The sequence below is a fragment of the Mustela nivalis genome, assembly GCF_964662115.1.
Source record: "Mustela nivalis genome assembly, chromosome: 1".
Taxonomy (NCBI): Eukaryota; Metazoa; Chordata; class Mammalia; order Carnivora; family Mustelidae; genus Mustela; species Mustela nivalis.
In genome coordinates, this window is record NC_139020.1 from 58 (window position 1) to 71,435 (window position 71,378).

Here is a 71,378-nt window from a genome sequence, read left to right on the forward strand (position 1 = left end):
GCTCCTGCTCCTGCCCCCACCCCTGCTCCTGCTGCTCCCCCTGCCCCTGCCCCTGCCCCTGCCAGAGCGACTCCCACTTCCCCTGCCCCTGCCTGTGCTCCTGTTCTGGCCCTTGACCCAGATCCTCCCTTGGTCCCACCCCTTCCCCGACCCCTCCCTGGGCCACTGTTCCTGCCCCAGACCCAGCTCCTGCCCTTGACCTCGCCCAGGCCATCACCCCTGCCCTTGCCCCAGCTCCTGCCCCTGCCACTTCCCCCGCCCCTATCCCTTCACCTTTCCCTGCCAGGGCCCCTGTCCAGGCACCTGCCCCTGCACCGGCCCCAGACCCAGGTCCTAACCCTGTTCCTGCCCTTTCCCTTGCCCCTTCCTGTGCCCCTGCCTGGAAGGCCTCCACTTTCCCTGCCAGTGCCCCTGTTCCTGCCCCAGACCCAGCTCCTGCCCTTGACCCTGCACCAGTCATCACCAAGGCACTTGCCTCAGTTCCTGCTCCTGCTCCTGCCCCTTCCCCTGACCCTGCGCCTGCCCCTGCCCCTGTCCTTTCTTTTTTCCCTGCCAGGGCCACTGACCCTGCACTTGCCCCAGACCCAGGTCCTACCCCTGTTCTTGCCCCTGGCCCTGCCCCTGCCCCTGCATCTGCCCCTGCCCCTGCGCCTGCCAGGAAGGCCTCCAATTTCCCTGCCAGTGCCCCTGTTCCTGCCCCAGACCCAGGCCCTGTCCCTGCGTCTTCCCCTTCATCTGCGACCATCCTTTCGCCTGGCCCTGCCAGGAACACTCCCCCTTCCCCTAGCCCTCCCTAGGCCCCTGTTCCCGCCCCGGACCCAGCTCCTGCCCTTGACCTGGCCCAGGCCATCACCCCTGCCCTTGCCCCAGCTCCTGCCCGTGCCCATTCCCCTGCATCTATCACTTCTCCTTTCCCTGACTGGGCCAAGGCCCCTGCACCTGGCCCTGCACCTGCCCCAGACGCAGGTCGTGCCCTTCCACCTGCCCCAGACACAGGTCCTTCGCCTGTTCCAGCCCCTTGCCTTGCCCCTTCCCGTGCCCCTGCCAGGACAGCCTCCCTTTCCCCTGCCTGTGCCCCTGTTCCTGCCCAATGCCCCGCTCTTGCCCTTGACCCTGCACCGGCCATCACCCCTGCACTTGCCCCAGCTCCTGCCCGTGCCCCTTCCCCTGCTCTTAACCCTTCTTTCCCTGACAGGGTCACTGCCCCTGCACCTGCCCCGGCTCGTGCCCCAGAACCAGGTCCTGCCCCTGCACCTGCCCCTACACCTGCCCCAGACCCAAATCCTAACCCTGTTCTTGCCCCTGCCCCTGCCAGGAAGGCCTCCACTTTCCCTGCCAGTGCCCCTGTTCCTGCCCCAGACCCAGCTCCTGCCCTTGACCCTGCACCAGTCATCACCAAGGCACTTGCCTCAGTTCCTGCTCCTGCTCCTGCTCCTGGTCCTGCTCCTTCTCCTGCCCTTTCCCCTGCCCCTGCCCCTGTCCTTTCACCTTTCCCTGCCAGGGCCACTGCCCCTGCACCTGCCGCAGACCCAGGTCCTACCCCGGGACTTGCCGCTGGCCCTGCCCCTGCCCCTGCATCTGCCCCTGCCCCTGCCCCTGCCAGGAAGGCCTCCACGTTCCCTGCCAGTGCCCCTGTTCCTGCCCCAGACCCAGGCCCTGTCCCTGCGTCTTCCCCTTCATCTGCGACCATCCCTTCGCCTGGCCCTGCCAGGAACACTTGCCCTTCCCCTAGCCCTGCCTAGGCCCCTGTTCCCGCCCCAGACCCAGCTCCTGCCCTTGACCTGGCCCAGGCCATCACCCCTGCCCTTGCCCCAGCTCCTGCCCGTGCCCCTTCCCCTGCTCCTAACCCTTCTTTCCCTGACAGGGCCACTGCCCCTGCACCTGCCCCGGCTCGTGCCCCAGACCCAGGTCCTGCCCCTGCACCTGCCCCTACACCTGCCCCAGACCCAAATCCTAACCCTGTTCCTGCCCCTGCCCCTGCCAGGAAGGCCTCCACTTTCCCTGCCAGTGCCCCTGTTCCTGCCCCAGACCCAGCTCCTGCCCTTGACCCTGCACCAGTCATCACCAAGGCACTTGCCTCAGTTCCTGCTCCTGCTCCTGGTCCTGCTCCTTCTCCTGCCCTTTCCCCTGCCCCTGCCCCTGTCCTTTCTCCTTTCCCTGCCAGGGCCACTGCCCCTGCACCTGCCCCAGACCCAGGTCCTACCCCTGGACTTGCCGCTGGCCCTGCCCCTGCCCCTGGCCCTGCCAAGATGGCCTCCACTTTCCCTGCCTGGACCCCTGTTCCTGCCCCAGACCCAGCTCCTGCCCCTGCTTCTTCCCCTTCAACTGCCGCCATCCCTTCCCCTGGCCATGCCAGGACCACTGCCCCTTCCCCTGGCCCTGCCTAGGCCCCTGTTCCCGCCCCTGACGCAGTCCTTCTCATTTGCTCCTGCTCCTTTCCCTGACCTTGCCTGGGCTCCTGTTCCTGCCTCTGACCCAGCTCCTGCTCTGGATCCTGCACCGGACACTACTGCTGACCCTGTCCCTGCCTCTAGCCCAACCCCTGGCCCTACACCTTCTCCTGCGGGACTCCCAGACCCGCATCCAGAGCCCACAACTCTGCGGGGAGATCTCCCCAGAGAAATGCCGTCAGTTCCATCCCCTGACCCCGACATCCCCCCAGAATGTTTCATCCCCCCTCCTTGTGTCCTTCCTCTCCTGTATGGAGTCACCGTTCTCGTCGCCGTCCATCTCCTCTATGCTGTGTATTATTTATTTTAAATAAAAGTTCTTGTTTTCCCTGGAACACGTCATGAGCATCAAGAGCATTCCAACGCTGTGCCACCACGCCCCAGAACATCGTTGCAGGCTATCTCCTTCCCCAAAGGAGGAGACCTTGAGCCCAAGCCCTCCTGCCCATTGTTCCCCCCAGCCTGGCCCCTCGCAAGCCCTAAGCTGTTCCTGCTCGTGTTCTGGAGGTTTCTGGAAGTGGAATCCCTCAATAGGTGCCTTTGTGTCTGCACCTATTTTCAAAGGGCCCTTGTTTGGGGTTTGGTTTGGTTTGGTTTGGTTTGGTTTGGTTTTTGTTTCTTCTCTCTGTTTGACATAGAATTTCCCCTCTTGGTTGTTGAGACGCCCAATGGATTACAGAGGAGATGTCATCCTAGGGACCCCTTTAGGAATTCTGGGCACAATCTCGGGGCCAAGGCCCCTGTTCCTGCTGGGACACCACAGTCGGTCCCCAGACAGGACACGGCTGTTTCCTCCTGTGGCCCACACAGAAACCAGGGAAATGCAGAAAGCTAGAAGACACACCGCGGAGCACAAAAGCATCGCTCACAACCCTAGGCCAGAGAAAGGTCTCCCATGGGTCTGCTCCACTCCATGCTCCAAGTCACTGGGTCCCACAGGGACAGAGACTAGACACGTGCAAGTTCAACGGGGAGGAGAGGCACACAGGCACTATGTGTCAGGAGATGCAGGAGCTCCCGGGGAAGGACTCAGGCAAAGGAAACCCTGGGGAGGCAGTGCTGGTCACCCTCAGACTGGCAGGTGTCTGGTCTGGGGACCAGCAGCCCTGGGGAGAACGTGAGGAAGCAGAGGTCCAATGCAGGGCCCCTGGAGAGAAGGCAGACAGGCACCCCTGTCTGAGACAACCGTGAGCGGCACCCATCCCAGGCCACAGGTGCACCTATCACCTAGGAGGGCTCAGCCTGGGACTCACCCCCAGAAACTCTGGCTCGATTGGCCACGGATGTGTTTTCAGTAGGATTGGGCACAGCAGTGGTGAGACAGCAGGGAATGGAACAGTGTTCATGCCCAAGGAGGTGGAGGGGATCCTCATCCCCGTCCTCCTGACACAATGTCCTGGGGCTCCTTTCTCAGTGTTGTCTGAGGCACAGGATCGAGGCAGCCCCTCTGAGACCCCACTCCTGCCACCCCGCTCCTGGGGACATTCATAATAGTTTAAGGAGGACGTAGAGAGGATCCAGGATGACAGAGGGCCAAGGGGAAGGAAGGTGAGCACTGGGAGGACAGATGGACCAGCCCCGAGCCACCATGCAGGGCCTAATCCTAACCCGAACCAGAACCCTAATACTAAGCCGAATCTGAACCGGAACCCAAACCCTAAACCATAACCCTAACACCGAACCTCAACGCGAACCCAAACCCTAACCTCAAATCCTAAACCTGAACCCGAACCCGAACCCTAACCCTAACCCAAATAGGAACGCCTAACCCTGACCAAGACCCTGACTGTGAGCCTGACCCTAAACCTAACCATACCATGAAGCTGACCCTGACCCTAACACTGACCCTGACCCTGACATGAGCCTGACCCTAACCCTGACCGTAACACAAATGACGCTGATCCTAAACCTAAACCTAACCCTGACCCTACCACGGACCCTGACCCTAAACCTAACCCTGATTTTAAACCTAACCCTAACCCCTACACTAGCCCTAACCCTGACCCTAACCCTGTCTAACCCTACCTAACCCTACCTAACCCAAACCTAACAGTAAACTCAATCCTAACCACAAGCCCTAACCCGGACCCTAACCCTAACCCTGAACCTAACCCTAACTCCTAACCCTGACCATGACCCTGACTGTGTTCCGGACCCTAACCCTAACCATACCCTGAAGCTGACCGTGACCCTAACCAAGAAACAAACCCTAACCCTAACCCTAAACCTAACCCTAACCCTAACCCTACCCCTAACCCTAAGCCTAACCCTGACCCTGATCCTAACCCCTAACCCTAACCCTAACCCTAACCCTGACCCCGACCCTAACCCTAACCCTAACCTAACCCTAACCCTAACCCTAACCCTAACCTAACCCTAACCCTAACCCTAACCCTAACCCAAACCCTAACCCTGACCCTGACCCTGACCCTGACCCTGACGCTGACCCTGACCCTGACCCTGACCCAGACCCTAACCCTAACCCTAACCCTAACCCTAACCTTGCCCCTGACCCTGACACTAACCCTAACCCTAACCCTAACCCTGACGCTGACCCTAAACCCTAACCCTAACCCTAACCCTAACCCTAACCCTAACACGGACCCTGACCCTAAACCTAACCCTGATTCTAAACCTAACCCTAACCCCTACACTAGCCCTAACCCTGACCCTAACCCTGTCTAACCCTACCTAACCCAAACCTAACAGTAAACTCAATCCTAACCACAAGCCCTAACCCGGACCCTAACCCTAACCCTGAACCTAACCCTAACTCCTAACCCTGACCATGACCCTGACTGTGAGCCGGACCCTAACCCTAACCATACCCTGAAGCTGACCGTGACCCTATCCAAGAAACAAACCCTAACCCTAACCCTAACCCCTAACCCTAACCCTAACCCTAACCCTGACCTTGGCACTGACCCTAACACTAAAGCTAAACTTAACCCTAACCCTAAAACTTACCCTAACCCTGAAACTGGCCCAGACGCTAACACTAACACTGACCCTCACCCTTACCCTGACCGTAACACAGACCACGACTCTGACCCTAACCCTAACCCTAAACCTGACCCTGACCCTAAAAAGGACCCTGACCCTAAACCTAACACTGATTCTAACCCTAACCCCATCCCCAAACCCTAACCCTAAGCCTGACCCTAAACCTGTCTAACCCTATCCTAACCACAACCCTAACACTAACCCTAACCCTAACCCCAAACCCTAAACCTGACCCTACCCTGACCCTGAACCTAACCCTAACCCTGACCTTACCCTAAACTGGCACCTAAACTGAACCCTGACTTTGACCCTTACCCTAACCCTGGCCCTGACCTGAACCCTGACCCTGACCCTGAACTTGAGCCAGTCCCTAAAGCTAACCCTGACCCTATCCCTAACCCTGGCCCTGACCCTGACCCTAACTCTGACCGTAACCCTAAAACTTACCCTGACCCTGACCCTGACCCTGACCCTGAACCTGACCCTAACCCTAACCCTAACTTATAACCCTCACCCTAACCAAAAACCCTAACTCAACCCCGAACCTTCCCTGTCCTCCTTCCCACCCACCGACTCAAGCCAGGGCTCTATCCAAGGACAGGCTGGACCTCTGTCCCAGGGAACAATCAGGAAGACCAAGCAGAGGGAGAGAGAAGTGGAAGGGGCCCACTGATCTCCCTGCCCTGACTTGGCCTCCACTGATGACTCCAAGCCCTCTGGCCCAAGCCCTCATTGAGCAGGACCCTGGGATGGATTCTGAATTCTAGGCCAGCTGGGTGGGGGGTACTCGATGACCTTTGCATCCCCAGATGTCCAACCCGCCTGGCCTTGCACCCTGAGCCTTGCTTCCCAGGATAGGCACGGTTCCGGTGCTCAGCAGACTTTGGGGCCACAGAGCACTTGGCAGTGGTGAGGGAACATGGGGGACCAGTCAGGGACAGCGCCATGGTGGGTATGCATCCACCACAAGGCTGGGTCATGGGACAGGTGCTGTGTGCAGGTCTACTGGGCACACCTGGCCCTCTCGGAATGGAGGTCTGTGTGCCTGGTGCACCTTTCCTCCACCTACCCCTGGAGGATCGGCCAGGTTCAAGCATTTCCATGTCCAACCCTCAGGGACAGTTGGGAACCTGGGCTCAAGAGAGGCAGCGACTGGCCCAGGCTAAAAATCGGGTACAGAGTCCAAGGAGCAGAGCTTCCCTCCAGTCCTGGGCAATTCCTGACCCTCCCATGAGGTTTGCTTTGAGGGTGAGAGCTCCTCAGATCCTTGGGGAGAGCTACCCACCCCATCCCATGAGGGGACATGACCTCGGGCATCCCCAGACAGCTAGAGGCATATGTGTTTGAGCGTGCGTGTGTGTGTGTGTGCGTACACACACACACACACACACACACACACACACACACACCACTCTGCCCAGCTAGGGGTCAGAGGGGGAGACACCCTGGGAAAATGGTGGGTAACTAGGGGGAAAGAAGAAAGAGGTTGGAGACAGCTGGGCCATGGGGTCAGGGGCATCAGGACTCCTGGCAAGGGCCGAGATCCAAAGCATGGGGAGAGGAGACAGGACAGGCTGATGGTCAAGGGGTCCCCAAGGGGCCCAGGGGCTTTGCCAGGGCACTGGGTGGGGACAGGGTCTGGGGCCTGGTGTCCATCACCACCCTGGACTACTGGAAGTAGAAAGAGGTACCCCCCAGTGTGGACAGGGCTACAGCACCGAAGGCCTCCCCTTCCTCTTCTATCAGTGGGGCCATAGAGACAGGGTGTCCCTAGTCTCCCACAGGCTTGTAGAAGAACCTGTTGGCCTTGAATCTCTCTCCCTGTCCCACTGAGCTCCCAGTCTTGGGAAAATGCTTTGGACTCCCTCGAGGTCCTTCTGAGCAGAAGACAACCTGGGGGCTCGGGGGGCTGACCTTGTGGGCTTGAAGCATGTGGCAGAGCACTGGACCCCTGGTCTGGGGACCCAGGGCAGGACCCTCCTTGTTGCAGCCTCAGGGTCCCCACTGGGAAGAGGTTCCAGAGTCAGAGCTCTGCTCGGGGTGAGAAGGCTTTACTTAGCAAGGAACCAAGCACCAGCCCAGGAGAGGGAAACAGGGACAAGGGAGACTTTGGAGGTTTCTCCCCTCAGCCCTGGAGCCCCCAGATCCAGCTCCTGGGAGACACCCACGAACAGAGACAGACGCAGGCACAGAGACAAAGACAGAGACAGACACAGACACTGAACCCAGGAGAGAGGGAACCAGGAGAAGTCCCAGACTTTCCTCCATCGGCTGGGAAAGGACAGCCAAACATTGTGTCCCCTTCTCAGTCCCACGGGCCATCCACCCTGGGAGGACGGATTCGGGAATGCCCGGGGTCCCCTGTGGGGGCTGGCCAGCACATGGGCGCAGACGAGGCCCTTGGACCTCCACCTAATGGGAGCCCCGGGAAGTCTGTGTCACCAAGGTCAGAAGCCATGCACTGCAACCTTGCCACGGGGGATGGGACACAGGCAGGAGGACGGTGGCTTTGCCTGGATCCCAGAGCAGATCCAGGCCCCTCTGGGCCATGTTCCATGCCCCCGCCCAGCCCCGGGCTCACCCGTGCCCGGCCAAGTGTGTGCACCAGCCTCCTGGGAGAGCGGGGATGGAACGTATGCAGGGGTCCTACCCCTGATGGCATCCCTAGCAGGAGAAGCCAGGACACCCCCAGTGTGCAGACGGGGAGACTGGGGAGGCCCTGAGAGCCACAGGGTGTGTGCGGGCACACAGTCCTGGGCAGGAGGAGCAGGAGCCCCGTCTGAACCCAGCTCTGGGCCCTCCCAGCGGGGACACTGCTGCACCCAGGCCTCCTGCTGCACACAGGCTGTGGGGAGGCTGTGTGGGGGTCACTGGATGGACAGGGCATGGGGTGTGGGGGGAGCCTTGAGCAGCTGGGGGAGGGGCGCCCTCAGGGAGCTCTGGTGGGAACAGGAAGTCGGGTAAGGAGCCCCCAGGCAGTGGTGACCTCACTTCCCTGACGACACAGCCCAACGGAATTGGAACCCACGTATCCAGGCACCCACATTCCAGACAAAACCCCCCAGCCCAGCTCATTTCTGGGCAGATCCTGAAGGAAGCGACATGTTCTGCTGCTGCCTACCGAAGCCCAGAGGATGCAGGCAGAGGAGAGCTCGCCCGCCAAACACGTCCCCTCACTGGGCAGGTCGTGTCAGGTTTCCCCGACGACTCTGGCCCTTTGGCAAAAAGAATCAAAAGGTGACACCGGGAGGCTCAGAGTCAGACAGCCCCACACGACCCGTGTAGGCCTAGGTCTCCTCCCCGTGTGTCTGTATGTGTTTGTGTGTGTGTGTGTGTGTGTGTGTGTGTGTGTGCGCGCGCGCGTGTGTGTAAAGAGAGCTCATGGGGGGTGGAGACGCCCCCAGGAGCAGGAGCAGGCTGATGAGGGGTCAGATGCCTGGTGGGCAGGTCATGTTCACACCCCAGGTGAAGGCTGGCTAGGTGGGAAGGAGTGTGGGGGCTGCACCCTTCTGCCCAGGGTTGATCCTGAGACCCTGCAGGGACGGGTCACTGACCCAGGTGCGGGGCTGTGCACGCACAGGTCTGCGTGGGATCTGGGAGAAGCAGGGGCACTGGGCAGGAGCACAGTGGGTATGGCCGGGCAGGGCTCTGACGCCTCTTGCACACTCCCCGTCTCTGCCTTGGCAGGCCACGGATGAACTAGGAAGGAGGCGGGAAGACACGCACCCCTCCCCGACCCCGGAGTCCCCGGTCCTGGGAAGGCCCTCGCTACCTCCCAGACCACTGCCCGCGGTACTCCACTGCACTGCGGTCCTGGACACGGAGCCCACGGAGGCCAAGTCCGAGGGTGAGAAGGCTGGGGTGGGGTGCCTGTGGCTGTGTGGGGAGGAGTCGGTGCTGGGCCCCACAGGGAGAAGCCCCCACAGGCCGGTGTGGGGCCAGGAGCCTCGACTTGGCTCGGAGCACCCAGAGGGTGGACTGCAGTCGGGGAGACGTCCCGGGGAGGGTTCCTTCGTGGCTGCGGCTTCTCCGGGAGGCCCCGGGCTGGGCTCTGTCTCTGCAAAGCCACAGGGAGAGGCAGGCCCGCGGGTGACCTTCTCTCCTCTCCCAGCTTCTCCAGCCAAGGAGCTAGACCCACTCCCAACTTCAGCCACTCCGGAGGGGCACATGGTGTCTGGAGTCCCTTCGGCGGGAGACCGGGAGCCCACAAGTGCCGGGGCGCCTGCCCACGAAGATGCTGATGCTGTCCGGGGAGAGCTGGCTCCTGCTCCTGCCCCCACCCCTGCTCCTGCTGCTCCCCCTGCCCCTGCCCCTGCCCCTGCCAGAGCGACTCCCACTTCCCCTGCCCCTGCCTGTGCTCCTGTTCTGGCCCTTGACCCAGATCCTCCCTTGGTCCCACCCCTTCCCCGACCCCTCCCTGGGCCACTGTTCCTGCCCCAGACCCAGCTCCTGCCCTTGACCTCGCCCAGGCCATCACCCCTGCCCTTGCCCCAGCTCCTGCCCCTGCCACTTCCCCCGCCCCTATCCCTTCACCTTTCCCTGCCAGGGCCCCTGTCCAGGCACCTGCCCCTGCACCGGCCCCAGACCCAGGTCCTAACCCTGTTCCTGCCCTTTCCCTTGCCCCTTCCTGTGCCCCTGCCTGGAAGGCCTCCACTTTCCCTGCCAGTGCCCCTGTTCCTGCCCCAGACCCAGCTCCTGCCCTTGACCCTGCACCAGTCATCACCAAGGCACTTGCCTCAGTTCCTGCTCCTGCTCCTGCCCCTTCCCCTGACCCTGCGCCTGCCCCTGCCCCTGTCCTTTCTTTTTTCCCTGCCAGGGCCACTGACCCTGCACTTGCCCCAGACCCAGGTCCTCCCCCTGTTCTTGCCCCTGGCCCTGCCCCTGCCCCTGCATCTGCCCCTGCCCCTGCGCCTGCCAGGAAGGCCTCCAATTTCCCTGCCAGTGCCCCTGTTCCTGCCCCAGACCCAGGCCCTGTCCCTGCGTCTTCCCCTTCATCTGCGACCATCCTTTCGCCTGGCCCTGCCAGGAACACTCCCCCTTCCCCTAGCCCTCCCTAGGCCCCTGTTCCCGCCCCGGACCCAGCTCCTGCCCTTGACCTGGCCCAGGCCATCACCCCTGCCCTTGCCCCAGCTCCTGCCCGTGCCCATTCCCCTGCATCTATCACTTCTCCTTTCCCTGACTGGGCCAAGGCCCCTGCACCTGGCCCTGCACCTGCCCCAGACGCAGGTCGTGCCCTTCCACCTGCCCCAGACACAGGTCCTTCGCCTGTTCCAGCCCCTTGCCTTGCCCCTTCCCGTGCCCCTGCCAGGACAGCCTCCCTTTCCCCTGCCTGTGCCCCTGTTCCTGCCCAATGCCCCGCTCTTGCCCTTGACCCTGCACCGGCCATCACCCCTGCACTTGCCCCAGCTCCTGCCCGTGCCCCTTCCCCTGCTCTTAACCCTTCTTTCCCTGACAGGGTCACTGCCCCTGCACCTGCCCCGGCTCGTGCCCCAGAACCAGGTCCTGCCCCTGCACCTGCCCCTACACCTGCCCCAGACCCAAATCCTAACCCTGTTCTTGCCCCTGCCCCTGCCAGGAAGGCCTCCACTTTCCCTGCCAGTGCCCCTGTTCCTGCCCCAGACCCAGCTCCTGCCCTTGACCCTGCACCAGTCATCACCAAGGCACTTGCCTCAGTTCCTGCTCCTGCTCCTGCTCCTGGTCCTGCTCCTTCTCCTGCCCTTTCCCCTGCCCCTGCCCCTGTCCTTTCACCTTTCCCTGCCAGGGCCACTGCCCCTGCACCTGCCGCAGACCCAGGTCCTACCCCGGGACTTGCCGCTGGCCCTGCCCCTGCCCCTGCATCTGCCCCTGCCCCTGCCCCTGCCAGGAAGGCCTCCACGTTCCCTGCCAGTGCCCCTGTTCCTGCCCCAGACCCAGGCCCTGTCCCTGCGTCTTCCCCTTCATCTGCGACCATCCCTTCGCCTGGCCCTGCCAGGAACACTTGCCCTTCCCCTAGCCCTGCCTAGGCCCCTGTTCCCGCCCCAGACCCAGCTCCTGCCCTTGACCTGGCCCAGGCCATCACCCCTGCCCTTGCCCCAGCTCCTGCCCGTGCCCCTTCCCCTGCTCCTAACCCTTCTTTCCCTGACAGGGCCACTGCCCCTGCACCTGCCCCGGCTCGTGCCCCAGACCCAGGTCCTGCCCCTGCACCTGCCCCTACACCTGCCCCAGACCCAAATCCTAACCCTGTTCCTGCCCCTGCCCCTGCCAGGAAGGCCTCCACTTTCCCTGCCAGTGCCCCTGTTCCTGCCCCAGACCCAGCTCCTGCCCTTGACCCTGCACCAGTCATCACCAAGGCACTTGCCTCAGTTCCTGCTCCTGCTCCTGGTCCTGCTCCTTCTCCTGCCCTTTCCCCTGCCCCTGCCCCTGTCCTTTCTCCTTTCCCTGCCAGGGCCACTGCCCCTGCACCTGCCCCAGACCCAGGTCCTACCCCTGGACTTGCCGCTGGCCCTGCCCCTGCCCCTGGCCCTGCCAAGATGGCCTCCACTTTCCCTGCCTGGACCCCTGTTCCTGCCCCAGACCCAGCTCCTGCCCCTGCTTCTTCCCCTTCAACTGCCGCCATCCCTTCCCCTGGCCATGCCAGGACCACTGCCCCTTCCCCTGGCCCTGCCTAGGCCCCTGTTCCCGCCCCTGACGCAGTCCTTCTCATTTGCTCCTGCTCCTTTCCCTGACCTTGCCTGGGCTCCTGTTCCTGCCTCTGACCCAGCTCCTGCTCTGGATCCTGCACCGGACACTACTGCTGACCCTGTCCCTGCCTCTAGCCCAACCCCTGGCCCTACACCTTCTCCTGCGGGACTCCCAGACCCGCATCCAGAGCCCACAACTCTGCGGGGAGATCTCCCCAGAGAAATGCCGTCAGTTCCATCCCCTGACCCCGACATCCCCCCAGAATGTTTCATCCCCCCTCCTTGTGTCCTTCCTCTCCTGTATGGAGTCACCGTTCTCGTCGCCGTCCATCTCCTCTATGCTGTGTATTATTTATTTTAAATAAAAGTTCTTGTTTTCCCTGGAACACGTCATGAGCATCAAGAGCATTCCAACGCTGTGCCACCACGCCCCAGAACATCGTTGCAGGCTATCTCCTTCCCCAAAGGAGGAGACCTTGAGCCCAAGCCCTCCTGCCCATTGTTCCCCCCAGCCTGGCCCCTCGCAAGCCCTAAGCTGTTCCTGCTCGTGTTCTGGAGGTTTCTGGAAGTGGAATCCCTCAATAGGTGCCTTTGTGTCTGCACCTATTTTCAAAGGGCCCTTGTTTGGGGTTTGGTTTGGTTTGGTTTGGTTTGGTTTGGTTTTTGTTTCTTCTCTCTGTTTGACATAGAATTTCCCCTCTTGGTTGTTGAGACGCCCAATGGATTACAGAGGAGATGTCATCCTAGGGACCCCTTTAGGAATTCTGGGCACAATCTCGGGGCCAAGGCCCCTGTTCCTGCTGGGACACCACAGTCGGTCCCCAGACAGGACACGGCTGTTTCCTCCTGTGGCCCACACAGAAACCAGGGAAATGCAGAAAGCTAGAAGACACACCGCGGAGCACAAAAGCATCGCTCACAACCCTAGGCCAGAGAAAGGTCTCCCATGGGTCTGCTCCACTCCATGCTCCAAGTCACTGGGTCCCACAGGGACAGAGACTAGACACGTGCAAGTTCAACGGGGAGGAGAGGCACACAGGCACTATGTGTCAGGAGATGCAGGAGCTCCCGGGGAAGGACTCAGGCAAAGGAAACCCTGGGGAGGCAGTGCTGGTCACCCTCAGACTGGCAGGTGTCTGGTCTGGGGACCAGCAGCCCTGGGGAGAACGTGAGGAAGCAGAGGTCCAATGCAGGGCCCCTGGAGAGAAGGCAGACAGGCACCCCTGTCTGAGACAACCGTGAGCGGCACCCATCCCAGGCCACAGGTGCACCTATCACCTAGGAGGGCTCAGCCTGGGACTCACCCCCAGAAACTCTGGCTCGATTGGCCACGGATGTGTTTTCAGTAGGATTGGGCACAGCAGTGGTGAGACAGCAGGGAATGGAACAGTGTTCATGCCCAAGGAGGTGGAGGGGATCCTCATCCCCGTCCTCCTGACACAATGTCCTGGGGCTCCTTTCTCAGTGTTGTCTGAGGCACAGGATCGAGGCAGCCCCTCTGAGACCCCACTCCTGCCACCCCGCTCCTGGGGACATTCATAATAGTTTAAGGAGGACGTAGAGAGGATCCAGGATGACAGAGGGCCAAGGGGAAGGAAGGTGAGCACTGGGAGGACAGATGGACCAGCCCCGAGCCACCATGCAGGGCCTAATCCTAACCCGAACCAGAACCCTAATACTAAGCCGAATCTGAACCGGAACCCAAACCCTAAACCATAACCCTAACACCGAACCTCAACGCGAACCCAAACCCTAACCTCAAATCCTAAACCTGAACCCGAACCCGAACCCTAACCCTAACCCAAATAGGAACGCCTAACCCTGACCAAGACCCTGACTGTGAGCCTGACCCTAAACCTAACCATACCATGAAGCTGACCCTGACCCTAACACTGACCCTGACCCTGACATGAGCCTGACCCTAACCCTGACCGTAACACAAATGACGCTGATCCTAAACCTAAACCTAACCCTGACCCTACCACGGACCCTGACCCTAAACCTAACCCTGATTTTAAACCTAACCCTAACCCCTACACTAGCCCTAACCCTGACCCTAACCCTGTCTAACCCTACCTAACCCTACCTAACCCAAACCTAACAGTAAACTCAATCCTAACCACAAGCCCTAACCCGGACCCTAACCCTAACCCTGAACCTAACCCTAACTCCTAACCCTGACCATGACCCTGACTGTGTTCCGGACCCTAACCCTAACCATACCCTGAAGCTGACCGTGACCCTAACCAAGAAACAAACCCTAACCCTAACCCTAAACCTAACCCTAACCCTAACCCTACCCCTAACCCTAAGCCTAACCCTGACCCTGATCCTAACCCCTAACCCTAACCCTAACCCTAACCCTGACCCCGACCCTAACCCTAACCCTAACCTAACCCTAACCCTAACCCTAACCCTAACCTAACCCTAACCCTAACCCTAACCCTAACCCAAACCCTAACCCTGACCCTGACCCTGACCCTGACCCTGACGCTGACCCTGACCCTGACCCTGACCCAGACCCTAACCCTAACCCTAACCCTAACCCTAACCTTGCCCCTGACCCTGACACTAACCCTAACCCTAACCCTAACCCTGACGCTGACCCTAAACCCTAACCCTAACCCTAACCCTAACCCTAACCCTAACACGGACCCTGACCCTAAACCTAACCCTGATTCTAAACCTAACCCTAACCCCTACACTAGCCCTAACCCTGACCCTAACCCTGTCTAACCCTACCTAACCCAAACCTAACACTAAACTCAATCCTAACCACAAGCCCTAACCCGGACCCTAACCCTAACCCTGAACCTAACCCTAACTCCTAACCCTGACCATGACCCTGACTGTGAGCCGGACCCTAACCCTAACCATACCCTGAAGCTGACCGTGACCCTATCCAAGAAACAAACCCTAATCCTAACCCTAACCCCTAACCCTAACCCTAACCCTAACCCTGACCTTGGCACTGACCCTAACACTAAAGCTAAACTTAACCCTAACCCTAAAACTTACCCTAACCCTGAAACTGGCCCAGACGCTAACACTAACACTGACCCTCACCCTTACCCTGACCGTAACACAGACCACGACTCTGACCCTAACCCTAACCCTAAACCTGACCCTGACCCTAATAAGGACCCTGACCCTAAACCTAACACTGATTCTAACCCTAACCCCATCCCCAAACCCTAACCCTAAGCCTGACCCTAAACCTGTCTAACCCTATCCTAACCACAACCCTAACACTAACCCTAACCCTAACCCCAAACCCTAAACCTGACCCTACCCTGACCCTGAACCTAACCCTAACCCTGACCTTACCCTAAACTGGCACCTAAACTGAACCCTGACTTTGACCCTTACCCTAACCCTGGCCCTGACCTGAACCCTGACCCTGACCCTGAACTTGAGCCAGTCCCTAAAGCTAACCCTGACCCTATCCCTAACCCTGGCCCTGACCCTGACCCTAACTCTGACCGTAACCCTAAAACTTACCCTGACCCTGACCCTGACCCTGACCCTGAACCTGACCCTAACCCTAACCCTAACTTATAACCCTCACCCTAACCAAAAACCCTAACTCAACCCCGAACCTTCCCTGTCCTCCTTCCCACCCACCGACTCAAGCCAGGGCTCTATCCAAGGACAGGCTGGACCTCTGTCCCAGGGAACAATCAGGAAGACCAAGCAGAGGGAGAGAGAAGTGGAAGGGGCCCACTGATCTCCCTGCCCTGACTTGGCCTCCACTGATGACTCCAAGCCCTCTGGCCCAAGCCCTCATTGAGCAGGACCCTGGGATGGATTCTGAATTCTAGGCCAGCTGGGTGGGGGGTACTCGATGACCTTTGCATCCCCAGATGTCCAACCCGCCTGGCCTTGCACCCTGAGCCTTGCTTCCCAGGATAGGCACGGTTCCGGTGCTCAGCAGACTTTGGGGCCACAGAGCACTTGGCAGTGGTGAGGGAACATGGGGGACCAGTCAGGGACAGCGCCATGGTGGGTATGCATCCACCACAAGGCTGGGTCATGGGACAGGTGCTGTGTGCAGGTCTACTGGGTACACCTGGCCCTCTCGGAATGGAGGTCTGTGTGCCTGGTGCACCTTTCCTCCACCTACCCCTGGAGGATCGGCCAGGTTCAAGCATTTCCATGTCCAACCCTCAGGGACAGTTGGGAACCTGGGCTCAAGAGAGGCAGCGACTGGCCCAGGCTAAAAATCGGGTACAGAGTCCAAGGAGCAGAGCTTCCCTCCAGTCCTGGGCAATTCCTGACCCTCCCATGAGGTTTGCTTTGGGGGTGAGAGCTCCTCAGATCCTTGGGGAGAGCTACCCACCCCAGACAGCTAGAGGCATATGTGTTTGAGCGTACACACACACACACACACACACACACACACACACACACACACCACTCTGCCCAGCTAGGGGTCAGAGGGGGAGACACCCTGGGAAAATGGTGGGTAACTAGGGGGAAAGAAGAAAGAGGTTGGAGACAGCTGGGCCATGGGGTCAGGGGCATCAGGACTCCTGGCAAGGGCCGAGATCCAAAGCATGGGGAGAGGAGACAGGACAGGCTGATGGTCAAGGGGTCCCCAAGGGGCCCAGGGGCTTTGCCAGGGCACTGGGTGGGGACAGGGTCTGGGGCCTGGTGTCCATCACCACCCTGGACTACTGGAAGTAGAAAGAGGTACCCCCCAGTGTGGACAGGGCTACAGCACCGAAGGCCTCCCCTTCCTCTTCTATCAGTGGGGCCATAGAGACAGGGTGTCCCTAGTCTCCCACAGGCTTGTAGAAGAACCTGTTGGCCTTGAATCTCTCTCCCTGTCCCACTGAGCTCCCAGTCTTGGGAAAATGCTTTGGACTCCCTCGAGGTCCTTCTGAGCAGAAGACAACCTGGGGGCTCGGGGGGCTGACCTTGTGGGCTTGAAGCATGTGGCAGAGCACTGGACCCCTGGTCTGGGGACCCAGGGCAGGACCCTCCTTGTTGCAGCCTCAGGGTCCCCACTGGGAAGAGGTTCCAGAGTCAGAGCTCTGCTCGGGGTGAGAAGGCTTTACTTAGCAAGGAACCAAGCACCAGCCCAGGAGAGGGAAACAGGGACAAGGGAGACTTTGGAGGTTTCTCCCCTCAGCCCTGGAGCCCCCAGATCCAGCTCCTGGGAGACACCCACGAACAGAGACAGACGCAGGCACAGAGACAAAGACAGAGACAGACACAGACACTGAACCCAGGAGAGAGGGAACCAGGAGAAGTCCCAGACTTTCCTCCATCGGCTGGGAAAGGACAGCCAAACATTGTGTCCCCTTCTCAGTCCCACGGGCCATCCACCCTGGGAGGACGGATTCGGGAATGCCCGGGGTCCCCTGTGGGGGCTGGCCAGCACATGGGCGCAGACGAGGCCCTTGGACCTCCACCTAATGGGAGCCCCGGGAAGTCTGTGTCACCAAGGTCAGAAGCCATGCACTGCAACCTTGCCACGGGGGATGGGACACAGGCAGGAGGACGGTGGCTTTGCCTGGATCCCAGAGCAGATCCAGGCCCCTCTGGGCCATGTTCCATGCCCCCGCCCAGCCCCGGGCTCACCCGTGCCCGGCCAAGTGTGTGCACCAGCCTCCTGGGAGAGCGGGGATGGAACGTATGCAGGGGTCCTACCCCTGATGGCATCCCTAGCAGGAGAAGCCAGGACACCCCCAGTGTGCAGACGGGGAGACTGGGGAGGCCCTGAGAGCCACAGGGTGTGTGCGGGCACACAGTCCTGGGCAGGAGGAGCAGGAGCCCCGTCTGAACCCAGCTCTGGGCCCTCCCAGCGGGGACACTGCTGCACCCAGGCCTCCTGCTGCACACAGGCTGTGGGGAGGCTGTGTGGGGGTCACTGGATGGACAGGGCATGGGGTGTGGGGGGAGCCTTGAGCAGCTGCGGGAGGGGCGCCCTCAGGGAGCTCTGGTGGGAGCAGGAAGTCGGGTAAGGAGCCCCCAGGCAGTGGTGACCTCACTTCCCTGACGACACAGCCCAACGGAATTGGAACCCACGTATCCAGGCACCCACATTCCAGACAAAACCCCCCGTCCCAGCTCATTTCTGGGCAGATCCTGAAGGAAGCGACATGTTCTGCTGCTGCCTACCGAAGCCCAGAGGATGCAGGCAGAGGAGAGCTCGCCCGCCAAACACGTCCCCTCACTGGGCAGGTCGTGTCAGGTTTCCCCGACGACTCTGGCCCTTTGGCAAAAAGAATCAAAAGGTGACACCGGGAGGCTCAGAGTCAGACAGCCCCACACGACCCGTGTAGGCCTAGGTCTCCTCCCCGTGTGTCTGTATGTGTTTGTGTGTGTGTGTGTGTGTGTGTGTGTGTGTGCGCGCGCGCGTGTGTGTAAAGAGAGCTCATGGGGGGTGGAGACGCCCCCAGGAGCAGGAGCAGGCTGATGAGGGGTCAGATGCCTGGTGGGCAGGTCATGTTCACACCCCAGGTGAAGGCTGGCTAGGTGGGAAGGAGTGTGGGGGCTGCACCCTTCTGCCCAGGGTTGATCCTGAGACCCTGCAGGGACGGGTCACTGACCCAGGTGCGGGGCTGTGCACGCACAGGTCTGCGTGGGATCTGGGAGAAGCAGGGGCACTGGGCAGGAGCACAGTGGGTATGGCCGGGCAGGGCTCTGACGCCTCTTGCACACTCCCCGTCTCTGCCTTGGCAGGCCACGGATGAACTAGGAAGGAGGCGGGAAGACACGCACCCCTCCCCGACCCCGGAGTCCCCGGTCCTGGGAAGGCCCTCGCTACCTCCCAGACCACTGCCCGCGGTACTCCACTGCACTGCGGTCCTGGACACGGAGCCCACGGAGGCCAAGTCCGAGGGTGAGAAGGCTGGGGTGGGGTGCCTGTGGCTGTGTGGGGAGGAGTCGGTGCTGGGCCCCACAGGGAGAAGCCCCCACAGGCCGGTGTGGGGCCAGGAGCCTCGACTTGGCTCGGAGCACCCAGAGGGTGGACTGCAGTCGGGGAGACGTCCCGGGGAGGGTTCCTTCGTGGCTGCGGCTTCTCCGGGAGGCCCCGGGCTGGGCTCTGTCTCTGCAAAGCCACAGGGAGAGGCAGGCCCGCGGGTGACCTTCTCTCCTCTCCCAGCTTCTCCAGCCAAGGAGCTAGACCCACTCCCAACTTCAGCCACTCCGGAGGGGCACATGGTGTCTGGAGTCCCTTCGGCGGGAGACCGGGAGCCCACAAGTGCCGGGGCGCCTGCCCACGAAGATGCTGATGCTGTCCGGGGAGAGCTGGCTCCTGCTCCTGCCCCCACCCCTGCTCCTGCTGCTCCCCCTGCCCCTGCCCCTGCCCCTGCCAGAGCGACTCCCACTTCCCCTGCCCCTGCCTGTGCTCCTGTTCTGGCCCTTGACCCAGATCCTCCCTTGGTCCCACCCCTTCCCCGACCCCTCCCTGGGCCACTGTTCCTGCCCCAGACCCAGCTCCTGCCCTTGACCTCGCCCAGGCCATCACCCCTGCCCTTGCCCCAGCTCCTGCCCCTGCCACTTCCCCCGCCCCTATCCCTTCACCTTTCCCTGCCAGGGCCCCTGTCCAGGCACCTGCCCCTGCACCGGCCCCAGACCCAGGTCCTAACCCTGTTCCTGCCCTTTCCCTTGCCCCTTCCTGTGCCCCTGCCTGGAAGGCCTCCACTTTCCCTGCCAGTGCCCCTGTTCCTGCCCCAGACCCAGCTCCTGCCCTTGACCCTGCACCAGTCATCACCAAGGCACTTGCCTCAGTTCCTGCTCCTGCTCCTGCCCCTTCCCCTGCCCCTGCGCCTGCCCCTGCCCCTGTCCTTTCTCTTTTCCCTGCCAGGGCCACTGACCCTGCACTTGCCCCAGACCCAGGTCCTCCCCCTGTTCTTGCCCCTGGCCCTGCCCCTGCCCCTGCATCTGCCCCTGCCCCTGCGCCTGCCAGGAAGGCCTCCAATTTCCCTGCCAGTGCCCCTGTTCCTGCCCCAGACCCAGGCCCTGTCCCTGCGTCTTCCCCTTCATCTGCGACCATCCTTTCGCCTGGCCCTGCCAGGAACACTCCCCCTTCCCCTAGCCCTCCCTAGGCCCCTGTTCCCGCCCCGGACCCAGCTCCTGCCCTTGACCTGGCCCAGGCCATCACCCCTGCCCTTGCCCCAGCTCCTGCCCGTGCCCATTCCCCTGCATCTATCACTTCTCCTTTCCCTGACTGGGCCAAGGCCCCTGCACCTGGCCCTGCACCTGCCCCAGACCCAGGTCGTGCCCTTCCACCTGCCCCAGACACAGGTCCTTCGCCTGTTCCTGCCCCTTGCCTTGCCCCTTCCCGTGCCCCTGCCAGGACAGCCTCACCTTCCCCTGCCTGTGCCCCTGTTCCTGCCCAATGCCCCGCTCTTGCCCTTGACCCTGCACCGGCGATCACCCCTGCACTTGCCCCAGCTCCTGCCCGTGCCCCTTCCCCTGCTCCTAACCCTTCTTTCCCTGACAGGGTCACTGCCCCTGCACCTGCCCCGGCTCGTGCCCCAGACCCAGGTCCTGCCCCTGCACCTGCCCCTACACCTGCCCCAGACCCAAATCCTAACCCTGTTCTTGCCCCTGCCCCTGCCAGGAAGGCCTCCACTTTCCCTGCCAGTGCCCCTGTTCCTGCCCCAGACCCAGCTCCTGCCCTTGAACCTGCACCAGTCATCACCAAGGCACTTGCCTCAGTTCCTGCTCCTGCTCCTGCTCCTGCTCCTTCTCCTGCCCTTTCCCCTGCCCCTGTCCTTTCTCCTTTCCCTGCCAGGGCCACTGCCCCTGCACCTGCCCCAGACCCAGGTCCTGCCCTTGGACTTGCCGCTGGCCCTGCCCCTTCCCCTGGCTCTGCCAAGATGGCCTCCACTTTCCCTGCCTGGACCCCTCTTCCTGCCCCAGACCCAGCTCCTGCCCCTGCTTCTTCCCCTTCAACTGCCGCCATCCCTTCCCCTGGCCTTGCCAGGACCAATGCCCCTTCCCCTGCCCCTGCCTAGGCCCCTGTTCCCGCCCCTGACCCAGTCCTTCTCATTTGCTCCTGCTCCTTTCCCTGACCTTGCCTGGGCTCCTGTTTCTGCCTCTGACCCAGCGCCTGCTCTGGATCCTGCACCGGCCACTACTGCTGACCCTGTCCCCGCCTCTAGCCCAACCCCTGGCCCTACACCTTCTCCTGCGGGACTCCCAGACCCGCATCCAGAGCCCACAACTCTGCGGGGAGATCTCCCCAGAAAAATGCCGTCAGTTCCATCCCCTGACCCCGACATCCCCCCAGAATGTTTCATCCCCCCTCCTTGTGTTCTTCCTCTCCTGTATGGAGTCACCGTTCTCGTCGCCGTCCATCTCCTCTATGCTGTGTATTATTTATTTTAAATAAAAGTTCTTGTTTTCCCTGGAACACGTCATGAGCATCAAGAGCATTCCCAACGCTGTGCCACCACGCCCCAGAACATCGTTGCAGGCTATCTCCTTCCCCAAAGGAGGAGACCCTGAGCCCAAGCCCTCCTGACCATTGTTCCCCCCAGCCTGGCCCCTCGCAAGCCCTAAGCTGTTCCTGCACGTGTTCTGGAGGTTTCTGGAAGTGGAATCCCTCAATAGGTGCCTTTGTGTCTGCACCTATTTTCAAAGGGCCCTTGTTTGGGGTTTGGTTTGGTTTGGTTTGGTTTGGTTTTTGTTTCTTCTCTCTGTTTGACATAGAATTTCCCCTCTTGGTTGTTGAGACGCCCAATGGACTACAGAGGAGATGTCATCCTAGGGACCCCTTTAGGAATTCTGGGCACAATCTCAGGGACAAGGCCCCTGTTCCTGCTGGGACACCACAGTCGGTCCCCAGACAGGACACGGCTGTTTCCTCCTGTGGCCCACACAGAAACCAGGGAAATGCAGAAAGCTGGAAGACACACCGCGGAGCACAAAAGCATCGCTCACAACCCTAGGCCAGAGAAAGGTCTCCCATGGGTCTGCTCCACTCCATGCTCCAAGTCACTGGGTCCCACAGGGACAGAGACTAGACACGTGCAAGTTCAAGGGGGAGGAGAGGCACACAGGGAGTATGTGTCAGGAGATGCAGGAGCTCCCGGGGAAGGACTCGGGCAAAGGAAACCCTGGGGAGGCAGTGCTGGTCACCCTCAGACTGGCAGGTGTCTGGTCTGGGGACGAGCAGCCCTGGGGAGAACGTGAGGAAGCAGAGGTCCGATGCAGGGCCCCTGGAGAGAAGGCGGACAGGCACCCCTTTCTGAGACAACAGTGAGCGGCACCCATCCCAGGCCACAGGTGCACCTATCACCTAGGAGGGCTCAGCCTGGGACTCACCCCCAGAAACTCTGGCTCGATTGGCCATGGATGTGTTTTCAGTAGGATTGGGCACAGCAGTGGTGAGACAGCAGGGAATGGAACAGTGTTCATGCCCAAGGAGGTGGAGGGGATCCTCATCCCCGTCCTCCTGACACAATGTCCTGGGGCTCCTTTCTCAGTGTTGTCTGAGGCACAGGATCGAGGCAGCCCCTCTGAGACCCCACTCCTGCCACCCCGCTCCTGGGGACATTCATAATAGTTTAAGGAGGACGTAGAGAGGATCCAGGATGACAGAGGGCCAAGGGGAAGGAAGGTGAGCACTGGGAGGACAGATGGACCGGCCCCAAGCCACCATGCAGGGCCTAATCCTAACCCGAACCAGAACCCTAATACTAAGCCGAATCTGAACCGGAACCCAAACCCTAAACCATAACCCTAACACCGAACCTCAACGCGAACCCAAACCCTAACCTCAAATCCTAAACCTGAACCCGAACCCGAACCCTAACCCTAACCCAAATAGGAACGCCTAACCCTGACCAAGACCGTGACTGTGAGCCTGACCCTAAACCTAACCATACCCTGAAGCTGACCCTGACCCTAACCGGAAACAAACCAGGACCCTAACACCTGACCCTGACCCTGATGGTGAGCCTGACCCTAACCCTGACCGTAACACAAATGACGCTGACCCTAACCCTAACCCTGACCTTGACCCTAACACGGACCCTGACCCTAAACCTAACCCTGATTCTCAACCTAACCCTAAGCCCTACACTAGCCCTAACCCTGTCTAACCCTACCCTAACCCCAACCCTAACACTAACCCAAACCCTTACCCCAAGCCCTAACCCTGACCCTAACCCTGACCCTGAACCTAACCCTGACCCTGACTCTAAACTGGAACCTAACTCTACCCTGACTCTGACCCTAATCCTGGCCCTGACCTGAACCCTGGCCCTGATCCTGACTCAGTCCCTAAACAATACAAGAAACTGTGGACCTGTCCCCTCCAGGCACGGAAGTTTCTATCAGAGGAGAAAGGTTCCGAAGCAACGCATATAGCATGACCCCATGCTTGTAAACAGAGCGTGCGCACAGCAATGGGTTACACGCCAACATCATTTATTTAAAAATATTTATTGGACACGTGCGATGTGCCGACACAGAACGGATCTGGAAGACGTCTCTACGACTGTACTACCCATGCAGAGTCCCGTCGCATGCACGGCCAGCTCCGGGGCCCGCATGGCCTGGGACTGCCCCACCTCCTGCATGGCGAGGGCGGGGGTCTAGGGCAGCAAGGACACCACGACACACGATGTGTGAACAGTCACTTTCACAGGACGACAAGGGTGATGCGTGTGTGTCCTACGAGCTTAGAACTAGACCTAGCTAGGGACACTGTGCCACCAACTCACCCACAAGCCAGCACTGTGGACACCACTGGTGGACACCTGCAAACACAGCTACTTCTAGAGGACGGACACAGGCAGTGACGGTGGTGAGGGACTTCCCGCCGAGCCCGGCGCGGTCGGCAGGTGACTCTGACGACGGGACCAAGCCCACAGAGGCGGGTGCTCTCATGGGTCAGGCGGCGAGCACGGGGGCTCCTGTCCCAGGGCTCCTTCCCGCAGTGTCAGCTCCCGCCCCCACAGAGCGTCCGCTGTCATCTCCAGATGGGAAAGACCTTCTCTCCGCCCTGGCCGAGACACACAACAAAGCCATCAAATCAGCCGTCACTGCAGGACGATAACGTGCAGCGTTTCCTAATAACTGAATGTCGTCCAAAGAACGACATTCAGGTGCAGAAATTTTCCTGAAGACACGATAAAACTTTTAACAAGAAATCAGCATAAACAAAGTACAAAAGAGGTATTAAAGCATACAGACAAACCATCTGATTTTCTTTCCTGCTCTACACTAACCCATGAGTGTCCCCGGCGCAGCAGCCTCTGTGAGACTGCAAGCCCCAGGGCCCTGCGGGCCACAGCGGCACGGTGGGCAGGATGGCTCCACCACCCTCCAACCACCGCCATGGTCAGACGACCCCCAGCACACCCCTACGCCCCACGCCACCGGCCCCGCCTCCGCCCCCAGCCTCCCCAGCTCTCCGCGGGGCCTCCTGGCCACAGGAAGGGTGGACCTTGGCCGGGCCGGGCTCTGCCATCAGGCTCACCCTCTTGCCCTCTATTTCCTGTTCTGCACATAAAAGCATCCTCTTCCCATCGGGAGGATCAGAAAAATAATGCAGTGGACAAGGCCGTGTCTTGGCTGGTCAAGGGCTGGCCACCGTGATCACCCCAGACCCGTCTCCCAGGACCAGCGCCCCCGCCCCTGACTTTACGGCTAAGTATCTCACTTTCTGTGACGTGGGGTCTTGCGTGGAAGTGACAGACCAGCTCAGCGCCACGGACATGTGCCTCCTCCACACCGGGTTTCTCTGCAACACAACTGAGCCCGTGACCACGTCCCCCGGGACGACAGAGACAGGCTCGTCCATCATGAAGAGCACCTGCTTCCAGTGGGTGGTTCTGCAAGGCACGGGGCAGGGGTCACCGCGCTGGAGCCGGACCCTCTAGGCTTCCCCGCAGGACAGACACACCCCAGCCTGACAACCCGGACGGCCTCTCTGGGGACAGGGACTGAGTTACGACCCAGGGCAGCGGCAGCTCCTGGACACGGCACGGATTCCGGGCAGGGGAGGGCAGCTGGCACTGGTGGCTCAGAGCACACACGGCCGGGCCCAGGCCCCTCGCTCCTTGCCACAGACCCATACCTCCCAAAGTCCCCTGCTCGGTCGCTGAGCCGCCCGTGCTGGAGTCCCCGTTTCTGCAGCCCAACAAGTCTTCGTTCCCGTGCAAGCCCGGGGGAAGGTGAGCAGGACAGACGTAACATCCGGGAGATACAGTCACACTCCCGAGCTCCTCAGGTCTTACCGGCTCGGACAGCTTGGCCCGACCACCCACTGCCGCCTCTGCCCCACACCTGACATGCAGCCCATGGTCCCGCTCACCGGCCCCCCCTTCCTCCTGCCCCAACCACTGGGAGGGTCTCTCTCCACCCTCACAGAGCACCCGTCCCATGTCTGCACCCTGCAAGCCCACACCACCTGTGTGTGGACACTCCGGGGGAGACCACCCCGGCACATGACCGTCCCCTGGGTGTCTGCCATGGTCCTACCCTCACCTCGCATCTGTGCTCGCGGGACCTGGATGGAAAGCTGGCCAGAGCCCAGCCCCGCCTCCTCCACAGGACACAGGGCGCACAGCCCCTCACCTCTGCCCCCACTTTCCAGAAGGGCATCTGGGGTCCTCCTGGGCCCACTGCCATAGCTGGCATCTAACCGGGTGTTGCAGCAACCCTCCCTGGTCCAGACCAGTTACCGAACAGGACAACAAAGGCGTCAGAGGGAGGCAGCATCCCCATGGGGGCTGCTGTCGACCACGGAAGCTTCCCAGTGTGTCGAGCAAGTGAGCGGCATCACATTACTGCATGAAAAGTTGTCTCAAGGGGCACCCGGGGGGGCTCAGTATGCGAAGCCTCTGCCTTCAGCTCAGGTCATGATCCCACGGTCCTGGGATCGAGCCCGCATCGGGCTCCCTGGCCCAGCGGGAAGCCTGCTTCCTCCCTCTGCCTGTCGCTCCCCCTGCTTGTGCTTTCTCTGACAAGTAAATAAATAAAATCTCTTTTTAAGAAATTTGTCTCAAGAAGCACTGACCTTCCCCTGGACAGCTGGAGTGGAAAGCCCCTAGAGCTCTATGAGACCACAGGACGCTAAAGCAGCTTCCAGGGCCAAGACCAAGTCTGCTTCTCCTAGTCATGCAGGGGTCAGAGGGCAGCCCAGGAGAGCCCAGCGCGGGGACGGGTGGGGCCCTGCCTGGACTTGCCCACCCAGGGCCTACACTCCCTGCTCCGCGGCCCAGGACCACTGGGTCTTGGCCAGAGGGCTGACCACCCGAAGGAAGGCCAGCTGCGTCAGCTCCTCCCGGGGCTGCTGGTGGGGCCCCCGCGGGAGACGCACACTCACGGGTGGAAGGGGCCTGTGCTCAACACCAGCTGGGGCTCGTCCTCCTCCAGACTCTGGAACCGCACGCTGAACCAGGCCGTGAACCCGTGCAGCGCGCCGGCTTTCCTGATCTCGAAGTGCAGCTCGCCTTTCATCGTCTGTTCAAGCGGACGGTAAGAAGGGAACACGGGTTCTGTAAGCGCAGGACTGGGCCACAAGGGTCCCCCCGAGCAAGAACTAGCAACTGTCCACCCGGGCCCGCCCCACGGATCCCACCGCCCTGCCCTGCCCTCAGAACCGTCTAGTTCAGCAACGGCGACAGGACTTGCTGGTTTAGCTGAACACCTCAACACCACGTAAAATTTCCTCCTCCTGAAACTACTAAAACTGGCATCATAAATCCAAATGCTGCAGATAATGGGAAAAGGTTTCAAGCAATCTGGGCCTCATCCGCCCAGACAGGAGTGGAACCGAATTTCCTCTCAATTCTTTGCATAAATGATGCTCCAGGCTGGTCTCTATTCTGCAAAACTACGTGCAGAGTCAAGAGTTCAGTCTCGGGGCGCCTGGGTGGCTCAGTGGGTTAAGCAGCTGCCTTCGGCTCGGGTCATGATCCCGACGTCCTGGGATCAAGTCCCACTTCGGGCTCCTTGCTCGGCGGGAAGCCTGCTTCTCCCTCTGCCTCTGCCTGCCACTCTGTCTGCCTGTGCTCGCTCTCTCCCCCTCTCTCTCTGACAAATAAATTAAAAAATCTTGAAAAAAAAAAAAAAAGGGTTCAGTCTCCACGTTGTTCTGCCCGTCGGAACCCCGCGGGGCTGCCCGGGACCCCAACACTCGCTCGCTGCTCCTGCACCTCCTTGCACACCGTCCAATAAGTCCCCACGGCCACACGCGCCGCCTCGTGGCAACAGGGGGAAGTACAAGTAAGAATTAAGACCTGTCCTCAACGGTAGTGAAAACAATTTTAATTCAGTCCTTGAAGAAACTGGATACAATGTATTAGAATCCAAAGACGCTGAAAATATTAAACATAAATCTGAAAAGAACGGATGATGTTGAAGAGGCCAGCGGTAAAGAAAATAACTTAAAAATATAAAATACAAAATCAAACATAAAGAAGCAAAGACTCTGGGAAAATCAAAGCAAGGCTCATGACATCCGCAGAGAAGTCTCGGTGCGCGTGCACCGCTGACAACACGAGAGGGAAGCGCGTCTGGTCTCACCTCCAGGTCCGCGATCTGCACAGTCCTCATGTCCAGCTGTAATATGGTGCACGGCTCCGAGAGACAGTCTTCTGGTTTCAAAATGTGGTTATACTTGGGCTTCGAAAAAAACTCCTTAATTGCTAAAGATCTAGGGAAAAAGTCAAAGGCATTGCTCAGAGGCGCGGACCGACATCTCGGGCTCTGACACACGCACGCACGCACGACCCCAGCACTGCCCCCAGCACTGCGGCTTCTCTCCAGCATCCGCAGGAGTTCCAAGCCACGGCCTGCGGCACAAGGACACGGAGACGGGCTGGAGGTCCCCACAGGCGGCCTGGCGAGACCGCAGTGCGAGCGTCTCCCAGCTCCACCCTCTGCGCAGGGCCTGAGCTCCTGGAAACCAACCGTCCCTCGCAGGCAGCGCCCGGACCCATCCCACCGCCCTCCTCCTGACTCGTGGACAGCGTCCGTGGGAGCCCAGCGCAGCTCCCTCGCCCGACCCAACCTCATCCCGTGGACACGTCCTCTCACGGCACGAGAAGGGTGAGTACGGGACAGTAAGATATCCACAGTAAATGGGACACTCCTGCTCTAGGTGACCCTCTCTGACCCGCATCAGCCCGACTCTCAGGAGGGGTCCCCGCACACGGGCTGAGCCCCCGCACCGTCCCTCGTCACTGTGCCTGACCCCACTGAGGAATGTGGTGCTTGCCACTTACCACGGGAAATGGTTCAAAAATTGAGCACAGCACTAACTTCTAAAATAACAATTAAAAGTCAACATTTTAATGACGCCACGATATGGCCACGTTTTTAAAAATATTTTTCTGATAAAAATAATTATGCACATATAAAGAATTGGGAAAATACAGAAAAGTCCAAAGAAAAACCTTGAGTCTCCCATGCCCTTGCCTCGGCACTCTGCTACAGTCATTTTCCCCCTGGAGCTCTAGTTGTGTGTTTTTATGCAAGCAGAAGGCATTCTGCGTATGTGGTCTGTGCCCCCCCCGTGTCACCATGTCCTAATCCATCGGACGGGTGTACAGCCATCCACCACGCTCTACGGGACCATCTGTTCCCCGTGCTGTGTGTTCGGGAGCACGCCGTGGCGGGACCGACGGGGAAGGGGGCGGATGCCCCCCGCACCCACAGCTCTGGGCACATGGGTGCGTCTCCCTCATCTCACCTACAGCTCAGGCAGCACCAACTGCCGTTTTAATGTGATCTTTGTCCATCCGGTTGGCAAAAATGGCCTTTAATTCGCGTTTCAATCACTAATGATGCTGGGATTTCTTTCAAATATTTATTGGTGACTTTATTTAGTTTTTGTGACTTGCTTATTCCCGTGACTGGGCTATAATTTCACTGGACACTCAGCTTTTGCTAACTGACTCTAGGGTCTGCCAGCCGGCACCTCCCTCCAAGCCGCGGCTGCCTTTTAAACCGTGTTCAGCCGCCGACTCGCGGAGGCTGTCCGTTTGTACAGACTCAAGTCCAGCAGCGCTTTCCTTCTTTCTGGCCACTTTCTTTCCATCCAAAACCTGACACATGGGCCCCCACCGGTTCCGAGAGCTGATGCAGATGCTTTAACACAAAACTCTTAAATCCATGGGAAATTAAATTTCAGTGCACAGTATGAGAGAAGGAAAGCGGCTCATCCGTGGCCCAGAGCACTCTGCCGCCTGTGCCCCTCACGCCCCAGGTCTCCCACACCCACTGTGCGGGCCCATCCTGTGCCTCTGCTCTGTCCTTTCCTGGCTCAGGACCACTCTGCCTTCATCACTGGGTCCCCGGCTTAGACCTCACACCTGGCCCTCGACGAATGAGGGGCCGGCTCTGCCGGGGACCTGTCCTCCCCATCCTCTGTGGGGTTTGGGTTGGGAGTGCAGTGGTCCAGCATGCTAACTGGGGAAGGCGTCTTCCCTTGGCATTATCATCTCTTTTTCTGAGTTGCTTAATAAAGGCCAAAAGGGCCCAGAGCCTCCCTTCTTCTGCACCCAGCAGACGTCCATGCTCACCGCGCCCTCACGGCATACGTAAGATGTCCTGCAGTACTGAGCCATGGGGCCCCTACTTCCCAGGGCTGACGCTGGCACCCCCGGACAACCAAGCTTCTGTCACCATCTTCTAACGAGCGGCAACAGTGGGAACATGAAGGGCTCATCCACCAATCATCTTAGATTACAACCGAGTTCAGCGGTGCAAGTGCGTCCGTGTCTACAAGGAGGAAAGCGCGCACTGTGGGACGTCGCTTCCTCTGCAAACTGCCAGGGATGACTTCACAAATACCCTGTTCTGATCCTTTAAAACTGAACAGCTCTTAGTAGGAGCACATATTGTGTGTTAGCAGACCATGCACCGGTAAAGGCCTCATCTGTAGCCGTGATCACATTTTCCCGCCGTATTTGAGCCTTGCTCACTCCCGTCACATCTGCTACCAGCGTAAAGGCTCGAGGGTCGGCCTGCCAAGTTCTCTGGCCTGGCGTGAACCCCCCCAGCGCCGTGGCAGGCTCCACACTCGGGGTCTCCCCAGCCCGCGCAGCAGAACAGCCGGCACACGGCCCGCCGCACTCACTTGAGGGCACTGAGGTTGAACTCGTAGGCGTTGTCCCAGAAGAGCACCTTGCTGCGGTAGTCCCGGTCGGCGCTGCAGGGCACCAGGTGCAGCGCGGCCGTGGTCGGCCAGATGACCCCGCCCTCCTTCAGCCACGCGTCCCGGGCGTACAGGATCGACTCGATCATGAACTCAAACTGCACAGGAGGGAGACACACAGGGCACACAGCGGCGGAGGCCGTGTCTGGGACCCGTTATCTGGGGGCCGACCTGTACCCACAGCAGCGGTGGCGCTGACCCTTACCACGGCCTCGGCCAGAGTCCCACCAGCCCCCGTGAGACTGAGTCTACAGCCAGGCGGCCGCCGGTCAGGAGACAACTTCACCCCGTCCCCCCGTCCCCCGCCACCCCACGCCAGCTGCTACCCCGTTTCTAACAGCCCCAAAAGGCCGCAGCGTTTTCACTGTCAGACTGGGTAAACTTGGCCTGGGGTACTCTCAGAATTTTCACAATCCTGTAAGTTCACTGAAATCACCTCCTGAAAACACGAGACATTAAAAGCAGACGCGCTGCGGAGGTTCACATGGTACTTAAGTCGTAAGAGCAGCCTGACAGCTCCCGACGCCCTCAGAGCTCCCCGGACAGGCGGGAGCGATGCCTCAGCCTGAGACAGCAGCGGCAGGAAGCCAGCCTTTGTGTCAGAACCAGGGAGTGTGGAGAGCGTGCGGGGAGCGTGCGGGGAGCAAGTGGGGACGGTGCCAGGAGTGTGCTGCCAGTGTGCAAGGAGTGTGCGGGGAGTGTGCGGGGGAGCAAGTGGGGACGGTGCCAGGAGTGTGCTGCCAGTGTGCAAGGAGTGTGCGGGGAGCGTGCGGGGGAGCAAGTGGGGACGGTGCCAGGAGTGTGCTGCCAGTGTGCAAGGAGTGTGCGGGGAGCGTGCGGGGGAGCAAGTGGGGACGGTGCCAGGAGTGTGCTGCCAGTGTGCAAGGAGTGTGCGGGGAGTGTGCGGGGGAGCAAGTGGGGACGGTGCCAGGAGTGTGCTGCCAGTGTGCAAGGAGTGTGCGGGGAGCGTGCAGGAGTGTGCAGGGAAGGCTAGAGGCACTTCGTTCTGCAGCTAAAGGGAAGCCACTAAGGGTTTTTTCTCAAATAATTTCAGGCGGTTTTCATTTCAGAAGTAGTGGATGTTCAGTATGGAAACATTCAGAAAAGTCAGAAAAGCACAAACCTAAACAAAAGTCATGAGTAAACCCAGGACCCAAGGAACCACTGCTCGCTTGGCACTTTACCCCAAGGACTTTTCTTCACATACACAGACATGCACGCAGGTGAAAACATATACAGATAATTTTTGATTCTATTTTATTAAACTATCTATGGTCAATCAGCCAGTCTCCCGATGTTAACCCTCGTATGGATCCGTGTAACCACACTCGGGACACAGAACAGCTGCATGACCCCAAAACCCTCCTCCCACCACCCCCGACGTCTGGAAACCACTCAGCGGCCTCCCCGCAGCTCTTTTGGAGAATGTCACACAAATGGAACAACTGTTTTCTACACTAATAGCTTCTGTCTTGTGCTTTCCATCCTGTCCTACGTCTTTCCTCGTTACGGTATCACACTGGTTCCATTACCCTTACTGATGCCACCAGCTCTCTGGGGTCTGTCCCTGGCATCCGAGTACCAGCCGCTCATCCTTCATCGCCCAGCAGCAGCCCTGGTGCGGATGTACCCCAGACGCGCATCCAGTCACCTGCCGGCGGACATTTGGGTTGTTTCCAGCTTTTTGGCAATTTTAACTGGAGCAGTGTAAGCACGTGCAGGTTTGTGTGTGGGCACAGCCGGCGTTTCCGTGTCAGTACCCAGAACTGGAATCACCGAGTCACACAGCAAGCACACCGGCACCTCCAGAGGACACTGCCCAATGGCCCCAGAGCGGCTGCGTCAGTGCCGGGAGCCTCGGTGGCCCACAGCACTCGGAATCACAGAAACTGCAGCCACCCTGGCAGGCGTGTGGTGGCACCGCGTACAGCCTCAGTCTGTGTCCCCTGGTGACTGCTCTGCTTCCTGTCTTTTCACACACTCCCTTCTCAGACATCTGTATATTCTGGCAAACTCTCTGTTCAAGTCTTTTGCACATTTTTCACTTAGGCTGTTTACTTTCTTCCTGTTGAATTTTGAGAGCTGTTTGTGTATTCAGGACACATATTAAATATGTGATTTGCAAATACTTTCTCACACTCTTACCATATTTTTTCATTTTCTTTTACAGAGCAGACATTTTTAATTCTGATAAATTCTGGCATATGCACTTTTCCTTTAATGGATCATACTTAAGAATCAACCAAAAACTCTTTGCCTAACCCATGACAATTTTCTCCCAAGATTTCCTTTTAAAGTTTTATAGTTTTACAGTCTATGCTATTAGATCTAGAATCAATTTTGAATTTTTTGGAAGAACATCTGAGGCTTAAAAATGAAGTTCTTTTTCTCTTTTCTTTTCTTTTTCACATGTGGATGGCCAGCTAACTGTGCCAGTATCTTCCAATGAAAAGACTATCTTTTCTCCATTAAACTGATCCTGCTCCCCTGTTAAAAGATCAGTTAACCATGTTTTTAGGGATCAATGTCTCTACTTTAGCCATCGACCCATGTGTCTGTCCTGTCACCAGTACCGCACTGTTTTTACCACACAGCTTTACACTAAGTTTTAAAGTCAGGCACGTAATCCTTCAGATTTTATTCTTCTTTTAAAAATTGTATCCGCCTGGGGGGCTCGGTGGGTTGAGCATCTGCCTTCGGCTCAGGTCATGATCTCAGGGTCCTGGGATCGAGTCCCACATCGGGCTCTCTGCTCAGCAGAGAGCCTGCTTTCCTCTCTCTCTCTGCCTGCCTCTCCATCTACTTGTGATTTCTCTCTGTCAAATAAATAAATGAAATATTTTTAAAAAAAATTTTTTAAATTAAAATTTAAAAAATTGTACCAACTATTCTAGTTTCTGTACTTTCCAAATAAAGTTTACAATGAGCTCGTCTACACAGACCAAACAACCCTGCTCCGACCCTGACTGGAACTGTGTTCTGTCTACAGACCAGTGTATGAACATCATTACCAATTTGTCTTCCAGTCCATGAACACAGTATCTCTTCCTTTATTCGGGTTTTCTGTGACCTCTTTCATCAGCACCTTATAGTTTTTGGCCTATAAAACTTGTACATGTCTTGTTGCCTTTCTAAGTATTTCACATCTGGGGGCTACTGCAAAAGCTACTGTAAACTGTTAGTGTACAAACAAACAAAAATTAGCCTCCTGAATCCAGCAGTACATTAAAAGGATCCTAACCCTCGATCAAGTGGGATTTACTTCTGGGATGCAAACACAGTTCAACATACAGCAAATCAGTAGATGTGATATACCACATCAACAAAATGAAGGATAAAAATCATATAGTCATTTCAATATGTGCGAAAAAAGCATTAATAAAATTCAACTATATTCCATGATCAAAACCAAAAATCTACAAATTAGGAGAATATCCCACAACATAATAAAAGCCACATATGTCAAGCCTAGAGCTAGCACCATACTCGACCGTGAAAAGCAGAAAGCTTTCCTGTAAGATCACATGAAAGCCAGGCATGTCCTCTCTCACCATTTTCATTCAACATAGTCCTGAAAGTCCTAGCCACAGCAAGGCATGGAAAAGAAATTTAATAAGCATCCAAAGCAGAAGAGAAGAAGTAAAACTGTCTCTACTTGCAGATGACGTATTATATATAGAAAATCCTGGGGCGCCTGGGTGGCTCAGTGCGTTAAGCCGCTGCCTTCGGCTCAGGTCATGATCTCAGGGTCCTGGGATCGAGTCCCACATCGGGCTCTCTGCTCAGCAGGGAGCCTGCTTCCTCCGCTCTCTCTCTCTGCCTGCCTCTCTGCCTACTTATGATCTCTCTCTGTCAAATAAATAAATAAAAGCTTTAAAAAAAAAAAAAATCCTAAAGACTCCATCAAATAAACCTTCAGAATAACAAATTCAATAAAGCTGCAGAATATGATATTAATATGCAAAAATCATTTGTGCTTCTATACACTAACAATAAACTATGAGAAAGAGAAATTAAGAAAATAATCCCATTTACACTTCCATCAAAAATAATAAAATACCAAAAAAAATAAAAATAAAAAAATAATAATAAAATACCTTGGGGTGCCTGGGTGGCTCAATGGGTTAAAGCCTCTGCCTTTGGCTCAAGTCATGATCCCAGGGTCCTGGGATTGGGCACTGAGTCCCGAGCATCGGGCTTTCTGCTCAGCCAGGGGCCTGCTTCCTCTCTGCCTGCCTCTCTGCCTGCCTCTCTGCCTACTTGTGATCTCTCTCTGTCAAATGAATAAATAAAAGCTTTTAAAATAATAATAATAAATTAAAAATACCTCAAAATAAATTTAACTAAGGGGAGTAAAAAAGACAATGAAGAAAGAAATTAAAGAAGACACAAACAAACAGAAAGACATCCCCTGCTCATGGACACGAAGAATCAGAATTGTTTACCTATCCACACTTCTCAATCTACAGATTCAATTCAATCTCTATCGAAATCCTAATGGCATTTCTCACAGAAATAGGAAAAGAGGTCCAAAGACTCCAACTGAACACAGCAATCTTGAGAAAGAAGACCGAAGCCAGAGTCGTAGCATTTCCTGGGTTCAAACTGTATTATAAAGCTGTCGGAATCAAAATGATACGGTACTGCCATAAAAACAGACGTGTATGTCAACGGAACAGAACAGAGAGTCCGGAAGTTACCCCATGCATATGGGATCAATTAATTTTCAACAAAGAAGCCAAGAACAGACAATGTGGAGAGGAGAAAGTCTTCGAGATGGTGCTGGGAAAACCAGGTTGCTGCACGCCCAAGAGTGAACAGGACCACTGTCTTACAACACACACGAAAATCGACTCCAAATGGATTAGAGACTTGATTATAAAATCTAAAACCAAAAAATTCTTAGAAGCAAACACAGAGAATAAGCCCCTGAACTGACCATGCAGGTCATTTTTTGGATTAGACACTAAAAGCAAAGACAACAAAAGCAAAAATAAACAAGTGAGGCTGCATCAAACTGAAAAGCGTCTGCACAGCAAAGGAAATCATCAGCAACAAAAAGATAAAGTTTCACCCAATAAGGGGTGAAAACCCAAAACATACAAGGAACCCATACAACCCAACAGAAAAAAAACTATTTTAACTGGACAAAGGGACTTGTTTTCCCAAGTCATACAGAGGGCAACGGACACATGAAAAGGTGCTCAGTGTCACTGAGCATCAGGGAATGCAAATCAAAGCCACACTGAGGTGTGACATCATACCCCTTACGTCAATTATCAAAAAGCCAACAGGTGGAATGACCGGGTGGTGCAGTCGGCTGAGCATCTGACTCCTGGTTTCGGTTCAGGTCATGATGTCAGGGTCGTGGGCCTGAGTCCCATGTCAGGCTCCGTGCTCAGCGGGGAGTCTGCCTCTCTCTCTCTCCCTCTGCCTCTCCCCCCTGTGCTCTCTCTCCCTTGCTCTAAAATAAATAAATAAATCTTTAGAATAATACAACATATAGCAGATGCTGGCAAGAATATGCAGAAAAGGAAGGCTCTCGCACCGCTGGTGGGAACGTAGACCGGCGCAGCCACTGTGGGAACCCGTGTGGAGGACCCTCAGGAAATCAAAACTAGAAACACCACGAGACCCAGCAATCCCACTTCCGGGCTCTATCCAGAGGAAACAAAACCACTATCTCCGAGAGGTGCTCCTGTGCTCACAGTCTGGGGATGCCCTGACAGACGAGCGGATCAAAGAAAAAGCGGGAGATGCATCCCTGAGACCACGTGACACACACTCTAGACACGGACAAACACGGCGGGAAACCCCTCAGCCCTGGGACGGAGGAAGGCCTGCCGTCTGCAGGAACACGGATGGTGCTAGAGGGCCTTCAGCTACTGAAGTGAGCCACGCAGAGACAGACCGACACTGCACCCTATCACTTACACGTGAAATTCTAAAAATAAAATTTTTTTTTAACTGAGCCCGTAGAAACAGAAAGTAAAAAAGTGGTTACCAGGAGCTCAGGGGTGAGGAAAATAGGGAGACACTGGCAAAAAACTATCAATTATAGAATGAGGAAGGTCTGAGTATCTATTATATACCCAGGTGACTACAGATGACAACACCATCATGGGGAGGTGACAGATGTGTTAACTCAATGGGGCAGTGGGGCAATGGGGAAGCTGTCGGTAAAGTACACAAACACCAAGTCATCAAACTGCACACTTTGCTATCTTACTATCTCCTAATTATACCTCAATGCAAGAGAAGATACACAACAGATAAACAGATTACAGAAAAAGAAGTGAGCTTCAAAGGGAAATTAGAGAATCGATTCCATTTACTATAGACCAAGAACCATAAGATACCTGGGAATAAACCTAACCAAAGAGGTAAAGGATCTGTACTCGAGGAACTACAGAACACTCATGAAAGAAATCGAAGAAGACAAAAAAAGATGGAAGACCATTCCATGCTCAAGGATCGGAAGAATAAACATTGTTAAAATGTCTGTACTGCCTAGAGCAATCTAACCTTTTAATGCCATTCCAATCAAAATTCCACCGGTATTTTTCAAAGAGCTGGAGCAAATAATCCTAAAATTTGTATGGAACCAGAAGAGATCCTGAATTGCTAAATAAATGTTGAAAAAGAAAAAACTGGCGGCATCACGTTGCCTGATTTCGAGCTTTACTACAAAGCTGTGATCACCAAGACACCATGGTACTGGCACAAAAACAGACACATAGACCAGTGGAACAGAGTAGAGAGCCCAGATATGGATCCTCAACTCTTTGGTCAAATAATCTTCAACAAAACAGGAAAAAATACCCAGTAGAAAAAAGACAGTCTCTTCAGTCAATGGTGCTGGGAAAATTGGACAGCTATGTGTAGAAGAATGAAAACTCAACCATTCTCTTATACCCTATACAAAGATAAACTTGAAATGGATAAAAGACCTCAATGTGAGGCAGGAATCCATCAGAATCCTAGAGGAGAACATAGGCAGTAACCTCTTCACATCGGCTACAGCAACTTCTTTCAAGACATGTCTCCAAAGGGAAAGGAAACAAAAGGGAAAATGAATTTTGGGGACTTCATCAAGATTAAAAGCTTCCGCACAGCAAAGGAAACAGTCCACAAAACAAAGGGGCAACCCACGGAATGGGAGAAGATATTTGCAAATGACAGTATAGACAAAAGGCTGATATCCAGGATCTATAAAGAACTCCTCAAACTCAACACACACAAAACAGATAATCACATCAAAAAATGGGCAGAAGACATGAACAGACACTTCTCCAATGAAGACATACAAATGGCTACCAGACACATGAAAAGGTGTTCATCATCACTAGCCCTCAGGGAGATTCAAATCAAAACCACACTGAGATACCACCATGCACCAGTTAGAATGGCCAAAATTAACAAGACAGGAAACAACGTGTGTTGGAGAGGATGTGGAGAAAGGAGAGCCCTCTTCCACTGTTGGTGGGAATGCAAGTTGGTGCAGCCACTTTGGAGAACAGTGTGGAGATTCCTCAAGAAATTAAAGATAGAGCTACCCTATGACCCTACAATTGCACTGCTGGGTATGTACCCTAAAGATACAGATGGAGTGAAAAGAAGGGCCATCTGTACCCCAATGTTCATAGCAGCAATGGCCACGGTTACCAAACTGTGGAAAGAACCAAGATGCCCTTCAGCGGACGAATGGATAAGGAAGATGTGGTCCACATACACTATGGAGTATGATGCCTCCGTCAGAAAGGACGAATACCCAACTTTTGTAGCAACACGGATGGGACTGGAAGAGATTATGCTGAGTGAAATAAGTCAGGCAGAGAAAGTCAATTATCATATGGTTTCACTTACTTGTGGAGCATAAGGAATAACACAGAGGACATGGGGAGATGGAGAGAAGAGAGTTGAGGGAAATTGGAAGGGGAGGTGAACCATGAAAGACTATGGACTCTGAGAAACAATCTGAGGGTTTTGGAGGGGAGGTGGGTGTGGGCTTGGGTGAGCCTGGTGGTGGGTATTAAGGAGGGCATGTACTGCATGGAGCACTGGGTGTGGTGCATAAACAATGAATTCTGGAACACTGAAAAGAAATTTTAAAAATTAAAAAAAAAGTGAGCTTCAAGAGAGATTACATCTGAGAAATATTTTTTAAAAGCTGGAAATGGTCTACAAAGCGAATATAACATCAATTAACGAAAATATGAATCTTGCTTACATTATCAAGGCATGTTCATGTCAGGTTCTAAACCAACACGCTTCTGGGGATTAAATTAACTCACCCTTAATTTATACTCATTATTCCCTTTATTTATTTGCTTAAAAAAACAAAAAGAAAAAAGAGTGTAAGAAAAAAACAGGAACAAAGAACAACAAATAGAACACAGTAACAATATGGTGTATAAATTAATCGACTATATTAACAATCACTTTGAATGCCCATGGTCTAAATATACCAATTAAAAGACAGAGATTATCAGAGTGGTTCAAAAACGAAGACCGAGACATTGGGGAGGGTATGTGCCATGGTGAGTGCTGTGAAGTGTGCAAACCTTGCGATTCACAGACCTGTACCCCTGGGGATAAAAATACATATGTTTATAAAACAATAAAAAATTTAAAAAAAAAAAAAAAACTAAGACCGAACAAGGTGCTATCTCTAAGAAACTCCAAATACTCTGACGGGGCACCCGCCCGGCTCAGTCAGAAGGGTGTGCAACTCTAGATCTCAGGGTCATGAGTTCGAGCCCCACATGGGGTATACAGATTACTGAAATGTTCTTTGAGTAAGTTAAGAATAAAATGAACAAATAGATATACTGATACACAGAAATTAAAAGTAAATGGACGGAGACAGGCATACGATGCTAACACTGACCCACAAAAAGCAGGAGTACCTTGTTAATTTCAGACAGAGCAGACTTCAGAGGAAGGAAGGTATCAGAGATAAAACGACGAAGGGCTCAATTCTCCAACCAGAGCTTATACACCCTAACCACAGAGCACCATGTGTGAGGGGGAAACACAGAGAGCTGCAAGGAGAGAGAAGCAGCCGGCGGCCCTGTCCCAAAGAAGAACAGATCCAATAGGCAGAAAGCCTGCAAGGACACGGTGAACTCACCACCACCATCTACCCCAGGATGTGCTGCACATCTACAAACCGCTTCATCCAGGGCAGAATACACCTCCTTCCCGGCCTCCACGGAGCGCTCTCCGTAAGACACGTTCTGCCCTTCTCAGGCTCCCACAGAGCGCTCTCCAAGAGACACACGCTCTGGACCATAAAACACATCTTCACAAATGTAAAAGAAGAGAAATCATACAATGTCTGCTCTCAGACCACAGTTTTAACAGAGTTAAGCCAGAAATCAAAACAGAAAGATAGCTGGATAATCAAATGTCAGTGGAGAAATGAAAAAGTATTTCTAAAAAAAAACAAATACAGGATCAAAGAAGAAATCTCAGTAGAATTTTTAAAAATATTTTGAATGTCGCTAAACCCTTTGTGCATTAACTGATAGAGTCATGTTTTATCTTGTAAACTGTTCATATGTTAATATAGACTACCCAGATTCTTTTTAATATGACAGAGATTGAGAGACAGCAAGAGAGGGGACACAAGCAGGGGAGTGGGAGAGAGAGAAGCAGGCCTCCCGCTGGGCAGGGAGCCCCATCCCAGGACCGAGGATCATGACCCGAGCTGAAGCCAGATGCCCAACGACTGAGCCACTACCCAGGCATCCCACACAGATTCATCTTTAAATACTGAACCTTCAATTCCAAAGATAACCTCTTCTCTGTTAGAACGTTATTCCTTTTGTGGACTGCGGGGCTACACTTGCTAGTACTCCTGAGGACTTCTGCATTTATGAACAGGAGTTACTGGGTTGGTTTTTGGTTAGGGTTTGGTATTCAGGTCATGCAGGTCTCACCAAGTGAGATGGGAAGTCTGTCCTCTTCCATCTTCTGAAAGACACTGTTCAGATCTGGTGTTATTCTTTCCTAGAATGTGTTCACACATTTCACCAGTGAAATAATTTAGGCCTACAGATTTCCCTTCAGAAGGTCTTCAACTATAAGTTCAATATCTTTACTAGTTATTGCATTATTCAGGTTATCTACTTCATTGTGGGTTAGAAGCAGGCCTCTAACTGGAAGGTTGCAGATTTCAGAAGAATGGATGTTTCATCTACATTTCTGAAGCTGTGTCTGGGGGGAGAGAGCCAGAGGAAGAATGACAATGAACTCAAGACCAGCTCAGTGTACTTCAAACCCCGGTCTTCCTTCCCAGCCTGCCTGCTCCTATGCCGTTCCAAGTCCTGCAACAGCGTCTCCCTGAGCCCTGTCTTGGACCAAAAGCTGCATTATGTGGAGAGACAGGGTGGGGTGTGCTTAACTCCATCTTACCGGGAACCAAAGCAAGCTCATGGCTACGTATGATTTTCTTCTTTATTTACGCACTGGAGAGACAGAGAGCCTGAGTGCACAGGGAACAGGAGCAGAGGGGGCGAGTCTCGGGCAGACGCCACGCTCGGCAGGGAGGCCAGGGCACGGCTCGGTCTCGGAGCCCTGAGACCACAACACGAGCCCGAAACCGAGTCAGAAACTTAACTGAGGGCGCCAGTATGTATGATTTTTAAAAACAAAACTGGATTCATGTTGTACATGCTTTTTTGTGCCTTTTTTTTTTTAATTCCACCAACCTATGGCTTTTCTCTAAGATTATTACAAGTTGAAGGTGTACAGCCTGGTGATTTGGTTTACATACATTGTTAAACGATGACAACAGGGTTATCTATCACTTCCTACTGACACACTGAAAAGATAGAAAAACTTCGCCTTGTGATAAAAACTCTTAGATCTCCTGGGATCGAGCCCCGCATCGGGCTCTCTGCTCAGCGGGGAGCCTGTTTCCCCCTCTCTGCCTGCCTCTCTGCCTGCTTGTGATCTCTGTCAAATATATAAATAAAATCTTAAAAAAAAAAGTTAAAAAAAAAAAACAACCCTTAGATCTATGGCTGACCTTGGGATAAGCAGGGATTAAGACACTGACACCCCACGCAGTCAAAAATCCACACAGAACCTTTGACTCCCTGAAAACTAGATTCCTAATAGGCTACCGTGGCCTGAAGCCTTAACAGAAACATAAACAGTTGACAGGCATTTCATGTTATTTGTATTGTGTACTGCATTCTGACAAAGTAAGCTAGAGAAAAGAAAATGTTAAAATCATAAAGCATTGTCCTATATTTATCAAAAAAAAAAAAAATCCCATGTATAAGAGAGCCCACACGGTTCAAACCCACATTGTTCGAGGGTCGACGGTCCTCTGGTAAGACCGTCCCGTGCATCGCACAGCAGTGTCACTGGGGTTGCCACGCTGTATGTGACGGCCCCGGTGCTCACCTGCGTGGTTCCTGAAAGTCTGGACCTTTCAACCACAGCCCTCTAATTCTTTCTCCCCTCACCCTCCCTCCCTCCACTAACCACAAATTTGATCTCTTTCTAGGAGTCTGGTGGGTGAGTTTTGTGTTGCTGGTTTTAGATTCCACGTATAAATGAGACCATACGATGTATCTCTGTCTGACTTACTTCACTTAGCATAATGCCTTCAAGGTCTGTCCACATCACGGATGGCAGGGTGTCGTGGCTCATGGCCATGCGGCACAAAACAGAAGACAGCACCCGGACAAGCACCAGGTGGCTTCATTCAGTACGACAGCCACGGCTCTCCCCAAGATGTTCTGCTCACAACAGCCCCTCCAGACCCAGTCCACACCCCTCCCTGGAATCTGCACTTCCCTGGCGCAATCCACGGCCATCCCACGTGGTCCAGCGCCCGTCCATGGCCATCCCGCGTGGCCCAGCGCCCATGCACGGCCATCCCATGTGGCCCGGTGCCCCTTACCAGCAGGCAGGTCCCCATCCACTCGGACACCAGCACGTCCACCTTCTCCGGCAGCACCACATCCTCCACCTTCTGCTGGAACACAGTGATGATGTCGGCAAAGCCATTCTGCATGACCAGCTGCCCTGTGTGCTGGGCCATCTCACTGGCCTCCACCGCGTACACCTGCATGTCACAGAAGGGCCATCAGCAAGAGTCCCACCCACAGAGCAGCCTGGCATCCACTCTCCCTGGGACCAAGGCTCCAGCCAAGCCAGAGGCAGCCTCAAAGAAAACAGTGACAGAAGGAAAGAGGTGCGCTGGATAGCAGGGACAGACCTCCAACAGCTGAGCCCTGACAAGGGAGCTACCTCCCATCTTAACTCCACCTTCTGCCTAAAACAGATGGGGACTGCGGCGGACAGAAGAGTCTGCATGCACACCGGGTACCCGTCGCAGAGGCCCTGTGGGTCAGACCTGGTGGCCCAGCTCCCATACACACAGCCATATACCCCAGAGTTTCCCACACCGGCCTGAGAATGATCGGACTTTAAGGGTACCACTGGCTGAGACAGCTTCAAGCCCAGGTTGTCACTGGAAGGTCCTGAGTCTTACGTCTTGGTTCTGATAGCATCTGAACACCAGTGATCCCTGTCCTGCAGTTTCCCGTATAAACTGGAATTTCACCCACCTGTGTCAGGGGCATTTCAGAGGCTTCAACTCTGGAGCCTCACACATGCTTTGCAGGGAAGAGGAGAAAGGACCCCAGCATGCATCATGGAGAGCGGGCTGTCCTGTCCCTGCCAGCGGGCTGTCCTGTCCCTGCCAGGTCCTTGTTCGGTGCAGGGGTAACACATGGACAGTGACCTACACAAGCGGCCCAGCCCCAGCACACAGACACGTGTTCCTCTAGCTGATAAGCATGTTACAAAAAACATCCGACCGCACGCAACTCGGATATTCTCTGCTCTGTCCTACTCTACTCGGTGCTGCTGGTGACTCAGCAGGCCGAGGTCATGACGGCCGACAGGCTCAGCCCACAGGAACACATTGCCCATTTCACCAACATGATGCCTTTGCATGCGCACGACACATCCCCAGACTCGGCTCGAAGCTGCTGAAGGAGAGCTGTTTCTTACTCACGGCTTTAGGCTGCGCATAGTGGGCACAAAAGAGGCTGATGATCCCCGTTCCGCAGCCGACGTCCAGAATCACTTTATCTTTCAGGGATTCTTTATTTTGCAGGATAACATTGTGGTATTTAGTTGTCCGTGGTTGGTCTGCCAACATTTCCAAGTGAAGTTTCTAGAGGAAATACACATTAGGAATCACTGCCTGTAATATGAACTGTGCTGAACTCTGGCTTAAGAAGGAAGACCAGAGACCGAGCTAATAATGCCCTTGAGCCCACCACACCATGCCTAAAAATACGAGCAACAAAGAAAAAAAAACACAAGACCCGAAGACCTAAATATGCTGGCATATAAAAACACAACAGTGAAGAAATGAAATGGAATTTTCTGGAATCCTTCCGGTTCAGTGTGATGCTACCTACGGCTTCACCCTGTACCTCCCCAACAGCCGGATGAGCACACAGGCGGGTAGACCACTCAGGAAGTGGAGCAGACACTGCCCTCCTGACCACTGTTCCCACTGAAGACAGGAGAAACCACCAAATTCCCCACCAGGTGCCACTTGGCCAAGTATCCACCAGGGCAGATGCCAGAGGAGGCACACTGGCCCCTCATAAAACTACAGCTCTGGAGGGAGGTGAGCTCAAGGTCTCCAGCCATGTCCAGAGGGAGGAAAACACGTGAAAGCCAAGATAACATAACACCCCACGGGAACCACACCAACCCCCAGAGAAAAAGAGAAAGGGTCCTCCAAATGGTTCATGAAGCCACAGGTGGAAGTCAGAGCCCAAAAAGCCCCCACGCCCCACTTCTCAGGTCTCGAGCTGCAGAACACGCAGCGTACACACAGTGCGGCTGCGAGGCAGACACTGAAGCTACCCAGACCTCGTCAGCACAGAGAGGAAGTCTGCACAGGACCTTCACGAGCCCATCGTGGCTCCTCACAAAGACACTCAGCGCTGAGAAACAGAAGACTGAGGGTCAGAGGGGACACAATCAGGACTCAGCCATCCCACCTGAGCAGTCCACTTGACAGAAAGTCAGAACTAGGTTGCTAAGGTGTACACATAAGTGGACAAAAAAGAAAAATGAGCAAATTATGTGAAAGTTTACCAAAAAGAGAAGAAATAGAAAAGGCCAACAAAATACAGAAGATGACCCATCTGACTTTAAAAATGGAAATCAAAATCAAGAAATACCGCGTTCCACCTTTAAGAGGAGAGATCTGTATTTACTTCAGCGATGTGCGGCCGGGAAACGAGCATTCACGTGCACTGGCGGCGTCCAGGGGCCAGTCTTTCTGGAGGGCAAACTGGCAAGACCCGCCAAAGGGAAAAAACACATGCACCCTACAAATTTACCCAAGAGAAATTCTAGCAGAAGTTTAGCAATTTTCTGTAAGAGAAAACCCACTGGAGCACTGCTTGTCGTGGGGCAAAGCTGTTAAAGAAGCAAACCACCAAGAGGGCCCTTTTACAATCAATTCATTAACACTCTTGATAGTCCGAAAGCTCCACGGACTCGGAGTGGCTCTGTGAGGCGTCTGCCTTCAGCTCGGATCATGATCCCAGGGTCCAGGGATCGAGTCCCACGTCGGGCTCCTGCCCCGCACGGGAGTCTGCTGCTCCCCCTGCCCGCTGCTCCCCTGCCTGCACGCGCTCCCCCTGACAAATCAGGAAGTAAAGAAAATCTTTCGGAAAACGAAGTCTGAAAGCTCTAGTCGCATGCGTGCATCGAGGGTGTCCTTCACTGTCACGCGCTGAACCATGACACGGGACGCGCCTACCGAACACCTACACGAGAAAGGGCCCTGCAGCTGTGGGTCACACGGCGGACACTCGTGCAACGACCGTGGGTCACACGGCGGACACTCGTGCAACGACCGTGGGTCACACGGCGGACACTCGTGCAACGACCGAGGGTCACACGGCGGACACTCGTGCAACGACCGTGGGTCACACGGCGGACACTCGTGCAACGACCGTGGGTCACACGGCGGACACTCGTGCAACGACCGAGGGTCACACGGCGGACACTCGTGCAACGACCGAGGGTCACACGGCGGACACTCGTGCAACGACCGTGGGTCACACGGCGGACACTCGTGCAACGACCGAGGGTCACACGGCGGACACTCGTGCAACGACAGCCTGCGGCACCCCACGCCTGCCCAGCCCGGGCCTGCAGCCAGGAGAGCCAGCCCCACCGAGCGCGGAGAGGGACGCCGCATGGGCCGGGCCGGCTCAGCGCTACCCACTACCCGTCCACCACCGCAGACTCCGAAGGAAGCAGCTTTACTACCCCCGCAGGAGGAAGATCTTCTCCTGGCCTAGCAACAGTCCAGCCAATGAGAAACTGCCGCCCTCGGCCAATGAGAAGCCGTCGCCGCCCTCCAGAGGGCGTTCCTTCCACACAGCCCCGCCCACTCCCCCTTCCTTAGGAAAAGCCTCCCGGCCTTGGTTCTGCAGACCCGCCTGCAGTTCCCCACCCGGGCTCGGCCTGCCCTGCGGTCCCTCCGCTCCTCCCCAAGAAGCCCACTTTGCTGGTACGGCCCTTGTTTTTAAGGCTGCCGCCACCAGACGCCCTGGCAACAGGAACCACCATCCTGACTCCCAGAGAACCAGCTCCCTGGTCGCTCCCCTTCCTAAACCTCTTCCAACACTGCTTTCTAACTTTACATAACTGAATCGGAAGTTACTTTTTCATGTCCTGCTGCTTTCACCCAACATTGTGTCTGCGAGGTTGATTCTGCACGCATCGGCTTTTGTCTAGCTTTAAGTTGTAAACAGGAGCTGCCTGGACCATACAGTTATGGGTCTTTGTCCTAACTGGGAAAAAAACTCCAAAAAACTAATAAGCTAGTTATTTAGAGGTATTATTGTTGGCTTGTATAACATTTTTGTATTTTATTTTTAAAATAAAATGTGTTACGGTATTTTAATGTTGAGAAAAGTTCATCATCTCATTGCTCAGATAACATCTCTAAACCACCATGGGCCACTCCAGCCCACCACCTGCTTTTGTAGGGTCTGCCAGCGAAGAATGGCTTTCACATTTTTTAATTGGTTAGGGTTAGGGTTTGCTCATCTCCTCATGGTCTTACGGCCACTCACGCACCACGATGGCAGAGCCGAGGAGCCACATGCCCTGCTGAGCCGAAGAAAACGTCTGGGAACCCTGCGCTAAGCCACGAAGAGGAGCAGCCCAGCTGAAGCTAACTCAAAAGCTGAGGCAGGAAACAGCCACCTCCGTGGCCCCAGCCATACCAGCGTTCCATAGCTGCCGAAGTACTCCTCATCCTGCCACGTGTCCTCAGGGTCACAGTCCTCCAGGTGCTTCCCGAGGTGGTTTGCAGGTATGTACCCACAGCAGCCCGCGCGCTCGCCCCACCACCAATCAGCAGTTGTCTGCCTCAGGATGAGAATTTTTTCTCCCCTCAAAAAGCTGAGCTGGAAAAAAACATACAAAGAAGTCAAAATTCAAGAAAAACCTGTAGTTGGTATTTCAGTGGTGGCTCAGTGATAAGCCCCCCATCACTGGGGCCCAAATCAGCTATTTCAAAAAAGACTCAATGGGTAATTACACAAACTCACAATTTCTGAAAATGATACCAACATTGAGAGACTTTTGTGGAACATCTACATGAAAGAAAGCACAGCTTAGCTGGTATTTTTTTAAAGGAAAGATTAAACATTTTTGAACAACTTAAAACAGAATTTCTCTATCTCCTCTTTGCTGTAACTCAGCTATGTGGCAGCTGATTCACTTACTGGAGTAGAAAAAAACTACACTCAAGTCAGTATCTTTTTAAAAGATTTATTTATCTGAGAGAGAGAGAGTGGGAGTGGGAGGAAGGCCAGAGGGAATGGGAGAGAGGACCTCCAGCAGACTCCCCGCTGAGCACTGAGCACGGAGCCCAGTGCTGAACTTGACCTCTGACCCCTGAGATCATGACCCGAGCTGAAATCAAGAGGCGGAGGCTTAACCATCTGAGCCACTATCCTCAAGTCGGTATTTTTATTTTATAGCCTTAATGTTCATTAACTAGAATAGGTTCTAAATCAAAGTTTCTAAAAAGAAACTGCAACAGGTGCTTCCTTCCCCCATTCCTCACCCAGATATCCTTCACCTAAGGCTTGGCATCAGAATCTGTTAGGCTTGGAGAAGGGTCACTCCCAGGTCTCCCTTGGCTCTAAACATCTGAATACTTCTTTACTTAACTTTGGTATGACTTCCTCAAAATTCTTACCTAATTCTGTCACCTAGCATACCATTTAGCCAAATCCATAAAACATGGACCCAAGGCCCGAGGCCCCTGCCTGTAAGCAAGTGTGTAGGGTTACCTGCGTCTGGTCAGTGGCAGAATAGTCTGCAATGGCCACGAACTCTTCTGGCTGCACACCCTCCTGGAGCTGCTCCCGGTCACCGCACTCCACGTGACCTTCTCCCTCCTGCTCAAAGCCAAGGGAAGAACAGGGGATGACTACGGGGCTCCTCTCCGTGTCCATCCTAATAACCTGTAGCCTTTGGTTATCAGGAAGGTTTCACATGAAGATCCACGTGACCAGGGTTAATCGCACAGTTTGGGTCATCTTCACCAGCAGGATCGAGGGATCTCACCCTTACTCCACCTCTCCTTTCGTCTCTAGCACAAAACTACTTGCATCCTAAGAAGAACATCAAATAAGTAAGAAAGAGGCACTTTTAGTGTCTACTTGGTGACTGACACTGATCACCAGCAACTCCTTCTGAAAGTGGTGACTGGCCCCAAGAGAAAGAAGACCTGCTTCTGGGCCTCATGCTCTCTGGACCTCTTCAGACTGGAGGACAGAACTGGGCAGGCTTCCAGAAGGTGCCAGTGACCAGGCCCGACCCTCATGGCCTGACTTGGACCTCAAGGCTGCTCATATAGACTGCTCAGGACCCAAAAGGGGAGCCTGAGACCACATACTGCCCAGTCTCTAATTTCTGTCAGAAGAGGCTTGTCTGGAAGATGTCCACTGGAGGTAGCAGAACCTCTTAGCCCGTGTTCCATTTCAATGCAGCAACTCTGTCCCAATATACACACATTTTTAGCGAAGTTCCCTAAACATGCACGTAATTCATGTTCTTTGGAAAACATGTGAAGCACAAGTGTACACAGAGGAAAATTAAAACCATCTGTAATCTCACCCACTAGTCAGAAATAATGATGCTTAACAAGTTAACATTTATATTTTTTTTCAGCCTTTTTTTTCCCCAAGATTTTCTTTATTTACTATCAGAGAGAGACAGTACAAGCAGGAGGAGGGGCAGGCAGAGCAGGCAGAGGGGAAGCAGACTCCCCATCGAGCAAGGAGCCCAACACAGGACTCGGTCCCAGGAACCTGGAATCACGACCTGAGCTGAAGGCAAACACTTAACCGAGTCACCCAGGCATCCCTTGGGCTTTATTTTTAAGATTTATTTATTTTGAGAGTGAGAAAGAGCACTCCTGTGTGGGAAAGGGGCCAGAGAGGGAGGGAGAGAATTTCAAGCCAATTCCCTGCTGAGCACAAGCCTGACACAGGGATCGACCTCACGACCCTGAGGTCATGACCTGAGCTGAAACCAAGAGTCGGACGTTCAACTGACTGAACCACCAAGGCACCCCAGGCCTCTTTTGAAGTGTACACATAGCATGTGCATACAGGGTGTTTACTGAGATCATGAAATTTTGCCTTGTGATATGTGTCCCACTTATTAAATTCCTTTTTTTATTAAGTTCAATTTGCCAACATGCAGTACATCATTAGTTTTCGATGTAGCATCCAATGATTCATTAGTTGCGTGTAACACTCACTTATTATATTCCTAACATTTTTCCTCCTTGTTAAATTATTTCTAAATACCACTTCCTAACATTTGGTAATATTCTGTGAATTATCATAACTTATTTAACCGATTTCCTAGTTTGGTACCCTTAAACTATTTCCAGTTTATACTTTCACAAATTATGTTAGGATAAACTTTTTTTTTTTAAGATTTTTATTTACTTATTTGACAGAGAGATCACACATAGGCAGAGAGGCAGACAGAGAGAGAGGAGGAAGCAGGCTCCCTACTGAGCAGAGAGCTCGATTCAGGGCTCGATCCCAGGACCCTGAGATCATGACCTGAGCTGAAGACCGAGGCTTAACCCACTGAGCCACCCAGGCGCCCCTAAGACGAACTTTCTTAAAAAATACCATTTTGTCATGACAATTTTCTTAGGATAAACTTCGGAGTGGGAAATGGCAGATTAAAATGCCATGTATTTACACGCATACACAACTCACACACACGCACAGTTGTTCTTCTGACACAGTTTTTTGAGAAGGATGTGACAAACACTTTTTTTTGCCTTTTTTACTAACATAATACCTTGTGAGAAACTTCCCAATTCTTAGAACCCTAACTTACAAATTTCAACAACTGTATAATATTCCACAGTAGGAACTCTTCTCTTCAGTCGTCCTTGACTAATGGACGTTCCCCTGGTGTCCAGCTCTCTACCACGGTGCGGCCACAACATTCATACACATTTACCCTTGTGGGACGACATTTTATTTCTAGGAGACAGATGACCGAGGCTGGACCAGAAGCTTTTCATTCACACATTTCCGTACAGGGTGCGGCGCCCACACTTCTCCAGCGAAGCGGACAGCACCCTCCGGCGACTACTCACGCAACGGGCGCCATCGTGGTCTTTAATTTTTGCCGCAGCAACAGGTATAGAGACGCCAGAAAAAGCAAATATGTGGGGAAACAAGACTGTTTCTTATACTCCGCAAGAAAGACTTTTAATAGTATAAGGAGACACTAATTATTTATTGTGGGGTTTATGACAGATGTTACAAGAGCACAAACAGTGCAAAACTGGGGGCGAGTATGTAGAGCTAATGTGGAGGTGTCTTACACTGTGAAGTGGTCGGACACAAACAGCACTGGGGTGGGTTAAAGATGCGCATCACAGTTTCCTGGTAACCACTAAAATATTCATAAAAGATACAGGTGAAAAACCAACAGAGGAGACAATGTGGCAATATTAGCAATATTTCACTAATCCCAACAGAGGTAAAACTGGAGAAAGGTACCAAGAAGAAAGGGAAAACAGCAGGATGGCCAACTCAACCACATCAGTCACCATGTTCAACGTTAACGGACTAAATACTCCAAGGAAAGAGCAGATATTACCGACAGGAAAGAAACGGACATTTCTACAGGCTCTTTACAAGAGAAACATTTTAAATATAAGGTCTTTGATTCAAAATATAGGTGTATGTGCACCATGAGAGCTGGTACACCCATATTAATATAAGATAAAATAGATATAAGACAAACAAAAGTACTAGGTAAAAAGAGATTTCATAAAAATAAAAAAGTCAATTAGTTTAGAAAGTAAAAACTATCCTGAATGTATATGTCAAATAACAGATTCAAAATACGTGAAGCAAAAAGTGACAGATTCAAAAGGAAGTTTAAAAAAAAAAAAAAAAAAAGACAAACCCACAATCATAGTGGAAATTTCTTTAAAATTGTATTTATGTATTTTAGAGACAGAGAGAGCAGGTGTCTAAGCAAGTGCAGGGAGCGACAGAGGGAGAGAAACAGAACCCAGAAGGGGGGCGGGGGGCATTTGACCCCACAACCCTGAGATCATGACCAGAGCCAAAACCATGAGTCAGACACGTAACTCACGAGTGACCGGGCACAGCCATAGTGGGAATTTCTGTCCAGAGAACGTCCATTAGTCCTGCTCGGTAACTACACAACAAATGGGCAATAGAGCAGAAAGGGCACAAATGTTTGAAACGTACAGTAACACGTTTGACCTTAATGACATTTATAGAAAACCACCAACTGCAGAAAACAGATTCTTTGTGGGTGCGTGTGCGGCGCTCACAACAGCCCACCTGACTAGGCCACAAAGCAGGCCTGAATAAATTTCCAAAGACTGAAATTGTACAGAGCATATTTTCTGACCAAACATAAGCAAACCAAAATTAAATAACAAAGAGATAAATAAAAATCCCTAAATCTCCAGAAATAGACAGCACACTTCTGAATAGCCCAGAAACTGTCTGATTTCCACTGTAACATATTATAAACTATTTTAACTGATCAAAAATAAAAATACAACATAGTTAAGTATGTGAGACAAGAAAACTGAGGCCAGAGGAAAAGTCACAGCTTGGAACACATGTACTAGAGAAGAAAGGTTCAAGTCAGTGTTGCAAATTTCCATCACAAGATGCTACAAGAAGAGAAAATTAAACCCAGAGGAGGAAAGAAATAAAGATAAAAGCAGAAATCAATAAAACAGAAAGCAGATGAACAAAGAAAGTCAAAGACAAAACCAGTTCTTTGAAAAGATAAAACTGTTAAAACTCTAACCCTAACCGTACACTAGTAGGACTGCCACAGACCCGCACACAACGGTGACAGTCACACAGGGGGTGGGGGGGATCCACAGAACGTGAGAGTCCCACAGGGGGGTGCGATCCACGAACGTGATGGTCACACGTGGGGGCACTCTGCGGGACATGACAGTCACCCGGGGTGGGGGACGCCGCGGGACGTGAGGGTCAAGGAGCACACGACAGAAGCGTCTCATAGGGCTAAATTAGCTCTACACACACATCAAGGGCAAACCCCCAAAGAAACTCCGCTTTGACAACTCCGCTTAGACAAATTCTACGAAGTGCACACAAACAGTATCACGTACTGTTCCAAGATGCCTATATTAGGTACAAAAGCATAAAAAGTGGTGCAGAAGCACAAAGATCAATTTCTAATTCACAGTAGTATTTGCCTGTGGAAACAGAGGAAGAGGAATGGGGCTGGGGTTAGGGAACAAGCTTTACCTACGTTTCCTTCAGACTACGTACACCTAAGTATACACAGACATTCCCAACAAAATGTTAACGAGTTCTCACTTCTCTGTGCTATGAACATGATGTTTACATTATTTTGTAAATGTTCTAACATTTTCTAAATTTCTCAAAAGAACAAGAGTGCATCCACAGAATTTAAGTTTTATGATTAATTTTAAGAAACAGATTAATGAGGAGCGCCTGGGTGGCTCAGTCCTTAGGCGTCTGCCTTCAGCTCAGAACCCTGGGATCAAGTCCCGTAAGGGGGGTGGTTCCTGCTCGTGGGGAGCCTGCTTCTTCCTCTCCCACTCCCCCTGCTTGTGTTCCCAGTCTTGCTGTCTCTCTCTGTCAAATACATAAATAAAATCTTAAAAAAAAAAGAAACAGATTAATGAAGCGACACAACTATGAATCAAATTCCTATATGTAAAAACCAAAATGGGATTATACCAACCACGGGAAGGGTAGAGAAAAAATGTCAAAGCTGACATCACGGCTATGAAAATAGTTGATTTTTTAAAAAACATTTATTAGAGTATCCATCTGGTTTTTAATCTTATATATTCAACATTCATTGAAATTTAGGGTAATTTTTTTTTAACTAATAGCTTGAATGAAACTAGACGTATGTCCCAGGCAGAAAAAGATATAAATAAATAAATCATTCTAAAGTGTCCAGCCTGCTTTTAAGATATTATGCCTGGGACTTTCCCAAACTAAAACAGTGTGCGCGCTTCACAGCACAGGTGCCAAAGGGGGAGTCGCGGCGGGAGGCACACGGCTCCATTCGGAACGTCACATGTAACCCTCACAAAGACCGCATCTCCTCCAACTACGCGGCCCCCGGCTAGTGGCTGAGCCGTGCTCTCCGCAGTATCCGTGGTCCTTACACAGAAAACCGACATTACCTGCAGTTCACCTTGGAGGCAGTCATCGGATGTGGCCATGGCTCTCCTAGGGTCTGCCGCATCGCTGCCTCGTTTAATACTCCATTTCCCCCTCCATTTCTACTTTTAAAAAGAGAGACAATAAGAAAACACTTCGTTATATCTGCTTCACTTCTAAGCTTCTGGTAAAGACCATAGTAAAGGTCCTATGCCGAACGGAAGCAAAACGGTGTCGAAAGAATGAAACAGAGATCAAATTTTTTAAACACAATGTTTTACAGAAACGGGAAGCATTTAAAATTTATGAACTTCTACGAGTACACTTTCTTCACTAGTCTGCAAAGGTGCTGATCTTACCGGCTGCATGAACCCTGTGAGCTTTCTTTAGATAACTGGGTTGATTTAAAACAACTAATCAATGTCAAATCTTTTCTAGAACCTCAATTAAAACTCCCTACTGTGAAAATAAAGGAACCCTCGTTTGAAATGGAGTTGGGACCAGTATGGGGAGTTCTAACCCCCACACACTCCTAGACCAACAGGAGACAGCTATCTTAACCACCACAGCAGGAGGAAGATCTCCTACCCAGGCAACAGCCCCCCAACGGGAGACTGTCACGGTGACACAGCCCCACCAGTGGGAGCTGTCAGAGCCCGGCCAATGGGACACTGTCACAGTGTCACAGTGCCGCCAGTGGAAGACCGTCACAGTGTCACAGTCCGGTCAATGGGAGACCATCACAGTGTCACAGCCCCGCCAATGGGAGACTGTCACAGTGTCACAGCCCCGCCAGTGGGAGACTGTCACAGTGTCACAGTCCGGTCAATGGGAGACCGTCACAGTGTCACAGCCCCGCCAGTGGGAGACCGTCACAGTGTCACAGTCCAGTCAATGGGAAACCATCACAGTGTCACAGCCCCGCCAATGGGAGACCGTCACAGTGTCACAGCCCAGCCAACGGGAGACTGTCACAGTGTCACAGCCCAGCCAACGGGAGACTGTCACAGTGTCACAGCCCAGCCAACGGGAGACTGTCACAGTGTCACAGCCCCGCCAATGGGAGACTGTCACAGTGTCACAGCCCCGCCAATGGGAGACTGTCACAGTGTCACAGCCCCGCCAGTGGGAGACCGTCACAGTGTCACAGTCCGGTCAATGGGAGACCGTCACAGTGTCACAGCCCCGCCAATGGGAGACCGTCACAGTGTCACAGCCCCGCCAATGGGAGACTGTCACAGTGTCACAGCCCAGCCAACGGGAGACTGTCACAGTGTCACAGCCCCGCCAACGGGAGACCGTCACAGTGTCAAAGCCCTGCCAGTGGGAGACCGTCACAGTGTCACAGTCCGGTCAATGGGAGACCGTCATAGTGTCACAGTCCGGTCAATGGGAGACCTTCACAGTGTCACAGTCCGGTCAATGGGAGACCTTCACAGTGTCACAGTCCGGTCAATGGGAGACTGTCACAGTGTCACAGTCCGGTCAATGGGAGACTGTCACAGTCCGGTCAATGGGAGACTGTCACAGTGTCACAGCCCCGCCAGTGGGAGACCGTCACAGTGTCACAGTCCGGTCAATGGGAGACCGTCACAGTGTCACAGCCCCGCCAATGGGAGACCGTCACAGTGTCACAGCCCCGCCAATGGGAGACTGTCACAGTGTCACAGCCCAGCCAACGGGAGACTGTCACAGTGTCACAGCCCCGCCAACGGGAGACCGTCACAGTGTCAAAGCCCCGCCAGTGGGAGACCGTCACAGTGTCACAGTCCGGTCAATGGGAGACCGTCATAGTGTCACAGTCCGGTCAATGGGAGACCTTCACAGTGTCACAGTCCGGTCAATGGGAGACTGTCACAGTGTCACAGTCCGGTCAATGGGAGACTGTCACAGTCCGGTCAATGGGAGACTGTCACAGTGTCACAGCCCCGCCAGTGGGAGACCGTCACAGTGTCACAGTCCGGTCAATGGGAGACCATCACAGTGTCACAGCCCCGCCAATGGGAGACCGTCACAGTGTCACAGTCCGGTCAATGGGAGACTGTCACAGTGTCACAGTCCGGTCAATGGGAGACTGTCACAGTGTCACAGCCCCGCCAGTGGGAGACCGTCACAGTGTCACAGTCCGGTCAATGGGAGACCATCACAGTGTCACAGCCCCGCCAATGGGAGACCGTCACAGTGTCACAGTCCGGTCAATGGGAGACTGTCACAGTGTCACAGTCCGGTCAATGGGAGACTGTCACAGTGTCACAGCCCCGCCAGTGGGAGACTGTCACAGTGTCACAGTCCGGTCAATGGGAGACCATCACAGTGTCACAGCCCCGCCAATGGGAGACCGTCACAGTGTCACAGCCCCGCCAATGGGAGACTGTCACAGTGTCACAGTCCGGTCAATGGGAGACTGTCACAGTGTCACAGCCCGGCCAACTGGAGACTGTCACAGTGTCACAGCCCATCCAGTGAGAGATTGTCGCAGCTCAGCCAGCAAGAGACCATCACAGTGTCACAGCCCGGCCAATGGGAGACTGTCACAGTGTCACCGCCCAGGCAACAGGAGACCGTCACAGGGTCAATGCCCGGCCAGTGAGAGGCTGTCACAGTGTCACCGCCCGGCCAACAGGAGACTGTGACGCTGCCACAGCCCAGCCGGGCAGGCTGTCCCCGCCCCACACTCTTCCTTCAAAGCAGCTCCTCCCGCCCGCCTCTCCGCCCTCAGCCAGACCTGCCTTGAGCTCGCACGCCTGAAACTGCACTTCCGGTCACTTCCAAATAAACCCGTTTTGCGGGTAAAAAACCGGCCGCTTTATTTTCAAGGTCATCCACGGGGACTTCCAGGTGCACTAGCAGGGGCCGCGACGCACACCTCGCAGAGGGCCCCCTCCCCGCCGCACGTCCTCCTGCCGCGCCGCGACCGCGGGCCCACACGATGCCCCGCACGAACCGCTCCCCCCGCACAAGGCTGGGTCCGACACGCGCGTCGCCGGCCGGGGTCGGGGCGTCCTCCGTGACGTCCGTCCGCGCAACCCGGGGAGGGCGGGCCCCGGGCGGGCCGCAGCTGCGAGGCCAGCGAGGGGCGCTCCGGGCGGCCCGAGAGGAGGGGCGGGTCTTGCGGGCTCGCCTCTTCCCTAGGCCCAACCGCAGAGGCGGGGCGGCCGCGCGTCCTCGTCCGGACCGTGGCTCCCGCACCCGCCGGCGCCGGTTTCTCGCGGCACGAGCGCCTCCTCCCCGGCGAAGCCCGGCTGGGGCCCGGGTGGGACGGCCGCCGGGGCGGGGCTGCTGGACCCGCTGACCCCGCAGGGCCCGGGGGACCGGCTGACCCCGCAGGGCCCCGGGGACCGGCTGACTCCGCAGGGCCCGAGGGACGGGGCGGGGCCAGGTCAGCCGAGCGGGCGGTGGGGGCAGAGGCCCTGGGATGCCAGGGACGAGCGGCCAGCGGCAGTGGGTGCGGTGGGGGGGCTCGGCGCGGGGCACCGCGCGGGGAGGACCGGCGGGACGGCTCCGGGGCCCGCGCCGCGGAAGGCCGGTGGGCGCGGCTCCGGGGAGGCGTGGCTGCGGAAAGGGGCGCGGCGCCGCAGGGCGTGGCACGGGAAAAGGGGGGGTAAGCGGAGCGGTGGGCGTGGCTCGGAGGGAGGGGCGTGGCCCTGCGGTGGCCCAGCCTGCGGTCAGCCGCGGGAGCGCCCCGCGCACAGCCGGGAAGGCTGGGGGGGTCTTCGAGGGGGCCGCGGCCTCGGTCGACCCACCGACGCACGCGCCCGGAAAGGACTCACTGGGCACGTCCTGCCTCGGTGCGGTCCAGCCGCCCGAGCTGCCCACGGGAGACCTACCTCAGCCGCCTCTCCCCGCCGAGCTCTGCGTCCACACCGCGGTGCGGAGGGGCGGACGGCGCCTGCCAGCAGCCCGAGCCGCCGCCCTCGGCTCGCGCAGGCGCAATGCGCGCAGGCCGGCGGCGGACGGAGCCCCTCCCTGGGCTCCGCTCCCCACGCCTGCGCAGTCCGTGCCCGTCCCTCCGTCGGGAGAGTGGAGCCGCGGCCGTCGGCCGCACGCAGGCGCAGTCGCTCAGGCCGCTCTGGGAGGGACGAGGGCCGCGCGCAGGCGCACTTCTCGGGTTGCGCTGCCCGCCGCGGCGCCCGCGGAACGCCGAACCCTGTGCTGGGACGCGCGGGCGCTGGGGTTGCGGCGGGGCCCGGGGGGTGGGGAGGTGAGGGGGCCCCGGGACCGAGGCTGGCCTGGGCAGCGCGGACCCCCTGTGAGTGACGGGAGCGGCAGGTTGGGGAGCGGGACGCGGTTTCGGCTGCTTTCCCGCGTAATCCGGTCTGCGCGGGGGGGGCGGTCCGCCGCGTCCCCGCACCGGACAGACAGACGGACGGACGGACGGGGAAGCCGCGTCACCGGGGGCGAGTCTGAGACCGAAACGGAGGTGGGGGACCTCAGGGCCCCGAGTGTGCGGCGGCCTCGGGGGCGGCGAGGGGCCCGCCCTGTCGTCGGGGAGCCCCGGTCGGGCCGGGCCGGGGGTCGCTCGGGTCTCCGCGTCGGGGTGCGGGGCTGGAGGCTGCCCCGGAGAAGCTGCGTGGGGCCGGGCCGGGCCGGCGGCGGGGGCTGCGGGGCTGCGGGTGTGGGGGGCTGCGGGTGTGCGGGGCTGCGGGCGCTTCGGCGCGTCCGACCCGGGGAGCGGGACCGGCGGGACGAGCGGGAGGAGGGCCTCAGCGCGCGAGGGGAGCGGCCGGCACAGGCGGGCCAGGGTTGAAACGAATAAACTGACCCGGATCTTCACGAATCCCGTGAGTTGGGAAAAGGTCTAGGAAAACGGTCCTGGGAAAGCCGCAAGCCTCCGCATTGTTGCGGGAACTGATTTTGTCATTTAGAACCTGACGAAGGCAACTCCGGGCTCGACGGCTTCGCCGGGAAGTGCCCGACCTTCCGGGAAGAAAACGGACGGCCGGGACCCAGATGCTTCCAGAAACGAACGAGAAGTGTCGTCCTGTGGCCGGTTCTCGGCCCGCGCGACTCTGCGCAACCAGCCGGAGGGAGAGAAGTGCACACGTCATGACCAAGCTTTACTCCAGGAACGAAGGACGGTGTGGGTTTTTTTAAGATTTTATTTATTTATTTCACAGAGATCACGGGCAGGCAGAGAGAGAGGGAAGCCGGCTCCCTGCGGAGCAGATGGCCCGATGCGGGGCTCGATCCCAGGACCCTGAGATATGACCTGAGCCGAAGGCAGCCCCTTAACCCACTGAGCCACCCAGGTGCCCCGAAGGATGGTTTAAAATTTAAAAATATTTGCACAGTTCAGATGATAGGACAGAAACCATACGAGCATCTACGTGGTGCAGAAAAAAATTTCCTAAAACTCAACACACCAAATTCACAAAACTAGAAACAAAAAAGAAAGGAATAGCTGAATCTCAGACATCTGTTAAAAACAAATAAAAGCAAAAGAGTGAGTGCTTTCCCCTGGATTCAGGAAGAAGAGGAGGGTGTCCTCCGTAACCTCCATGCAGCTGTGGACAGTGATGCAGGAAGGTAAAAGACAAGGTAAAGACTCGAGAAAAAATCATTATTCACAGGTACTGTGATTGTGTTTGCAGATAATCCAAAATAGTCTACAAATAAAGTACTGTAATTGATGAGTGAGTATCCTGGTCTCTAGATGAAGGGCCAATACAGTAGCAATGAACAGAAAGTGCAGACTAAAAAACCAAGTGCAAAAGCAACAAGTAACATCAAATGTCATCTTTCTTTTAGTAGCTGACGAAACAGGACAAATGTACACAAGGATACAGATCTAAACACTGTCCCACCAATCATCTAATTACCCATCATAAACAGGTGCAGAACACATTATTAGGATCACAGAATGCTAACCAAGACAGACCATATGCTGGACCATGATATAAGTCACAATAAATTGTAAAGGTTGAAATCTTAAAGCGTATGTTCTCTGATCATAAATAAAATTAGAAAATAAATCTAGAAAAGTCCCCAATATTTGGAAATGAAACCGTACATATCTAAATAACCCATGGGTCAAAGGAAGAAACCAGAGAGTTTTAAAAATGGAAAGCTAATGAAAATGTACTCCTATAGTCTGAAGTCCATGTCCCCTCAAAATTCTTACATTGAAATCCTAACCGCCAAAAGGGTGGTGGTCAGAAGTGGGGCCTTTGGAAGGAGACTGGATCATTAGAGCAGAACCCTTGTGAATGGAGTTATAAAGATACCCCACAGACACCTTACCCCTTCCACCATGTAAGGACACAGCAAAAAAAAAAATGACCTTCAATGACCCAAGAAACCCTTATATACGAATTTGCATGATCTTGACCTTCCCAAACACTGGAACTGTGAAAAATAAATGTGTACTGGTTGTAAACCATGCCACTTATTGCAACCCAAATGGACTGGAAAACATTAAAATTTGGGGGGATGTGGATAAAGCAGAGCTTTGAAAGAAACTGATGTTTTGAATGCTTATGTTAGAATGGAAGGAAAATTCAAAAGCAGTGATTGAAACTTCCCATTTAAGAAGCTAAAATTTAAAAAGTAAAAGCAAATCAAAACCAAACTAAGTAAAAAAAAAAAGGAAATATTAACTAAATAAATGTTAAATATTAAATAAACCAGTGAACTAGAAAACAAGTTAACAAAGAAGCTGGTTCTTCAAAAAAAAATTAATAGAATTGATAAATTTTTAGCAAGAATTATCAAGAGAAAAAAATGTAAAAAGAAAACCAATAATAGAAACACAAAGGGTTTGTCTTCGCAGACCACACCAATGTTAAAAAGATAAATAGGGGGTCTGGCTGGCTCAGTCAGACGAGAGTGGGACTCTTAGCCTTGGGGTTGTGAGTTCAAGCCTGTGAATTCAAGTCCCACATTGGGGGTGGGGATTATGAAAAAAATAATAAACTTAAAAACAGTTAAATAGAAGACATGACCAACTTTATGCCAACACATTTGATAATTTGTATGAAATAGACAAACTCCTTTAAAGCATTACTTATCAAAAGTGACACAAAAGAAAAGAAAAAATATAATGAATTAAATGCATTATCAAAGAATCTTCCCACAAAGAAAATGTCAAACCCAAATTGTTTCATTGGTGAATTCTATCAAATGTGTAAGGAAGAAATAATACCAGTATTAAACTATTAAGAAAGTAGGGAATGGGCACCCAATTTGTTTTATGAAATTTGTTTTTATAAACTCTGATACAAGCACCTGACAAATACAAGAAAATTACAGACAAATATCCTTCATAAAAATGGATGCAAAAATCCTTAACAAAATATTAATAAATCAACCCAATAATAAATAGACAAGATAATATATTAGTAAGGTCAACTGAAGTTTATCCTAGTAATGCAAAATTGGACTAACACTTGCAAATCCATATACTTCAGGGCACCTGGATAGCTCAGTTGGTTAAGTGGCTGCCTTCGGCTCAGGTCATGATCTCAGGGTCCTGGGATCGAGTCCCACATCGGGCTCTCTGCTCAGCGGGGAGCCTGCTTCCTCCTCTCTCTCTGCCTGCCTCTCTGCCTACTTGTGATCTCTGTGTGTCAAATAAATAAATAAAATATGAAAGAAAGAAAAAGAGAATGAAAGGAAGAAAAAAATCAATATAATTCATAATTTTTTATGATTTTATTTATTTGACAGAGACACAGCGAGAGAGGGAATGCAAGCAGGGGAGCAGGAGAGGGGGAAGCAGGCTTCCCAATGAGTAGGGAGCCCGACACAGGGCTAGATCTCAGGACCCTGAGATCATGACCTGAGCCAAAGGCAGACCCGCAAAGACTGAGCATCCCAGGTGTCCCTACAATTCACAATTTTAACAGAATAAAGAAGAGTATCTATACGGTTACTCATTAATTTTTTTTAAAGAATTTGGCAAAATCCAATACCCAATCATGATCTTTTAAAAGATTTTATTTATTTATTTATTTGAGAGAGAGAGCACAAGCCAGGGGAAGAGGCAGAGGGAGAGCATCTCGAGCAAACTCCCTCTGAGCATGGAGCCCAGTCTGGCCCAACCCAGGACCCCAGATGATGACCTGAGTGGAAACCAAGAGTTGGAAGCTTACCCAACTGAACCACCCAAGTGCCCCAGTCATGATATTTTTTTTAATATCAGTAATACAGGAAGACTGGGTCAGACGACCCAGAGGAGAGGTCTCACAGGACCAGCCAAGAGGGTCCTTGGGTTCCCACAGGTTAGACATCAGATGTGAGCCAGAGAAAGTGAACAGAGTTTACTGAATAGTGTTCGTGACAGAGAGTAGCAGGTGGAGTGTCTGGCAGGCTTGGGAAGGATAGATGACGGCACCTCGTCCTCACCTGGGTCAGGGTTACTACTGGAAAGGGGTCTGTAGGATAGGCTCCTTCAGGAATCCAAGGTAGGGTCCGATCGAAGAGTTCAATGAGTGACAGGTGGTCTGCCACAAATCACTGAAGGCCGAGCATGATTTTGTGGTTTTGTTTTTGTTTTGCGGGTAAAGCAACAGAAGTTTAGGAAGCCAGGATACAGAAAAAGCTCCCAGGAGTGAGACGGGCCCCGACAGTGTTGTCCTGAAGGTGGAGGGTGTTGGTTCCAGCATCAGCCAAGTTATGTTGGAAGTTAGCGTCGTGGAGCACAGTTGGGATCTGGCTTGTCTTAGATGGTATCAGGTGTTTGGAGCCAGGACAAGACTCAGAGAATGATTACCTTTCTTGCTTGCCCCTTGAACTGGGCACATAGCTTCTTTGGCTTGTTCAAGGGCAAAATAAGGAGCCTGCATAAGTGGGGCCTCGCAGAGAAACAGCAGAGACAGAGCCTTTCTCAAACAGACTCCCTTCAGCCTCCCTGCTTCTTCGGTAAAAACAGAACATCTTCTCTCTCTAAAAAGGCATCTGTCAGAAACCCTAACTCTAAAATCATGCTTAGTGATGTTACACTGAAAGATTTTGTTGAAAACAAGCAAACGTTTCCACTTTCAGTACTTCTACTCAGCACTTTGTAGGAAACTCTGACCAGCACAAGATGCGAGTAAAGCAATAAATAAATAAATAAAAAGGTATAACTATTAGAACAAAAGAAACGAACTTAGGTGTATTCGCAGATGAATACAAACTTGAATCTGTTTGCATAGACTAGCCTGAGGAATCATCAAACTACTAGAACAGATGAGTGAGTTTACCAAGATCACAGGATAAAGGTCTATGTAGAAAAACACGGGTGTGTGTATAGAAGCGCCTGGGTGGCTCAGTCCCTCACGCATCCGACCCTTGGTAGCAGCTCAGGGCGTGAGCTAGCGGTCCTGGGATGGAGCCCTGTGTGGCGATCACTGAGCTCTGTGCTCGGTGCGGAACCTGCTTCAGATTCTCTCTCCCTCTCCCTCCTGCTCACTCTCTCTCTCAAATAAATAAATAAAATCTTTAAAAAGAAAAAGAAGTGTGTTTTTTATTTACTAGGAGCAAAACATCAAAAATGAACTTTTTAAAAAACCCATGTACGGTCCCCCGGCGGCTCAGGCGGTGGGGCGTCTGACCGGATTTCGGCCCAGGGCTGATCTCAGGGTTGTGGGATCGAGACCCACTCCAGGCTCTGGGCTCAGTGCAGAGTCTGCTTGTCCCTTTCCCTCTGCTCCTCACCCACCACTCTCTCTCTCTCTCTCTCTCTCTCTCTCAAATAAATAAAGAAAATCTTTAAAATACAGATTTTTTTAAAAACCCTGTATACCACCTGACAATTACATTCTTATAAGGTAAGCGCCTGCATTAAGCTTTTGAGTCCAAGGCATCCACTCCACAGACATCCACCCCCAGCAAACACGTCCCCAACTACACACCACATGAAACGCCATGAAGCCACCCCCCCACCCATCAAGTTCCCTTTTCCAGAAAGCACTAGCTGACCTAGCTGACCTCTGATCACTTGCTTTTCCTTTCCTGTGATTAATGTTCCAAATTCACCAGCAAAGAATGAACCCTTGAAACCCTAGACCACTAGCCTTGACCCTAATAAAGTCAGAACCCCAGGCCTACCTCCTTTCCTCTGCCCCTGCCCGACCTGTGTGGCCCTGGGAAGGTGCCCTCCAGGGACTGTGAGTAATAACCGTCTTTGAGTTCCCTGAGGGTTGTTGCCAGGACCGCCTTGCAGTCCTAATAAGAGCAAGGGCTGGCCCAGCCACAACACTGGCTGCACCTGGGGAAGACCCTGTGGAAGCTCGCCACAAACCGTACCAGGGCAGGGGGGTGGTGTGCCGCTGAGTGCGCCAGGCACTTCTGGTGGGTGGCCTCACTAGCCATAGGCCCAGGTGAATGCAGAACGAACATCAACGATAAGATGTATAACAATAAATGCTTAGGAATGGATTCAACAAAATATGTGAAAATGTGCACAAAAATATGTGCACGACTTCTACACTAAAACTGTTTGAGCACTGAGAGGAAGTTCAAGGGAGCTAAGTAGTGTGAGAGTCCACGTCACCTGCTGGAATCTCAGCATACTGAAGGTCAATTCTCCACATCGTGATCAGGCCACTCAACGTAATCCCCACAGGCCTTTTTTCTAGAAGCTGACAAACTGATTCCACAACGTGTGGAGCAGTGCAGAGGACCTCCAGTCACGGAACAGTCTCACGGGAACAGTACCGTAAGATACACATCCTCTGACTTGGAGAATGACAGTAAAGACCCAGGACTCGAGGCCGAGGCCGTGCGATGTTGGCAGAACGAGCAGAGAGCTCCGTGGGGCCGCGGGGAGTCCAGAAAGAGGCGCACTCACTCACAGTCACGACTTCCACGGGGAAGCCTCCCCAGAGGATGGGCCCCAGGAACAGGCTGCTCGGAACTGATGTCACCGGTGTCCACTGTACACCACGCGGAACTCACTGGGACACACCACAGACGCAAACGTGAAAGGTACAACCAGGCTTCCGGCAGCAAAGTTTCCTTAGATGTAAAAAGCACTAACAATAGAAGTAGAAGTCGGAGAACTGGACCGGGGGTCAGCAAATATTTTTTTTGTAAAGGGCCAGGTAGTAAACATGTTCAGCTTTGCAGGCAGAGTCTCCGTCTGAACTACTCACCATCACCTTTGTAGCGTGAGGACAGCTCTAGACAGCACGCAAGTGATGGGGGCAGCTGAGTCGCTGTTTCTTTAGAGGAAGCTCTACGCCCAACGTGGGGCTGAACCAGGACCCCCAGACCAAGAGTCACACGCTCTACCGACTGAGCCAGCCAGGTGCCCACCAACCTCTTTTTTTTTTTTTTTTTTTTTTTTTTTTTGTACAGCTGTGGAGTTTGGTTTTTGCTTTTTGTGTTTTTTTTCTCAACTTTCTTAACAAGTTAAGCATATTATAGAAGTCTGTTCTGGTTGCCATTAATGAAACACCACACTGGTTGGCTTAAACAACAGACATTTATTTTGTTAGAGTTCCGGAAACTGGACGTCCATGGCCAAGGTGCCGGCAAGTTCAGTTTGGTGAGTTCTCTCTTCCTGGCTTGTGGGTGGCTGCGCTCTCATGTCCTCCCATGACACAGAGAGTCTGGTGTCTCCTCCTCTTCTTATGAAGGACTGGGCCCCCCCCTCGGACTGCATCAACCGTAATTACCTCCCAGATAACCCTGTCTCCAGTCACCTAGGGGTTGTAGCTCCAACATCTGCATATCAAAGGCCTACGTTCCTAAAGCTCATGGCCCAGGAGGGGAAATGCAGGGCGTCTGTCCGAGAGAAATGAAAACATACATCCAAAAACGCCTCATCCAAGCATGTTCGTAACAACTTTACTTACGACAGCAAAAATGCTGGTACCATTACAGACGCCAGTCAGTGGGAGATGAACACACAAGTGTACTATCTTCATACAATGGAACATGACGGGAAATTTGTGTTGGCAAAAGCAGAAGCTTGGATGGAGCTAGTTCCGAATGAAATGAGGCCCACCTGCCCCAAACTTTCAACAAACGAGCCGTTCTTTACGGAAAAGGAAGGGCATCTCACCAGGCAGAGACCAGTGGGCTGGGGTGCCCCCTCCCAGGGAGCCCTGGGGACCACTGTGTTTGTGCGCCCCTTTTAGGGAGCTGACCAGGCTATAATCCAAACGTAATTAGGTCCTGGACCTGGGGAACCCTGCAGGCCTTTCAGGACGGCGGTGAACCAGGACTGAGTATCCAGCCCCGTCTGAATGGAGCGTCCCGTGGTCTCCCTCTCCCGTCTCGCCGACGTGCTGAGCGCGTGTGCGCAGAGGCTCAGGTGACCTGCTCTCCTAGAGCACAGGCCTCTGGGACCAGAGCTGTGCCTGGAGCCTCGGCAGCCTCCACGCCTGGTTTAAATCATGGGACCTGAGCTTCAGGCTTCGATGAGACCTCGGGGTTCCTGAGATAAGGGGAGCGATGTGCTGCGTTTGAGGCCAGAGAGCTGAGTGGGGAAGATTGCCAAAATGGCCGTAATGCTCTAGGGGTTTTCCAGCAAGAGGAGGACCTCGGCTTCTGGGCCGGTCTAGCGACACGCCTGCAGAGGCTACAGACGCCAATAAAGTTTAGGGTTCAAGAGGCCAGTTTCCATCCTCATACTCTTGACCGAGTCTCTCTCCCACTCTCAGACACACACACCCACACACACACACACACACACACACACACACACGCCCAGCCTCCTCAATGAGCAAAGAGCAGAACCACTCCAATGACCAATGGTAACTACAGATAAATGAGTGAGGCCAGATAAGGCCAGTGTTGGAACTGCGCAGAGAGGGGTCCCTGGGAGGCTCAGTCGGTTGCGCATCCAACTCTTGATCGGGGCTCAGGTCATGATCTCAGGGTCCTGGGATCGAGTCCCACATCGGGCTCTCTGCTCAGCGGGGAGCCTGCTTCCCCCGCCTGCCTCTCTGCCTACTTGTGATCTCTGTCTGTCAAATAAATAAATAAAATCTTAAAAATAATTAAAACCACAATAAGATGTCACCACCCACCCATCAGAGTGGTTAAATCTTAAAAAATCAAGAATACTTAGAGTTGGTGAGTCTCTTGACCAGGTCTCCTCTCCGGCTGGGAGGAGTGCAAACTAATATAATTATGTTAGAAAACTACTTGATAGTTTCTAGTAAAGTGAGACCTACACAGATCCCATAATTCAGCAATCCCTCTCCTAGGTGTGTCCGCTCTCCAAAAACACGCACAAAACGCACATGTCCGGCAAAGACAAGAAAGGTTCACAGTGAAGGGAAGGGGTTGCTGGAATGTCCCGTACAATTAAAGGATAAAGTTGCGCAGTACCCTATGTAATTCACACAACTGAAGTATACTTCAACTGAAATTAATCTTTACAATGTCTTTTTAAAAGATGTGTGCCCTCTATGATTTGTAAATACCTTGTGCTAGAGGTGAACTGTGGTGACTTCTTTTATTTTTAAGATTTTATTCATTTATTTGTCAGAGAGAGAGGGAGCACAAGCAGGGGAGCAGCAGGCAGAGGGGAAGGCAGGCTCCCCGTGTCGGACTCCATCCCGGGGTCACCACCTGAGCCGAAGGCAGTCGCTTCACCAACTGAGCCACCCAGGCGTCCCCACTGTGGTGACTTCTGAAGTGGCTGTGAACCCTCCCCATCAGGAAGTAGGCTGCGCATCCCCCTCAGATCTGGGTGGGCCTGTATCTACTGGAACCAACAGAATACAAGACCAAAAGCAACTTCTTCTTTTTTTTTTTTTAAGATTTTTAATTTATTTATTTATTTGACACACAGAGGTCACAAGAGGCAGAGAGGCAGGCAGAGAGAGAGGGGGAAGCAGGCTCCCCGCCAAGCAGAGAGCCCGATGTGGGGCTCGATCCCAGGACCCTGGGATCATGACCTGAGCCGAAGGCAGAGGCTTTAACCCCCTGAACCACCCAGGTGCCCCCAGAAGTGACTTCTGAATTGAGGTCACAGAGGCCATGGGGTGTCTTCTGGTTCTCCTGGAATGCTGGCTCTTGGGACCCAGTCATTGTAAAAGCCTCCCATGCCGTGCTTCAGACAGCAGGCCCGGCGGAGCCCAGCCTTCAGGTTGACTCTTGCCAGGGGACTGAGGACTAGGCGGTCCCACCGCCATCATTTGAGCCCTACCGGCTGTGCTGGTCTTGCCCGCTGAGGCCCCGAGCACTGTGGAGCCCCTCTGAGCCGTCCCCCAGGCCCAGTGAGCATAAGAAAGCCGTCGAGGTTGGCATGCGGTCCGCTGGCTCAGGACTGGGCACTCCGAAGCAGGAAGCTGCCGTCCACAGGCTACGGCCCGTGGCTGGAGCTCTGGCCCGCAGAGGCCGTCGGCAAGGCCCCGCGAAAAGCAAGGAAAAGCCCCTCGCTCCTCGGTGGGGGCAGGTCTGGTGTGTTTGTTGCCTGCGCGGAGCCGGGGGAAGAAAGTGCCCGTGGGCCGGTGGGGCTGGTCAAGGAGGCTCCAGGCGGGGTGACCAGGGTGGAGAGGAGCCTCGGGCCTGCAGAGAGTAAGGGCTGGAGAGAGAGGGGCGCTTCCGTGTTCACGCAGCCCTTCCAGACGGCAAAGGCCCAGAGCTCACCGCCTCCTCTCCCGGCAGAACATTCGCAGCGAAGGGGAGCGCCCAGAGCAAAGCCGGCGCCCACGGCCCTGCAGGGAAAGGGCGGCCTCGGAGGACGGTGAGGCGGGCAGGGACGGGAGAGCCCCCGTGAAGGCTCCAGAAAGCTCAGTGGGCGTCTCGCTGACCCCTTCGGAGGGGTCCAGGCCTTCCGGGCCCTCCTCCGGTGCCTCTCACCGCCAGCCCTCTCGCCACCGAAGGCCGCGGCCGCAACCGGGTCCCGGGCCCCGGAGAGGAGGGGCCCGTGTCAAAGGGATTCGGGTGTCGGTTCTGCCTGGTGGAGTGACAGTCGGTGACGTCGTACGAGACGCCGCTGCCAGGGCCGACCCGCGGCGTCCACTCCGGCCTGGGCTGCAAGAGCAGAGACGGCAGGACGGAGAGAGGCCGGTGGAGGCCACAGCACCGCAGCGGGCCGCAGGCTCGGGACACTCCTCGGCGGCGAGCACGGGCTGCTTTCTACAGAAAGGGAAGAAAGACTTAGAGGATGGAGTCAAGACCGCAGAGCGCGGGGCCAGAAGCTAGGGAGAAGCGTCCCTGGGGACACAGCAGGCCCCTGCTTGGGGACCGGCGCTGGGCTGGGCTTCGGAACAGCCGTGGACGACACCTGCTCTCCGCCTCCCGCCCCCTTTCCGAGCAGGAGGGACCTACATGGCCGTCCTCTCCCTGTCCCGCTGCTGGGAAGGCCGTGGGGTCGGGCCCCTCGTGTCTTCAGCTGTGCGGCGAACACCCTGGAGAAGCTGTTCCTGACGCGTCCCCCTCAAGGAGCCTCAAATCCGCCCGGGCCTGAGGTGGGTGCTGAGGTCCAGGGCGCTGGCGTCCCCGGCGGGGCGAGGCCTTGGAGGTCCTGGGAGCTGGTTTTGCACGTGCGTGGGGGACGGCCCGAGAGCACACCAGCGTATTTCCCAGACTTGCCTCCATCAATCTCTCCTTTTCCACAGGACCTTCTCAGAGACACACGCCCACTCCTGGGCCCCGGGTCTGCACTTTACCGTGACATGAACCAGTCCTGTCCTTGTGCGCCTCTGCATGCTGGGGTCCTCGTTGGAGGCCTGGGGCTCTGGCTCGGGAAATGGGAGGGCGCGAGCGTGAGGCCAAGAGAAGCCTCAGAGCCCGTTGCAAGAGCCTCATCAAGGTATCTTTTAACAAGTTTCAACATATTAAGAATTCATCAGTTGAGGGCGCCTGGGGGGCTCAGTGGGTTGGACCTTGCCCTTTGGCTCAGGTCATGGTCCCAGGGTCCTGGGATCGAGTTCCGCTCCCTGCTCAGCAGGAAGCCTGCCCCCCCCACCCCGCCTGCCTCTCTGCCTACTTGTGATCTCTCTCTGTCAAATAAATAAATAAAATCTTTAAAAAAGAAATTCATCAGTTGAGCTAGGGAGGCAAAAAAATTACATAAGATACATTTAAAAGTCTACAAAGAGATCATTTTATATTATTTATATTATTATTTAAGGTTTCAATTTCTAAATATTGTCTATCCTTCCTATGATCTCTTCTAAGTATTCTGTACATTTCTGTTTATATTAGCACTCATTTGACCTATTAGATCATAAATCAACCCTTGTATATATTTCAGTTCTACAAAAATTTTGAATATAACGTGGACTCTTTATAGCATCTTTAACTTAAAGTTTGTTTTTAAAAAGCAAAAAATATTGCTCTACGATAGAAAACCACCAGGAATCGGGCTTCTGGATTGACACGTCATCATGCTTCCTATTATCCACTGTGTTTGGTGCATTCCTCACTTAAATCTCTCCATGAGCCGGCTCCTTCCTGCCTGCGGGCGCTCCTGGGGACGAGCAGACCACACAGCGGCGCCTTGAGAACTCGGCCTGCGGTCTCACTGGATACGTCGTCTTAGCGATCAACTGCGGAGGTTTTGTCGCTGCTCTGCGTGCTCACTGTGCTGGGGTACAGGGTGCAGCTCGGGGCCCACGGCGACACGAAGCCATAAAAATGCATGATGCATACAGAGGACCAAAGTTAAAAAATGCTCCTGTTGAGCAAAAAACAAATGGGCAAACCCACTGATTTTTTTAAAACTTTAAACCTGACATGGGTTTATGGCAAATTTCCAGGTCTCTAAAAGCCCTTGAAAGTTAAAAAAAGCATAATCAAATAAAAACATGTAGCAGACTTCTACCCAAGGGAAAACAGTCAATTTTCCCTTCGAAGCCATTGCTTGGGTCAGTTCAACACACTCACATCTCACAGAGATGCTGTTCCCAGGCAACGAAGCCCCTCGCACACAAAGCGGGCAGAGAGAGGGGCTTTGTGGGGGGCCACGCACTAGGCTCCAGCCTCCTGTTCCTTCTCAAAAAAAAAAAAAAAAAAAAAAAAAAAGTTGAAAAACAAAAACAAAAGGCCTGTTGTTTGGAGCTGGATCCAGACGTTGCCATGGGTCCAAAGCAAACCCCACTCAGGGCAGACGCCAGCTCTGCTCCCGCTGGGCTTGCCCTACTGGAAGGAAGCATGGACTCTGGAAGGACTGGTTAGAAACCAGATTCATGGAATTTGACGCAGCATAAAAACAGTAAAACATGATACCATGAGATACAATATCACCATCACAATTGCCAAACTGGGGTCCTCTTGCACTCAAAGTATTCTAAATTAACCAACAAGTTCACTCCGCATGTTTAGACCTTGATCGATTGGCCCTGAAAGAAATCTCTGTCCTCTGTCGTTCCACGGCAGGTCCAGGTTCTCCCGACAGAAGAATAGTGACCTTCCTGGTGACAATGGTCGCCATCACCTGAGCACGGTCAGCCTCTGCACACACATTCATGTGCACAGGCATTCCTGTGTGTGTGTGCGCGTGCCTGCAAGATTTCCTTTACCTCCCACCAATCCTCTCGGGATACGTCTCTCCCACCTTTCACTGAGGGCGAGAAAGTGAAGTCTTGCTGAAGGACACTCCACATAGGCAAGATTTGAACCCAGCTCCAGGATCAGCCCCCACCCTCGCCCCATGGCCGCCTGCTAGCTGGTAGCAGCATTCTTCAGAGTAGGAAAGGCAATTCGTTCTCATCAACTTGACACTTGCATTTACTACAACAGAAGCCTTTTGTCACTTCTCCCACTGCCTTTAGAATACAGGCGTCCTTCTTTCCCCAAGGACATGGGTCACAGTAAGGGACCTCGTGAGCAGCTTGGTGGTGGATGGCACTGTCCTTTGTACCAGAGAACAATGTAGCTGTCTGAGGCCTTTCCTCCTAGAAAACTCAAAGCAGAATGCCTCTTCCTGCCCCTGCACAGACTGAGCTGGGCTTGGGTCTAGTTTTCTGAACCAACCAGTGCTAAGGGTTTGCTGAGCGGGTAAAGGCTGGCTGAAAGGGGGCGGAGAGTCTAAGCGACAGGAGAAGACTTTTAGCAGGCACTCTGTGCCCCCAGAAGAGGCGTCCCCAGACCCACTCGTGTCTCCATCCACACCTTCCACTTCCCTCTCGCCGACAAGTGAACCCCTTTTTCCAGGACCACGGATAGAGCCCCATTGGGGGAGCCTACCTCCTGCAGCCAGGGGACCCTCACCATTAGATCACAGTGGTGCCTTCGGCATCTAGAGGTGCTGTGGACTAGGCACAAGAGGGCCTGAGCCTCCTTCACGCCCTCCAACCATCCCCAAAGTTTTGCAGACTGAGTGTTGGGCATTCGTCAGTAATGTCACGACCGTGAACCCAGGGGATGGCTGTTGGCTCCAGAGACGGCCAAGCCGGACCAGTCGACTCAGTCGTTCACAGTGGTCACCTGTCTTCCAGGTGTCATGCCAGCT

General features: G+C 54.1%; 1 protein-coding gene across 1 annotated transcript; it reads right to left on the bottom strand.

The window, feature by feature from the left end:
• Window positions 1-23,489: 23,489 nt before the first annotated feature.
• On the bottom strand, window positions 23,490-57,410 carry PRMT2 (protein arginine methyltransferase 2). Its single transcript, XM_082739856.1, has 11 exons — window positions 56,866-57,410; window positions 53,062-53,160; window positions 47,624-47,731; window positions 46,547-46,729; window positions 43,291-43,452; window positions 42,169-42,333; window positions 30,171-30,346; window positions 27,614-27,743; window positions 26,412-26,548; window positions 24,744-24,915; window positions 23,490-24,083 (listed from the first exon to the last, which is right to left on the bottom strand). The coding sequence occupies exons 2-11, from the start codon at window positions 53,098-53,100 to the stop codon at window positions 24,051-24,053; spliced, it is 1,305 nt and encodes a 434-aa protein (XP_082595982.1). The 5' UTR covers window positions 53,101-53,160; window positions 56,866-57,410; the 3' UTR covers window positions 23,490-24,050.
• Between the last annotated feature and the right edge of the window lie 13,968 nt (window positions 57,411-71,378).

What these genes read in the sequence shown, in the direction of transcription:
- PRMT2 (XM_082739856.1), bottom strand. Translation starts at nt 53,100, where the DNA reads ATGGCCACATCCGATGACTGCCTCCAAGGTGAACTGCAG. An exon ending in CTGCCACTGACCAGACGCAG is followed by an intron (nt 46,730 to 47,623) that starts GTAACCCTACAC and finishes GTTTTTTTCCAG; the next exon opens with CTCAGCTTTTTGAGGGGAGA. An exon ending in AAGACCCCACGTCACAGAAA is followed by an intron (nt 24,084 to 24,743) that starts GTGAGATACTTA and finishes TGTCTCGGCCAG; the next exon opens with GGCGGAGAGAAGGTCTTTCC.